The sequence below is a fragment of the Nicotiana tabacum genome, chromosome 18 (genome assembly GCF_000715075.1).
Source record: "Nicotiana tabacum cultivar K326 chromosome 18, ASM71507v2, whole genome shotgun sequence".
NCBI lineage: Eukaryota > Viridiplantae > Streptophyta > Magnoliopsida > Solanales > Solanaceae > Nicotiana > Nicotiana tabacum.
The window spans coordinates 97,273,626-97,345,714 of record NC_134097.1 but is presented as its reverse complement, the minus strand read 5'-3'; the positions used below and the strand labels follow the sequence as shown (position 1 = coordinate 97,345,714).

Sequence of the window (72,089 nt, the reverse complement as noted above, 5' to 3'; positions counted from 1 at the left end):
CATCTCTACCTTACAAGACAAAGGTAAAAAGCCAAGATTCCTTCGGCTTTAAAGACAAGTTGGTTGGAAGACAAGTTATGTTGGGATTAATTATACTGAAATTAGTCATGCTTGGATTAGCTATTTTTATATTATTTGGAAGACAAGTTATGTTGAAATTAATTATACTGAAATTAGTTATGCTTGAATTAACTATCATGATAATATTTCTTATTGACGGTTAGATATATTGTATTAATTAATCCTTGGATTGTCAACTTTACTATTTTATCCTAAAATAACTTATCCAGGATTACTAACCAAACAAGAGGTAAAGTTACCCAAGATTACTAAACAAATGAGAAATAAAGTAGTAGTGATAAATTTTTATCCCAGAATTATTTTTGGTTATCCATCTTAGCATACAACTCCTTAGCATCTTAATTTAGACGCAAAAAGCAAGAAAATCAATAACAAATAGGACAGTATCTAATATCCCAAGATTACTAACCAAACAAGGGGTAAAGTTACCCAAGATTACTAACCAAATAAGAAATAAAGTAGTAGTGATAATTTTTTATCCCAGAATTATTTTTGGTTATCCATCCTAGCATACGACTCCTTAGCATCTTAATTTAGACGCAAAAAGCAAGAAAATCAATAACAAATAGGACAGTGTCTAATACAGAAGGGGAAGGGTAGCGCGAGTAGTCATTGGTGACAATATTTGAATAAAAAATAGTACAGCCTATCTCTACTTTCCAGATATACAAATTGGGAAAAATCTAAAAAGAAGAGTGGCCCTTCTACACTACTGCAGTTACTACTAATAAACAACAGCGCATTCCCCTTAAAGGGAATCCAGTTCCAATTTTTTGATGCAACAAGGGGGAAAAAAAGAAAATCACAAAAAAAAAAAAAAAAGTGGAAGAAGCGTCCACACGATTCCCCCCTAATGACCCAGAAACTCTAATCAATTAGAATCATTCATGCAAATTATATTGCCGTGGCATAATGCTCAACTGTCCCTTATATTCCTTTCAACCTTTTTTCAATCATTCACTGCCATCCATTCTTGTTTCTTTAAACCCTCAAGTATACAAAGCTTGTAAACAAAAGGGCCATTGTGCAAAAGATACTGCTGCTTTGATGAAGAGTAGTAGTTCCCGCGGAGGTGTCGGTCATGCCACTTCCTGTTGGTCCAAGTCCAAAAACTGGATTAGTCCCTGTTGTGGTTGTGCCTGTTCCAGTGCCCATTCCTGTGCCAGTCCCGGTGCTGGTGCTGGTGCCGGTGCCACCTGTTGATGGATTTGTGGTTCCTGTTGTTGGAGTTGTGCTTCCACCACTGTTATTGACAACCAGAAACAAAAGGATATCAAGAAACAACAAAAATAGGCATTCCAACCAATTAACCGATATAAAATACTACCTCAAGTTCATATTTTCTTTATTTTAAGATTTTTGCACACCCTTTAAGAGTACTTGTCTACACTACCCTTTACTCTCTTTAAATATGTCATTTAATTAACACTCAGACTAATTAAGCCCGTCAGGGAGTAGTTTTTAGAAAGAATAAAAAGTACTAGTAGTAATGATTTCTTGTTTTTAATATTTTGAAATACTAATTAAAAAAAAAAGTAGTAGTGCTAGTTAGGCTTGCAAAACAACTAATATTTGGTACTCCATATAAGAAGTTACAGGAACCGAATTTGAGAAGGCAAGTTGCATGATACAATTTAAATGAAGGACCTAACATGATTTAAATATGTTAAATGATGGTAGATACACACCTGAAATTTTCATTATAGCAAAAGAGAAAGGTACACCCTACTCATTGAACATTAATAGACAGATGATATCAACATCGAGACAGCTCACATGCGCATATATTGAAAGAAACAAACACTCAACAAATGAAGATTTGATAGTGACAGTACACTAACAATGGCTATTGGAAGATTATGGTGAAGTAGAAACAGTACCAGCAATCTTATAATTACACAACAATATACCATTGTGTCATAATCAAGTTACACTTTTGCATTTAGGCATGAATAATTGCAACCTTTTCTTATTTATAAACTTTTTCACACCCAAAGACACAGTTTTAACTTCCATTACCAACCCCTTACCTTCAAAAACCTACAATTTGTAATTAACACAAATTTGACATCATCAGGTCACCAATTTTATATTTAAGATTACAAATCTTGCAACTTAAGGTGGTGTATATAACTCACACTAATAAAAAAGAACCTTTTTCTTCCTTTTTTCAAGACTCAAGAGGATGAGAATGAGCTTTAAGTTGAAGCTATTATCATACAGCCAGGAGCAACAGTTAGAACTCTTTTCTTTATTTTAAAGATAAAACTTTTTGGCGGAATCTAAATAAAGTCTAAAAAAGCCAAATAGAAAAAATGTATAAAAAAAGAGAGGCTTTGAAATGGAAATATTAGCAAGATTTCTACATTGAAGAGATGCTTATGCAATGCCAGATCTAACATAAAATATGTCATAAGCTTAGAAAACATACCCAGCAGTGGACTGATATACACATCCAGAAGTGGCTGATGATTCAAAAAACAAAACAAAACAAAAAAGTTAATAAATCTTTAAAGAAACAAAATAAAGGATTAGTGAGTTATGAGTGAAGAGAAAAAGTTAAAACTTACAAGATGGTGCATTTGAGCTCAAAGTTGCAGTACCCTTGAAGTCACAGCTAGCACCAGACCCACCCTTTCTCTGATAATAGCTATTTACAGCATAGCTGCAGTGATCTTTGATAGTATCAGGGTTGTAACAAGCACCACCTTGATGTATAGCAGTACAATCTGCTCCAGATCCACACGCATAATCTATGTTCTCCTGCAGAATCTTTTCATCTACCCCATCCTTGCAAACACAGTATGAAGCACCTACAACAACAAAATTTAACAAAAATCAGCCCAAAAAAGCAAAAAGACTGAATCTTTAAACAAAACCCATCTCAAGAAAAATATGAAAAATGCAGAAAACTTGAGGGCAGAGTAAAAAGTGGCAGCTTACTTGAGTGACCAGTGATAGCCAAGAAAAATACCAAAGACAACATAAAAGCAGCCATGATTTGATTTGTTACAAGATCTTGAAGCAATAATGAAGAGATTACACACAATAGTCCCTTTACTTTTTTCAATAAGAGGTGAGAGAGGAAACAGAGTTTTCTAGAGAAATAAAATGAGAGTGACGGTGGAGAGAGTGGCTACTGTTCTGAATGAAAGTATACAGGAGCTAAATGTCTGTTTTGGTAGTTTTTATATAGTACGTATGAATAAGTGTAACACTGTACAGTATTTTCATAATGTGTTTGTTAAGAATGGGAGACAGTGTTTTAGGAAATTGAGCAGTAAAGCAAAAGCCTTTTGTCATGTAATTGACAGTACCTGTACTTGTGTACATGTGTGCCTCATTGCCTTTCAAACGGTCCTAAACTCATCTTCATGGTCAAAATCTAACTCAACTCTGGTTAAACTTACTGAAAAATGAAAATGAAAATTCTAGGGTTTCCAGTCTTATTGCTGAAGAGGCCCCATGATTGTTTATTTCAGCACACTTTTTCTGGTGTGCTGTCACTCTAAGTTTGCATTATGGTGTCCCTTTGAATTCAATGGAGGTATCATAAAAACTTCAACAGATTCTTCCCACGAGTATTATATAATTACGGCAAAAAAGTTCTAGTTATGATTTGAATATGTTCAAATAGAATTTAAGGTTTCATTAATTAACTAATGATATAATAAAGGTTTCTATAATGAAATGATATAACTTAAGCGATCTAAAATCACGTGAAATTTTTTCTTAATAACTGCGCAAACTTAACAAAAAATGAAACACACTACAAAAATATATATATAAGCGACACCATTTAGCTAATATACATTACTTTAAGACTAACCAAGGGCAGCCCAATGAATTTTACGGTATAAAGTCAAACTTTACGAATGATCTTAATTTTTTAATATATATATATATATATATATATATATATATATATATATATTATTTTTCATTTGAAGTCTATTTTTTTTTAGTTTCTTTAAGATGCAAAATTATTATTAATTTTCTTATATTAAATTATTCCTAATAAATCCTTCCCAATATAGACAATATAGCTAATCCATTTAACCTCTCTTGCGACATTATTGATCTTAGGTAAGATTTTATCAATTTTAATTTTGAAAAACTTTTTCCGTTGAAGCAATAGTAACATGAGTTATTAACATTATTCTATAAGCAATATAGGCATTTGGAAAATAATCAAATCCTTTATTTGGTTGAATATATTAATTAATTAAACTGTTATATTCTAATTGTACTATTTTTCTTAACACTTTTAATTCAAAAAATAAATTTAAACGATCAATATCAGATTGATCATTATGCTTTAAAGCACATCTATATTATATTAAAAGGAGGATAGTTTGACTTAATATTAAGCCAAGTGGCATATTGAGAACAAGTCACTTGGCCCTTTTAGAGAATCTATTTGTTGGATTCTATTAGAGAATCTATTTCTACTAAAAAAATTCAAAAAATTATTAATTGACATTCTTTTAATAATGTCCAATACGATTTCTCACGTAATTAATCATGGTAAGATATCAAAGATAAATCTAGGGATGAAACGGTTAAAAAGGGGGGGAAAGGGAGAACTTAAATGTGGTATTAGAATAATCATAAGTTTTGGAGTTTTATGAATATAAGCAATATCTTGATTTATAATTTTAGTACCGTAGGCACAATCGTGTTTTTTTAACTTTTTAAACTAAATATTCAGATTGGAACTGTATATTATAATGTGTTACTTAAAGTATTTGCAGTTCAAATATTACCATATAAGGAATAAAATTATATGACAAAGAATATGCATAATTCCCTTTAAAGTGAGGAAATCAAGGATGCATGACAGGGCTGATCAAGAAATATAGTTGGAAAGTGAATAATCATGCAATAATCACATGGCATATTTGGAAAAGAATATTGTGACCAAGAGTCATTCCAAAATAAAAAACAATCAAGCTTTGAATTTATTCAAAAGTTCTTTGCCAAAGGAAAGGTCATTAATGATTGAAGACACCCTTAACGATAGACTCTAAACCATAATAAAATGTCCGCTACTTTATAAATACTACCAAGAATACTACATTATTTTTGGAATATAACCCACTAGAACTTCAACCTTTAAAGCATACATCATATAGAAAAAAACTAGGTTGAAGCCATTACTTATTCAAAAAAATGTATACGAAAACTGACATCATCAATGATATATCTATATTATATTAAAAGGAGGATAGTTTGGCTTAATATTAAGCCAAGTGGCATATTGAAAACAAGTCACTTGGCCCTTTTAGAGAATATATTTGTTGGATTCTATTAGAGAATCTATTTCTACTAAAAAAATTCAAAAAATTATTAATTGACATTCTTTTAATAATGTCCAATACGATTTCTCACATAATTAATCATGGTAAGATATCAAAGATAAATCTAGGGATGAAACGGTTAAAAAGGGGGGGAAAGGGAGAACTTAAATGTGGTATTAGAATAATCATAAGTTTTGGAGTTTTATGAATATAAGCAATATCTTGATTTATAATCTTAGTACTGTAGGCACAATCGTATTTTTTTAACTTTTTAAATTAAATATTCAGATTGGAACTGTATATTATAATGTGTTACTTAAAGTATTTGCAGTTCAAATATTACCATATAAGGAATAAAATTATATGACAAAGAATATGCATAATTCCCTTTAAAGTGAGGAAATCAAGGATGCATGACAAGGCTGATCAAGAAATATAGTTGGAAAATGAATAATCATGCAATAATCACGTGGCATATTTGGAAAAGAATATTGTGACCAAGAGTCATTCCAAAATAAAAAACAATCAAGCTTTGAATTTATTCAAAAGTTCTTTGCCAAAGGAAAGGTCATTAATGATTGAAGACACCCTTAACGATAGACTCTAAACCCTAATAAAATGTCCGCTACTTTATAAATACTACCAAGAATATACATTATTTTTGGAATATAACCCATTAGAACTTCAACCTTTAAAGCATACATCATATAGAAAAAAAACTAGGTTGAAGCCATTACTTCTTCAAAAAATGTATACGAAAACTGACTTCATCAATGATATATCCGGTACGAAGATGTGTTGTGGATGGTTCCAGATCGCGAAAAGAGAGATAATCCATTTTAAATGGAGATGTTAACTACTGCAAGATAAGAAGGTATTTATATTATACTGTTCGATTCATTTTATGGAGTTTATGTGGGAAGAAGCCTGTTATAATCTACTTGCAATATAAATGCATATTCTGCTTCATGACAATTTTTCGATAATCGGGTCGAGGAAGTCAAGTGGCAAAGTAACTCAAGATACTAACATTGCTAAACCTAGACCAAAGGCTGATTCAGGCCTTTGCTATTTAATTTAATGAGGTAGTCAATTTGTATTTACTACAGTATCATATAAAATATTGGATAGTATTTTCTCTTAAAGTAGTGTTTAGATGTAGAGAAAATTAGTTCAAGTATGAAAAGTACATATAATTGTGAAAGATGAAAGTCAGCCAATCAATTATTGTAGTAAAAAATAACATCTAAATGAGATTTTTGCACAGGCTGAGAAAATTATGAAAGTATTCAAGAAAATAGTAAAGGTAACTGTCACACCTCCTTTTTGCGCGCCCGCCCCGAAGGGTTAAATGCGCGGGTGGAGTTTTTCCAATTTAAGTGACAATATTCGAAATGGGATTATTTATTTAATTCAGAGTCGCCACTTGGGAAAGGTTTGGCTTTTGGTGTCCCAAGTCACCGGTTTATCTTGAATCCCAAATCGAGGAGATTTTCGACTTTTCCAAATGAAGTCTGCGAACCAGAAATTCTAAGTAAGGAATTCTGTTGACCCGAGGGAAGGTGTTAGGCACCCTCGAATCCCGTGGTTCTAGCACGGTCGCTTAAATTGTTATAATGGCTAAATATCTGATTTAAATACATGTTGTGACTTATGTGCTTTTATTAAGTTTTAACCGCTTTTATTATTATCATTTATTTTTATAGAATTGCAACGTCGTGAAAATGTATCTCGAACCACGTCACAATCAATGCACCCGTAGTTGTTAACACATTTCGACTCCGTTGAGATTTGAATTTGGGTCACATAAATGCGCACCCGAATTTAAGAATGTAATTTGATTAAGTCGCGCCTAAAGAATCTAACGCGTTATTGTCTTCGGGGAGGGCAGTGGAATTCACTAAACAGCCCGTCCCAAATTCTAAGTATTTATTATGACCAATTATTGAGGGCCCCGCAATTTGCCTTTTTATTCGGCGAGGCTCGTCTCATTGTTAGAAAGGATATCCTAAAGTTGTTACATTTCTAGTGTGTTTGTTTCTAAAAATAGAAGAAAAGATGCATGCTAACCTCATTATAATGCTTTGGCCAAATCCAGATTTTTAGTTAATCGTCTGATTAATTATGTACAGAGTGAAGAAACGTTGTACCTCATGAAACATACTTTTAACTTGATAGAAGAATTATATACAAGATTGATGAAATGCTACGACTGCTGCAAGAGCTCCCTAACTCTGACTTATTTAGACAAGATTAATTAAAACTACTTATTAGAAAATGCGACTAATGATATTTGAAACTCATCCTATAAACTGCCTAATGAAACTGAAACTCAAGAATCTGAAATTGTATTATCTTTAGCTAGATTTAAAACAACCATTTGCCCTTACATATTCAAAGCATGCTGAAAGAGCGAGTTTAAGTTAAACAATCGTATTAAATAGCTGCACATTTCATGAATTGTATTTACATCTTGTATACTACTTAAACGAATAAAATGTCGCAGTTTAAGATTGGCATAGACTTTAATTAAGTACCACCTTAATAATGTATCTCTATTAGGCTAACTGACTAGAGACTTACATATCTTAACAACATTTATATAAAAAATTCGTAAGCAATGCAACAGATGATTATAACATTCTTCAGATCTTTCGATTCAACTTTCATTGCAACATCAGACAGATTCGAAATGTGTACCTGAGGAAATGCTTACAATGAAGAAAGTAGGGGAGTCAGTTGAGCAACAGTGCAAGCGGAACAGCAGTAACAGATGAACAACAGCAGGACAAATTCCCAGTGCAAAAAATGCTATTTAGAGCCAATGAAAGATGGCAGAATGTTGCAAATTCCCAGCAATATAGAATCAGAATTTAACCAGAATGGATCCAGAACTGAACTGATATTACACACAACCAATAATCTCAAACAAAACTCAGGATAGATCAATATAGAACAGGCAAAATCCAGACTAGTTGAGAATCAAGACAGAGATGAAAAATGCAGTTCCCTTCTTCTGTGTTAGGCCTCTCTTTATCTATTTCTGTCCGTGTGTTTTCAGATCACTCTCCCTTTCCTGTTTTCTTGTCAATGCCCCTTATCAGTGTATTCCCTTCCCTCTAATGGTTCTCCCTCTGTATGTGTGTCTATATGTGTATATGTATGTATTTTTGCTCTCTCTTCTCTTTATTCTCCCAGTCTATCCGATCTCCTCTATGTCTGTCTGTGTCTTTTCTATCTCTTAATGTGCCTCCCTTTTATAAGCCTCAACATCAAACCTTTTACAGCCTGTTAAATTAATCAGATACCCCTCCCATGTGCCCGTCTCTTTTCAGTTTCCACTCAGCTATTTAAGTATTAATCCCATGACATTCCCTTGGCAGGCTTTAACTTTTAGCAATGTTTTATTATTTCTGAAACTTACAACAGAATATGGGCAGCAGGATGTAGTCTGACAGCACATGCTGTCAAACTATTTTTAAATCAAACAAAAGCCTTTATGCACATGTTGTGCACAAATGCACATGTTGTGCACAAGTGTACATGCCCTCCAATTCTGACTGCAACTAAACAAAACCAAACCTTTTATACTTCTGATTCAGATTAACAAACTATAAGTAGCTGAATTCAATTCCTAACTGATTCAACAATGCTAAACAGAAGCAGATCAATTTGTATGTTGTTCAAACATCTGAAACTAATTAACGACATATGTCGACTCGACTATACTAGTTATAACTCATACAATCGTAACCTAAAATCAGACATTTAACAGTATCGAACACATGATTCGGATTGCACTGACTAAGCAAAATTACATGGGAGGAATCAGTTGGTCAGTTCACCTTTGAAATTCAATTAATTGCACAGCAAATACATACAAATTATCAGAACAATTAGAAGAAAGACTCAATCAAACAACAAAGGTTCAGGCGAGGTGGACAGGGCACTGTTGATAAAATTCAAAGACACAAAAATCAAAACAAACATGAACAAACTTTTAGCCAATCACATGGACTAAACAGAAATAAGAAAATAAAAAGCAAGACTCACCTCATATCTTTGAAAAATCAAAAGATTCCAACTCGGATTCGGACAGACCTTTCTTAAGGCTGAACGGGCTTTAATCGAAGTGTTTCTCAGATGAGAAACACTTCGATTAAGGTCCATTAGACCTTAATCCTTTGGTTTGAACGGATATGGACCAGTGACGAGGACCTTTAAAGTTCCAAAAAATTAGATCCAGGATTCGGGCTTCCCTGGTCAGATTCGGACCAAACCAAGTATGGTTTGGTCACGAGGGGGTTTGGGGAGTGTCTGGTATGAATTTGAAGCAGATCGGTGTAGATCAGGTTCCGACTCGAATCTTCAAATGAAGATTCGAGAAGGTGGGATAAGATTCGAAGCATGGGGTTGATAGATTTGGGTTCAGGATGGCATGGGGGTTCTATGGTGTTCAGGGGAAGGTCACCGGCGTTCATGCCGCCGGCTTCCATGGTGAAGGATACAGGGGCGGCTCTAGGGTTTGATGGGGGATGAGGTTGAAGACGGAGGCCGGGGTATTGGATAGGGGGTAGGGTATGTTAAGGGCTTATATATGGAATGAGTAGGCGGATCTCGACCGTTAGATCAATTTAGATCTACGGTCTGGATCTGATGGCTTAAGTGGAACGGTGTCATTTCGAGGGTAAGGGGTTTGGGTTGGTCCGGGTGGAAACGGGTCGGGTTCCTCAGTGGGTTGTGGGGAAATGATCTTGGCCGTTGATCAATCTGAGATCAACGGCCCAGATCAGACTGCAGTAAAACGGTGTCGTTTGGAAGGCCCCTGAGGCCAGCTGGTCTGGACCGGGTTTGGGCTGAGTTTGTTTTGGGCCAATTTATTTAATAAATTGGCCCAATCCGGAAGAAGAAAGGCCCCTTTTCTTTTTTTTATTATTTTTATTTCTTTTCTTATTTATTTTAAAAACAAAACTAAGCCAAAAAATCAAACTAAAATTAAATACACACTCAATACAATTATTTGCACACACACTAAAGATATTTCAAAATAGGTAAAATCAAACAAAACAAAATTACGGACAAAGGGGCCTGTTTATGCCTTTCTATGTTGCGGTTCAGATTATGCATGACACGTACACATTTATTTTTTGAATTTTGTTTTAATAAAGTAAATAAATAAAAATGGGCCAAAGTCGCAAATAAATCAACAAAGTGCCGTACAGAAATCCAAAATTGTACAGCAGGACCAATTTTTATTCTCTTGGAGCGACTGTCGCGCAAAAACAAAAATCACGTGCTCACAGCTGCCCCTCTTTGTTCGGAAACACGAAGAGTTTTCGTGCAAAGATAAAGTGAGCGTGTATGAGCGATTTTTGCCTATGGACCACTCCGTATGAAGCATGTTTTTTTTGAAAGATCTGACCGAATCTTGCTTCAAAGATTTCCTACATATCCTGGGCTAAACAGGAATCAGGTCAATGTAGTTCGAGAAGTTTTGGTAGCTGGGACTACCATGAGACTGTAATGCTTGCTGCTACTGCTGCTGCTGTTGTCACTGCTACATTACTGACCGCCTTATTACAACCAAACGAAAATTGGAAACTGAACTAACTACTTATATGCATGTCAACTGCTAGTTACAAGATTCCTATCTATGATTCTTTTACGACTTGATCTTGGGTCTTAGCTGCTCCTGCTTGTAGACTCCGATCTGAATCTTGATGCTTGCGAGTTGCGGCGACTTGTTCAACCTCTGGGATACTGAGTGAGACACGATTGGCAGGGTTTAGGACCTTAGTCAAACGTTGGAATCGATCTGCTCTCCATTCACTCTGATATCTCTGGATGTCTTCTCTTTTTTTTTTGGTTTTGAGTTGAGACTCATCTCGTGGGTCATTTCGATCCGTGTGGCTCGAGGTTAGACCTGCGGGGGAAAAAAAACAAACAAACGAACGAAATTTTCTGCCCCAGTTTCACTAGGAAAATTTCGTTAATTATTCACCAGGAAGTTCATAAAATTGATGAAAGAGGATATGCATGCTCAGTTCAGGGCTGGAGCCCTAACACCGGCTAGCTGGGGAGAGGTTCGGTTTGGGGTTTAAAACCCTAACGCCGAACAAAAGAAGAATTCAGTTTAGGGTTAAAACCCTAATGCTGACTGCACGGAAAAGCTCAATTTAGGGTTTAAAACCCTAATGCTGGCTGGAAGGAAAAGTTCAGTTTAGGGTTTAAAACCCTAATGCTGACTAAAAGGAAAATTCAGTTTAGGGTTTTAAAACCCTAATGCTGACTAAAAGGAAAATTCAGTTTAGGGTTTTAAAACCCTAATGCTGATTGCATGGAAAAGCTCAGTTTAGAGTTTAAAACTCTAATGCTGGCTGAAAGGACAAAGTTCAGTTTAGGGTTTAAAACCCTAATGCTGATTACATGGAAAAGAGTTCTCGGGTTATGCCGAAAAGATTCATCGAGTCATGCTGGGAGGATTCATCGGGTTATGCCGGGAGATTCATCGGGTTATGCCGGGAAGATTTATCGGATTATGCCGAAAAGATTCATCGGGTTATGCCGGGAGGATTTATCGGGTTATGCCAAGGGGATTCATCGGATTATGCCGGGAAGATTCATCGGGTTATGCCGGGAAGATTCATCGGGTTATGCCGGGAGGATTCATCGGGTTATGCCGAGGGGATTCATCGGGTTATGCCGAGAGGATTCATCGGGTTACGCCGAGGGGATTCATCGGGTTATGCCGGGAAGGTTTATCGGGTTATGCCGAAAAGATTCATCGGGTTATGCCGGGAAGATTCATCGGGTTATGCCGGGAGATTCATCGGGTTATGCCCGGGGGATTTATCGGGTTATGCCGGGAAGATTCATCGGGTTATGCCGGGAGGATTCATCGGGTTATGCCGGGAGGATTCATCGGGTTATGCCGAGGGGATTCATCGGGTTATGCCGGGAAGATTCATCGGGTTATGCTGGGAAGATTCATCGGGTTATGCCGGGAAGATTGATCGGGTTATGCTGGGAAGATTCATCGGGTTATGCCGGGAGGATTCATCGGGTTATGCCGGGAGGATTCATCGGGTTATGCCGGGAGATTCGGGTTATGCCGAAAAGATTCATCGGGTTATGCCGGGAGATTCATCGGGTTATGCCGGGGAAATTCATCGGGTTATGCCGGGAAGGTTCATCGGGTTATGCCGGGAAGATTTATCGGATTATGCCGAAAAGATTCGTCGGGTTATGCCGGGAGGATTCATCGGGTTATGCCGGGAGATTCGGGTTATGCCGAGAGATTCATCGGGTTATGCCGGGGAAATTCATCGGGTTATGCCGGGAAGGTTCATCGGGTTATGCCGGGAGGATTCATCGGGTTATGCCGGGAGATTCGGGTTATGCCGAAAAGATTCATCGGGTTATGCCGGGAGGATTTATCGGATTATGCCGAAAAGATTCATCGGGTTATGCCGGGAGGATTCATCGGGTTATGCCGGGAGATTCGGGTTATGCCGAAAAGATTCATCGGGTTATGCCGGGAGATTCATCGGGTTATGCCGGGGAAATTCATCGGGTTATGCCGGGAAGGTTCATCGGGTTATGCCGGGAAGATTTATCGGATTATGCCGAAAAGATTCGTCGGGTTATGCCGGGAGGATTCATCGGGTTATGCCGGGAGATTCGGGTTATGCCGAAAAGATTCATCGGGTTATGCCGGGAGATTCATCGGGTTATGCCGGGGAAATTCATCGGGTTATGCCGGGAAGGTTCATCGGGTTATGCCGGGAAGATTCATCGGGTTATGCCGGGAGATTCGGGTTATGCCTAAAAGATTCATCGGGTTATGCCGGGGATTTTGGGTAGGAAAAGTTCCTTGGGTTATGCCAGGGAGATCTATCAAAATGCATGAAAATGTTATGGGAAACTTACCTTTGGTCGTTTTCTGCTGCAGGGTTGTTTCAATGCTTGCGCGCTTTATCTCTTTTGGGCTACACCTGCTTCTTGCACAGCTACTTTGTGTCGCACCTGTCTCAATTTTCTTAAACAAAGAAAGATTATTAGTTTGACAACGGCGGTTGGTTTGGGGGCCTTGATTGTTCCAATTGCTCTGTCTTGGCCCAATTCTTGTTGAGAAACTCTGCTATCGATTGGATTCACACGCGAAAATCTTTGGACTACTCAGACTTGCGTTTCCAGATTTTGTGATGATTTGCCTTATAAGGCTTGGTATTTTTTTCGCCCCGTTCTGCTTGGGGATCTCTGTGGGGACTTTATCAGGGAGACTCTGTGAGGATTTTTTTTTTTCTTTTTTAGCAAACTTGTTGGGGATGTGCTGGGGTGGACTTCCTTGGGGAATTTGTACAAGGGGAGATTCCATGGGGATTTGTAATAAGGGATACCCTGTGGGGATTTGTCGGTTTTGGAAGCAAATCAACTACCATGGCCAGTCGGGATGGGACTGACGCGCCACTGAAGTCGTACATTTTATTTGACTCTTGCCGAACGGAGCCCTGTAAAACCGGTCCTGCCACCTTTCTTTGCGATTACTACGGAATTAAGAGTCAGATCGAAAAGAACTCAAAGAGAACTATGTAAAGGAGAACATATGAGTTTAAAGAGAAACGCCCCTTTCGGGGAGAAAAGAGGGACTTATCTGGAGTGTATGCCAGTTTCAAACTGACATGACATGCCTTTTGGACTGGATGCCCGACCTCCGAGAACTTGCATTTCCTCATGAATCAAAACAGATCTATATTTTTTCAAAAACTCGGGAACCTTGCTAGGACTTTCTGAGGTGGAATCATCTTTTTGGCCGACAACGCCCTTTGCGGGTTTTCGCTAGTCGACCTCTCTCATTTCTCTTCTTACTGTCGCCTGCTAGTACTCCTTGCGAGTTTTTACTAAACAAGCTCTCTCATTTCAATTTCTCTTCTCTCGTCGCCTCACGGTGCCCAAAGGTTTTCACCGACAAGACTCTCTCATCTTTATTCTCCTCATTTTGTTGTATCAGACCCAAATAATTCCATCTTCCCATTTTGAAACGCTTTGGTGATTGATCAGAAGGACTTGGACAACGACTTGGGGTGAAAAGAATGTGGATTGAACTACAACTTTGGAACCTTTTGGGTGGGATTATTGCCGAATTATTATAACTTCTGCCCCAGTTTTACTTTCGGGGGAATTCCTAGATTTTATTGTTGGTGTGACTGAACCTCAAGGAGAGGTTGCCTACGTATCCTTTCGGAATCAAGTCAAACGTAGTTCAGGCACACTTTTGTTTTTTTTTTTTGGATTTTTGTTTTTGTTTTTGTTTTTTTTTGTTTTCGTTTCTGTTTTTGTTTTGTTTTTTTTTTCACTTTATTTTCAACAATATTTTCAGGTTCCAAAGAGGGTAATCAAAGAAGAGTAACCAGCTCAAATGGGTTTTGCAAAGGGTTGATAGTGTTTGGGTAGCGAGAATGAAAGCCTTCGTCATCTCAAACTGTGCAAAGATACCGCCAGAGTGATTTAGACATATCACCGCACCTGCTTTCCAAGCAAGGCTGACGTCGTTTCTTTCGACGTCGCCCAGATACAAATGCTCCATTTGGTAACGTTCTTCAATGACGTATGGACCATTCTTTCTGGGTATAATTGCCCGTGACAAACCGCAGTTATTAAGGTTATCATTCTGTACGGGTCTAAACCCATTTACTGCTCTCAAATTCTGCTTTAGTGACGGACATTTTCCAAACCATGAACCAATTTTCTTTAGTTGTTCCTATTTTTCAAATTCTTTATATCTCAAATTTTGACTCATTATTTGAAATCTGATTGGAGTTCTCGGGATCCGGGCATGAAGTCCGCAAACATGTCATGTTATTTAAAGCTGCATTTATCAGAATTGAAGAGAACACAAAAAGAAAACATAGAAGAAGAAAGTGAGTAATCAAGCATGATTTCATTTCTTGGCATTTTGGGGAAGACAAGGAAAAAGGTTGACATTCAGGAAATTAAAAAACATGAAACTGAAGAAAAACATTTGAGTCACCCTCCGGGGTTACTCGTGATGCAGAGAAAGTGGCAAGACAGGTTCATTAGGACCTCCGGTTGATCAAGAATGGCGTAGCCTTCTAGTTTTGAACTAGGTGCTTGGTCCCATATACGATACTTCAACGGTGCTAGTGCCCTCTCCTGGCTGGACCATGTGTATCTCGCATAGCTTTTCCCTTGTCGCCTCACATATTCCCTTGCTCTCGTCGAGCGGGGACACCTTATCATCTCCTTCTTTGTTGCATTTTGGTTCCTGTTGTATGCGTCCGACAAACACTGGCTCGTTCGGCCGAGGTTGTTTGATCGTCCCCCATACCATGGAGGCCTGCTTGAATACATCACTTATTCCTTTTTCTGGCTCCGGAGTTACCCTGGGTCCTTTTTCTGTATCAGCAATGGCGATTATGGCTTTAAGTGCTGGATCAACTTCCTCGTCTTCACCAATCATCCCAACTATCGGCCCGTTGTTGTGGGCGGGCAACGGATTATTGGTCACATTTGGGATATCCTCATCTCTCAACACAATCTTCCCTTGGTCTAACAAATTCTCCACAGCTTGTTTCAATGTCCAACAGTCGTTGGTGTCGTGCCCTTCTACCCCTAAATGGTATGCACATCTGACACCCCGCCGATATGATGGTGATCCCGGGTTCTGCCCGTTCGGTGGTATGGGCTGCAACAAATTCATTTGGACAAGCTTAGGGAATAGAGTGGAATAGGGTTCACCGATTGGTGTGTAGTTGGGTCTCCTGGGTGGTTCCCGAGGGCGGAAATTATTTTGAGGAGGTCGAGGATTGTAGTGGTTTCGGTGAGGAGGCTGATTCCTAGGATGTGGGGCCTGCCCCCGATTGACTGGTTGTGTCCGCTGTATATAAGGCTGGGTGCTCATGACCATGTAGGGCTGAGGAGCGTAGGTCGCATTTTGGTGGGGGAAATACTGTTGCGAGGTTCTTTCCGAAGAACAAAGCCCGGGATTATGATATTCTCCCACCTCTGCCACTGTCATGGACGTTTCCTCTTTTTTCTTCCCTCTTGCCATTCCTCCAGACCCGCTTTGGATGGCTTGGGAGGTTGCCCTTATGGCTGCCTGACTCAAAATTCTTCCCGTTTTCAAACCGTTCTCCACCATCTCTCCAATCTTAATCGCTTCTGCGAAAGGCTTTCCCATGGCCGACATCATGTTTTGGAAATAGTCGGACTCTTGAGCTTGGAGAAAAGTAGTGACCATCTCTATCTCGTCCATGGAAGGTTTTACCCTTGACGCTTGCTCACGCCATTTGATGGCGTATTCTCTGAAACTTTCCGAGGGTTTCTTCTTTAAGTTTGACAAAGCATTTCTGTCTGGTGCGATGTCGATATTATATTGAAACTGCCCTACGAAATCTCTGGCAAGATCATCCCATATATGCCAGCGAGATACGTCCTGGTCCATATACCATTTCGAAGCGACTCCCACCAAACTTTCTCCAAAATATGCCATTAGCAGCTCTTCTTTTCCGCCGGCTCCCCGCAATTGATTGCAGTATTTTTTAAGATGTGCAATGGGGTCACCGTGCCCATCGTATTTCTCGAACTTTGGCGTCTTGAAACCCGCTGGCAGGTGCACGTGAGGGAACATGCATAGGTCGGCGTAAGAGACGCTCTTCTGTCCGCTCAATCCTTGCATATTCTTCAGACATTGTTCAAGGCTTCTCATTCTCTTGGCAATCTCATTTTGTTCTACAACTTTGGGGTTCTGATCCCGCCCTGGTGTGAGCTCGCACTGAGGCGGTAGAGGATTAGTACTGGTAGCGAACCTAGTTGGTTTCATTGAGAACGATGGTGCTTGGAATGTAAAAGAAGAGGAGTCAAAGCTTGGCTTGTATATGGCAGGCTGTGCCGTAGCCGGGCAAGGCGATGCAGTAAAGATGTTCATGCTTGCATCGGGGGCTGACATTCGGGGATGAGGGTCAGAAGGCGATCCAGCAGAGAAGGCTGAGGTGGCTGGGTACCCGAATGGGGTAGCAGGATAATCTATGGGAACATTTGAAGTCCCACTTGACCTGGAGAATAATTCAGGGAATCCGGGGACGACACTTGGCGGCTCTTTCCCATTATTCCAATCGTCCAGCATTTCCAGCATGCGGAGCCGTAGGATTCTATTTTCTTCCGCAGTTGCGGACTCAGATGTGAGGACGGCTGAGATCGAGCTTTCCTCGGAAACGGGGATTGTTTGCAATGGAATTTCTGAAGACATTTCCACACTGCCTTTTGACCTGGTGAAGTAAGTGTGAGTACTACTCCTGGTCCTAACAACAGGTAGTTGAACACTTCTCCTCGACCTCGTGAAGTATGAGTGCGAGGCCAGACTTTCACCAAACCAACCGTCTTTCCAAAAGCCCTGGATATACTCATCGACAAGCGCACGGTTAATTTGCAGCAAATAACAAATAGTTAATCTCACGTTGGGCATGATGCACCTATACAGTTAAGTGGATTACTATATGTTTGCTACGAGAGCATGCGTCATTCCGGCATTTTTCCTCTTATCAGTTCTTCCCCCTTTTTATTATTATTATTATTATTATTATTATTATTATTATTATTTTGTTTTTCTTTTATTTTGCAGTAAAAGAAATGCAACCGGATCCGATGAGGATTGCCTACGTATCACGATGCCTACGTGAATCAGATCATTACGTAGTTCGAAACTAACAAAAACAAAGAAGCAAGTGCTCATTTAGCATAGGGCTCAAAAGATTTGGCTATTCTTTGTTCATTTATTTCTTTTTTTTTTGTTTTTTTTTTGTTTTGTTTTTTCTTTTCTACGGAAGAAAGAATGTATATGATGTTGCCCCTTAAATTTTGAAAAAGGGACTTTTAAGAAAATGATGTGAAATTCTGAGTTTTATTTATTTACAAAATCACTTCTAAAGAAAAATCCTAATATTTCGAAATTCAAATTTTCAAATATATATATATTTTTTATATATATATTTTTTTTTTATTTTAAAAAAAACATTTTACAAAAGCGAGACTAAAGCAAAGAGTATTTTTTTTTTAGATTTTTATTGCTGGTTTTTAATTCTTATTACATTATTTTATATGAAAGGCTTCAGAAAGAAAGAGACTTTTTGTTTTTATTTGGGTTTAAGAAAACCTTTATATTATATATATATATATATATATACTTACTTTTTTTTTATATTTTCTAAAGAAAGAACTAAAATTTTTTTTTTTGATTTTCGGAAATTGGGGCCGGAACCGATGAGGTTTGCCTACGTATCTCACATCCGGTGAGAATCAGACCCGCGTAGTTCGGTCCAATTAACCGAATTATTTTAGAACAAAACTCTTTCCTTTTCAACAAACAACTTTCCAAAAAGACTATTTTTCTATCTTTTGTTGTTTTTTTCTTAGTAAATAAAACATTTTCACCTTTTATTATTGCAAAATTTCGACAGAGTTTTGACGGTAATTGGGTATTGCTATTTTTCAAAGTAGAAAATTAGTCCTATATATTTTTTATTTTTTTTTATTTTCAAATACTCCAAAGTCAGGCAGCATGCATGTCCGAGACAAATAAATGCGCGGAAACAAATAGGATGCAATAAGATGGTCTTTTCATTTCAGGTTGCTAGTTCTAGACGGACCCAACCCCTGTGTTGAGTCCCATAAGTCAAATGCAACATGATGCAAATAAGCGTTCCTACTAGGGATCCGGCATAAAGTCGAGTTATACTAGGTCTAAACCTTGGTATTTGTTCTAGACTATGTACCCAAGCGGACAACTCGAGTCGAGGAGGGGCAACTTACCGGGAACCAAAAGGCCGTCCGGCTTCGTAACTTATCCGTCCTCTTTCTTATTCCAGGTATCGACACTAACAGAATAAGGAGTCTCGACCAGCGAGCTTCTCCCCGGAGGTGAAGAGAGAAGGGTTCGGCACAGTTTATATGCAGTTCAGATAATATCAAAGCGGTAAAAGACAACATTTAGTATGTTATGTCAAAACATGTAATATATATCAGATAGTGAGGCCAAATACAACAATTATTCTAAGCTCGAATTCTTGAACCCTGAACCAGCGGTTCTGGGTCTAATTCTCCAGCAGCGGTTTTGTTATACTGGGTTTATAACCTGGGTATACGTTCTAGACTGTGTACCCGAGCGGACAACTCGAGCCGAGGAGGGGGCTACGTACCGAGGACCCGCGAGATCGTCCGGCTTTGTAACTTGTCCGACCTCTTTCTTATTTCAGGTATTGACACTAACAGAATAGGGAGTCTCGACCAGCGAGCTTCTCCCCGGAGGTAAGAAGAGAAGAGTTTCAGCACAGTTTATATACAGTTCAGATAATATCAAAGCGGTAAAAGACAACATTTAGCACATTATGCAAAAACATGTAATAAAGATCAGATAATAAAGCCAAATATAACAATTATTCTAAGCTCGAATTCTTGAACCCTGAACCAGTGGTTCTGGGTTAGTCCCCAGCAGAGTCGCCAGAGCTGTCACACCTCTTTTTTACGCGCCCGCCCCGAAGGGTAAGATGCGCGAGGGGAGTTTTTTCAATTTAAGTGACAATATTCGAAATGGGATTATTTATTTAATTCAGAGTCGCCACTTGGGAAAGGTTTGGCTTTTGGTGTCCCAAGTCACCGGTTTATCTTGAATCCCAAATCGAGGAGATTTTCGACTTTTCCAAATGAAGTCTACGAACCAGAAATTCTAAGTAAGGAATTCTGTTGACCCGAGGGAAGGTGTTAGGCACCCTCGAATCCCGTGGTTCTAGCACGGTCGCTTAAATTGTTATAATGGCTAAATATCTGATTTAAATACATGTTGTGACTTATGTGCTTTTATTAAGTTTAAACCGCTTTTATTATTATCATTTATTTTTATAGAATTGCAACGTCGTGAAAATGTATCTCGAACCACGTCACAATCAATGCACCCGTAGTTGTTAACACATTTCGACTCCGTTGAGATTTGAATTTGGGTCACATAAATGCGCACCCGAATTTAAGAATGTAATTTGATTAAGTCGCGCCTAAAGAATCTAACGCGTTATTGTCTTCGGGGAGGGCAGTGGAATTCACTAAACAGCCCGTCCCAAATTCTAAGTATTTATTATGACCAATTATTGAGGGCCCCGCAATTTGCCTTTTTATTCGGCGAGGCTCGTCTCATTGTTAGAAAGGATATCCTAAAGTTGCTACATTTCTAGTGTGTTTGTTTCTAAAAATAGAAGAAAAGATGCATGCTAACCTCATTATAATGCTTTGGCCAAATCCAGATTTTTAGTTAATCGTCTGATTAATTATGTACAGAGTGAAGAAACGTTGTACCTCATGAAACATACTTTTAACTTGATAGAAGAATTATATACAAGATTGATGAAATGCTACGACTGCTGCAAGAGCTCCCTAACTCTGACTTATTTAGACAAGATTAATTAAAACTACTTATTAGAAAATGCGACTAATGATATTTGAAACTCATCCTATAAACTGCCTAATGAAACTGAAACTCAAGAATCTGAAATTGTATTATCTTTAGCTAGATTTAAAACAACCATTTGCCCTTACATATTCAAAGCATGCTGAAAGAGCGAGTTTAAGTTAAACAATCGTATTAAATAGCTGCACATTTCATGAATTGTATTTACATCTTGTATACTACTTAAACGAATAAAATGTCGCAGTTTCAGATTGGCATAGACTTTAATTAAGTACCACATTAATAATGTATCTCTATTAGGCTAACTGACTAGAGACTTACATATCTTAACAACATTTATATAAAAAATTCGTAAGCAATGCAACAGATGATTATAACATTCTTCAGATCTTTCGATTCAACTTTCATTGCAACATCAGACAGATTCAAAATGTGTACCTGAGGAAATGCTTACAATGAAGAAAGTAGGGGAGTCAGTTGAGCAACAGTGCAAGCGGAACAGCAGTAACAGATGAACAACAGCAGGACAAATTCCCAGTGCAAAAAATGCTATTTAGAGCCAATGAAAGATGGCAGAATGTTGCAAATTCCCAGCAATATAGAATCAGAATTTAACCAGAATGGATCCAGAACTGAACTGATATTACACACAACCAATAATCTCAAACAAAACTCAGGATAGATCAATATAGAACAGGCAAAATCCAGACTAGTTGAGAATCAAGACAGAGATGAAAAATGCAGTTCCCTTCTTCTGTGTTAGGCCTCTCTTTATCTATTTCTGTCCGTGTGTTTTCAGATCACTCTCCCTTTCCTGTTTTCTTGTCAATGCCCCTTATCAGTGTATTCCCTTCCCTCTAATGGTTCTCCCTCTGTGTGTGTGTCTATATGTGTATATGTATGTATTTTTGCTCTCTCTTCTCTTTATTCTCCCAGTCTATCCGATCTCCTCTATGTCTGTCTGTGTCTTTTCTATCTCTTAATGTGCCTCCCTTTTATAAGCCTCAACATCAAACCTTTTACAGCCTGTTAAATTAATCAGATACCCCTCCCATGTGCCCGTCTCTTTTTAGTTTCCACTCAGCTATTTAAGTATTAATCCCATGACATTCCCTTGGCAGGCTTTAACTTTTAGCAATGTTTTATTATTTCTGAAACTTACAACAGAATATGGGCAGCAGGATGTAGTCTGACAGCACATGCTGTCAAACTATTTTTAAATCAAACAAAAGCCTTTATGCACATGTTGTGCACAAATGCACATGTTGTGCACAAGTGCACATGCCCTCCAATTCTGACTGCAACTAAACAAAACCAAACCTTTTATACTTCTGATTCAGATTAACAAACTATAAGTAGCTGAATTCAATTCCTAACTGATTCAACAATGCTAAACAGAAGCAGATCAATTTGTATGTTGTTCAAACATCTGAAACTAATTAACGACATATGTCGACTCGACTATACTAGTTATAACTCATACAATCGTAACCTAAAATCAGACATTTAACAGTATCGAACACATGATTCGGATTGCACTGACTAAGCAAAATTACATGGGAGGAATCAGTTGGTCAGTTCACCTTTGAAATTCAATTAATTGCACAGCAAATACATACAAATTATCAGAACAATTAGAAGAAAGACTCAATCAAACAACAAAGGTTCAGGCGAGGTGGACAGGGCACTGTTGATAAAATTCAAAGACACAAAATCAAAACAAACATGAACAAACTTTTAGCCAATCACATGGACTAAACAGAAATAAGAAAATAAAAAGCAAGACTCACCTCATATCTTTGAAAAATCAAAAGATTCCAACTCGGATTCGGACAGACCTTTCTTAAGGCTGAACGGGCTTTAATCGAAGTGTTTCTCAGATGAGAAACACTTCGATTAAGGTCCATTAGACCTTAATCCTTTGGTTTGAACGGATATGGACCAGTGACGAGGACCTTTAAAGTTCCAAAAAAATTAGATCCAGGATTCGGGCTTCCCTGGTCAGATTCGGACCAAACCAAGTATGGTTTGGTCACGAGGGGGGTTTGGGGAGTGTCTGGTATGAATTTGAAGCAGATCGGTGTAGATCAGGTTCCGACTCGAATCTTCAAATGAAGATTCGAGAAGGTGGGATAAGATTCGAAGCATGGGGTTGATAGATTTGGGTTCAGGATGGCATGGGGGTTCTATGGTGTTCAGGGGAAGGTCACCGGCGTTCATGCCGCCGGCTTCCATGGTGAAGGATACAGGGGCGGCTCTAGGGTTTGATGGGGGATGAGGTTGAAGACGGAGGCCGGGGTATTGGATAGGGGGGTAGGGTATGTTAAGGGCTTATATATGGAATGAGTAGGCGGATCTCGACCGTTAGATCAATTTAGATCTACGGTCTGGATCTGATGGCTTAAGTGGAACGGTGTCGTTTCGAGGGTAAGGGGTTTGGGTTGGTCCGGGTGGAAACGGGTCGGGTTTGTTGGTGGGTTACGGGAAATGTGATCTTGGCCGTTGATCAATTTGAGATCAACGGCCCAGATCAGACTGCAGTAAAACAGTGTCGTTTGGAAGGCCCCTTGAGGCCAGCTGGTCTGGACCGGGTTTGGGCTGAGTTTGTTTTGGGCCAATTTATTTAATAAATTGGCCCAATCCGGAAGAAGAAAGGCCCCTTTTCTTTTTTTTTATTATTTTTATTTCTTTTCTTATTTATTTTAAAAACAAAACTAAGCCAAAAAATCAAACTAAAATTAAATACACACTCAATACAATATTTGCACACACACTAAAGATATTTCAAAACAGGTAAAATCAAACAAATTAAAATTACGGACAAAGGGGCCTGTTTATGCCTTTCTATGTTGCGGTTCAGATTATGCATGAAACGTACACATTTATTTTTTGAATTTTGTTTTAATAAAGTAAATAAATAAAAATGGGCCAAAGTCGCAAATAAATCAACAAAGTGCCGTACAGAAATCCAAAATTGTACAGCAGGACCAATTTTTATTCTCTTGGAGCGACTGTCGCGCAAAAACAAAAATCACGTGCTCACAGTAACTATAAGAGTCACTATACAAGAATGCTTGAGGCTTTTAAAAATATCTCTATGCTAGAGGTTAATAAAAATATACAAGTTCATTGCTTGCAGTATACAAACTTTTCATAATTTATTCAGATGCTTTACTTGATAAAATTAATATTTAAGTTTTTACTCAAGAAAGGACAGCATCATACAATTAAAATTACAACAAGATCAATACTATCAAAGAGGAGGAGATGATCTCTGCTTATTTCTTTGATTCTGCAAACATATGCTCAAGGATAGTACATTATTTTTCTAGAGCTAGAAATAAGATGATGAAAGTACCACTTAATTTTTTTGCTTTTTGCATTGTATGTATTTAGTTCAAGCATGAAGATAGTGGCGCAACCAGCTTAAAGTATATGTTCGACATTGTATGTATTTATATATCTTCTATATGTATATTTTGTTAAATCAAATCAACTCAAAACTTATCCAAACTTTTGAATTATAAAAATAAATAGATCAAATCTGATTCAAGTTGTTAAATTGAAAACGAAAACTCCAAAGACGAAAAAAAAAACATCATGATGTTTCGGTGTAGTATAAAGTATGAGCATATGTATATCTTTTTTATACCTATTATTGAATTAAATATAAAAATTTATAATACGGGAAATAACATAGAAAGAGGGGGGTGGATATAGTGGGAGAGAATTTATACGTTGAATTGCTTTAAAAAATAAAACAAAAATAAATAAATAAATTTAAAGAATGAAATAATTTTGAGAAATAGTCATACAAGATAAAGTTAAGTTAAATTTTATTAGTAATAGAAAACTATATTCATTATATTATATTAAGCTGGTAAGTTACTAAAAATTCATATTACAATTTAATAATACTAAGTAACGAATACTATAATTAGATAATTAAAGAACAAAAAAAAGAATAAAATATAAATTTCATGGGTAATATTAAAATATAAGACTAATTAACATTATGATGAGAAAAATCATATATATACTGTGATATAAACATAACTGAAATTTTAATAAATAAAAAGTCATAAAGGAATAATCCTAATAAAAATTCCAAGTGATAGAGTAATTAAAGTATATATATATATATATATCTATATATATATATATATATATATATATATATAATAATAATTAAAATATTGGTAGATTTTTTATAAAGTTAAAGGCTTATCTCTTTATACTTTTGATGATTCAAAATTACAATTAAAATAAATATTATATTATGAATATACGAAAAGAGGGGGATAAAGTTAATGTTAGGATATTTATACTCTAAACTAATTTAAAAAATAAAAGATAAGTAAATAACACTCAAAAATAGATAATTTTTTAAACTTATCCGCGCATCGCGCGGTTCTAAGACTAGTTCAAGATTAATGCCATATTTTTTCAAATTTTTATCATCTAATGATCTCAGCTTTACCGCTAAATAGAAAATCAAAAATATTTTTATATGCTTCGAATTGTTTAAATTTATTTTGAAGTGAAAAGATAATCTTGTCTACTATGTATAAAAAGTATTCAATTTTAAACAACTCTTCGAGAGATTTTGAGATTTCATTATCAACATTCTTATCAAATTATTTTTTTCTTTATATCACATGTTTCTTACGAAATTCGGATTCGATATTCGTTTCAAATGCAAATGTTTTGACAGAATTCATAGCAATTGCAAAATCCATCTTCTATATATTTTGTAAAGAAAAATGTCAAATATTTTTACTTCACATAATATTTTAAGCTTATATATAACCTATTAGGCGTAACAAAAAATAGGACGTTATATGCATAAAGACTAAAGCAGTGGGTCTACTTTAGGTCTGCCCGGAAGTCTAACATCTTAAGAGTTAAATCTTGTCAGAGATTTATTAGTCAGTACTAAAATATAAAGAATCTCTAGTGTTAGAGATACTTTTTCCTTTTTGTCAAATTTTATTTTTATATAATATTTGACTCATGAGATGAGCCTATAAATGAAGTAACATTGAAAATGATGATTCATATCAACCAACCACAACTTAAGTACTTGTAGCTGAGACACAATTGTTGTTGTATTAACTAATGATGTAAAAAAAATTATGTTCACTATAAATTGATCGATTTAAATATAGTACACATTATCTTTTTCAAATTATCAACTTATGGTTAACGCAAACTCATACTTTAAAATGGCATGATTATATAAATGTTTTATGTACTTTGAATAAATGAAATTCATAGTCTTCTATCATAATTTTCCCGGTCACAACATCTTGTAGTTTAATTGTAAACTATCCAAGTGAAATCAGATTTCAGGAACATTCATCCTCTGCTATTTTAAAATTCTAAAACTTCATATAAGCTAATCTTAGTTAGAAGATGCTATAGAAAATTGAATTTTTTAAAATCATTTTGTACATGTGTATGTGTTCTTTAATTTTGTTAAGAGCTTACATTCTATATTTCTTCATTGTGTCTATTCCCATGCACAAACATGTTATATATATACTGCTCTAGTGAAGAATCTTGACACTCTTATTCATAGCATTAGACAAGAATGATTCATATGTACATCTTTTACGACCTTAGAAAATGGAGGAATCCTCCTATCTTAGGTAGCTAGTTAGTTATCCTACTAAACCATCCCCACTAATTCTTTGTTGACTAGTTAAACCATCTTTAGCAAGATACTTGTGTAATAACCATTATGATTGATAGGTTAGGTTTATGTTCACCTCCTTTAAACTTTTTGTTAATATTTTAAGTGTGATGTTTACGTCTTAGCAAAGAGTCATCGTGCTTTTTACCCATTGAGTTCTAATTAAACATCTGAACTATTTTCTTTAATTACAATTAATATACGAGGTAGAGATCAGTACCAATCTCTCTACTATTATGAAAGTGAAAGCCTAAATGGATGGACTTAATTAAGAAATTAGTTAAATTTGTACTATAAAGTTTGAAAACAGCAACACAACTTGAGACATAATACAATTTGTTTATTAAGAAATTGAACTGGCGAGAAAATCGAAAAGAGAAAAAAGCAGAATCTCTTATTGTTTCAACGTCATTTTCTTATTAAGAGAAAAAGCTTCTTATGACCATAAATAATATTGAAGTTATGCAAAAACTTGTTTGGTCATTAGTATTTGTAAATACTAAACTTTATTATTTAGAATATTGACGACATATTGAAATTTTGATTATGGAGTATTCTTAACTTTCAAATATTTCTTTTCAACTTCGATTAAATTATAATTTCCAAAATGCCTAGAAAATATTTTGAAAGAGAGATCATATATGGTATCAAAATAAGATTAAGGAAATGACAGTTATTCGAAATGAAGAACGCTGTAAAATGAAAATTAAGAAGGTAAACGTGAGCTTGGTAGATTCTTTTCCTTTTCTCGGGCATATCATATATCAGTTTTCGGAATATGGACTCCTATATATAATGTGGCAGAGATATTCTCTGCAGGGTAAAACAAGTTCAATGGTTAATGTTTTACTCAAAAGATATTGAACTTTTTTGAATAAATCAATCAAAAATGAATGGGTAAATTTTAGCTGAGAATAATAATCTCCAAAAGGAAAGGATAGATAAAAGAAGACGGGTCACAAGACTTCTTTTATGATCTGCTTTTCGAAACCTTTTAGAATTTTTCTCTTTCATAAATAGTAATGTAGCTAACATTCGGAATCCTCCCTTACAAGGTTATTGTCCTCTATATATATAAAGAGCGAGACTCTTCTAAGCAGTAAAAGACAAATTACAAGGAATTATTTGAAGGAATATTCCCAATGTCCCCTAATGGGCCTACGTTATTACAAGGGTCGTCCAGTCTCTTGTTTGTCTTAAGGTTGTCTCCCTCATGACATCAATTCAAGGAGACCCCGTCGATCGTCGTACTCGTCATCGGTCGTGGCTGATCAAATTTGGACCCATACAGTTAGTCCCTCCGTGTGTCGGGGTCGCAACTGGTGCGTCCTCGATAAGCGGACAACATGCGTTCCTATGGAGAAATTTGAGCCGTTGAGACGTTACAACATGGCCAATGGGGGACGGTCAGCGTGCTTAGCAAGATACCGGGTAATACATTTTACCAGGAAATGATGTCATCTTCACGTGCATCATCATTAGGCATGTTTTCGAGGCAGGAGTTGATGTCTTGATGTTTTGACTCCAGCGCTGCTCTGTGACCCTCCGCTTCGGTTTTGGCGCCACCCAACCCTATAAATAGGTGAAGGGTTTGCTTTTTCGAAAGTTCTTGGCCATTTCACTCCTGATAACCTTCCTTATTCCTCTGAGCTTGCTCTCATACCTTCCTGCTCTTCTTCTTACGTTCTTCATTCGTAGCTTCTTCCTCCTTCTTCTTTCGTACTGATACCTCTTTGATCGACATCATGCCAAGGTCTCATCGTTCTCTTGAAGGGGCTTCTGAGGCCACCCCTTTGTCCACGGCGCCCCCTTCAGGCGGTGAAGATACTATGGTAGAAGAGGGTGACAATCTCCCTACGGTGGAGGAATTATTACCTAGACACCCCATGTCTCGAAGTGACTTCCTCAAAAAAAACCTCCTACTCCTACCCCCATTCTTTCTGAGATGGAACAGGTTCACCTTGATGCTCTCGTATAAAATATAGCATCCCTGCTCACGCTGACATGATTCCGGCGGGGGGGGGGGGGGGGGGGAGACTTTGAAGATGTCCACATGCCTGTGTACTGCGCTTTCTACGAGTACTCTTTCGTGATTGGCTACACTTTTCCTCTCTTACCCTTAGCGGAAGAGTTCTGTCGGTTCTACTAAGTTTGTACGGCACAACTTTCGCCGTATACTCTTAAGGTGCTCCTACTGTTGACCAAATACGCAGAGTTGGTGGAATGTAATGTTTCTATCCACCACCTTTTGCACTTGTTCTCGCTTAGCTTCCACGGAGGTACCATGGTGCATTTGAGGCACCGTGGCATGAAAGGGTTGGTGGTCGGGACAGACGACCCAACAAGTTGCAAGTTTTGGCACAAGTACTTCTTCGTCAAAATCGAACACATTGTCTCCGAGTCTTCCAGTTTCCCGGAGTGATGGAACGAGACTCGTAAGTGTTGCCATTCATTTTATTCTTCCTTCATCTGTATTTGTTATAAAGTCTGTTTGCTTCTCATTTGCAGCTATGGGATGTCCGCCCACTGGCATAAGGGATTGGGTAGCCTATTTGTTATCCCATGCGGTGGAGACCCGTGACTGGTCTTCCTTCGTAAAGCGTTACAGCCCTAAAGTTCCAACTGGTGAGTATTTTCCCTTTACCCCTTCATTGGTTATATGTCGCCGTCCATTAATTCGACTACTTCGTGATTGTAGGTCGAGGAGCTTCCAGGAGGAGGGCGCTAGTTCCCGCATTTCGACAAACCGTTACCGCCACGGACACGTAATTTATTTTGAATGAATCTGTTCGGGAGGGTCATCCTCAACCCGTTCAATTAGAAAGTCCCCTTTCGGGTCGTAGCTGTGAGGGAGGAGGCTTCTTCGATGTTGGCCCCCACCTTTTGGATGAATCTTTTAATGGGGACGAGCCGTTATCGAGAAAAAGGAGGAGAATGGAGCTCGGGAAGGGTGTGGCTGTCGACGCTGATAGAAGTAGCGCATCGCAGACGGCACCTATGCCCACATTCATGGTCGATGCCATATTATCGGGGAGATATCCTCACCCAGAGGGGGTTTGTCTGGGAGCCAGCTCTGTACGCTCTGCCGATAGCGGCGCATCGTCCAACGTTGAAAGCTGTTGCGTCGAGGGTGAAGGCTCAGATATCGACCATGAGGAAGTCAATGAGTTTGTAGGTCGCCATACTCAGTGGAGGTTAGAGCGGAGGGGTCTGATCGTCACATAGTCATCCCTAGAGACTATAACTTACTGTCGAACTATGAGCAAATAGTGTCTGTTTTAGCTCCTCTATGTGTTGCCCTTGAAAACGAGGTGCTCAGGGCAATGAGCAACGTAGAATTGTCTCAGAACGTCACTGGTATGGCTTTGCGGGTAGGTTCCTTTCTTTTTCTTTTTGTTGTTGGGCTTGTGTGGCGATTGTCGACCTGTATTTTGTTTTTAACTTGTCTTTTTCTTTTGTGCTAGACCCTCATCATGGAGACCAAATGCGAGCATCAGGAGAGGAGGAGGATGGCCGTATATGGGAAGATGTCGTCCAAATATTAACGATATCGGGCTAAGCATCAAGCAATGACCGACATTTATACTCAAAACCCTGAATTTCAATTGTTTCGCGAAGGGCTCAAACATCGGGAGGATCAACTGGAGCGCAAGGTCGAAGAGTTGAAGGAGCGGGATGAGGAGCTCATGAAGGTCGTCGCCCGTAATAGTGAACTTGAGGCCTCCCTTAGGGTGAAGGAGGACAAGCTTGAGTTGAGTAGGAGGGTGATGGCTGAGAATGTCGATTTATAGGTGAGGGTGGCCGATTTGACCGCTGAATTGAGTGCGAAGGCAGTGGAGATTGAGGGGCTTAAGGGTGAGTTGAATGTTGGAGTCGATAAGCTAGCGACAACTATTTCTAAAACGGTGTCTTTGGAGGATGCCCTCCATATTTGTAGGTCAGAGCTGACTGGAGAGAGGAAGGCCTCTAATTTTAAGGTCGCGGTGCTTGAAAGGCGTGTCAAAGAGTTGGAGGCGGAGTTATTTGTATTGAACGGGCAAGTGGCCTTGCTGAGAGCGGAGGATGCAACTCGACGTTCTCAAACTTCCACATCCCATGCTTCGGCCGATCCGGTCGTGCCCCGTCGCTTATATGAGTTGTGAGTTCTTGCTGAGGCCTGACTTGACGTGTACAAGGATTTCCACGCTAAGAGTAGGCAACTGAGGTGGAACTCCAACCGTGCATAACGAAGCTCGCGCAGCTCGTGAGGCGTGCGGGTATGACCCTCACACTCCGGATTGAGACGATATCAACTTGGATGAGGCGAACCGTATTGCTTCAGACTCTAGGTACAAAGATGCTTACCCTACCGGGGATGATGTGTAATCTTTTGTTTGTGTTTTCTTTTTGCTTTGGGGCTTTTGTGGGGAAGGGGGCATGCTTGAGCCCATTTTGTAAGGATCAGGGTAAATTATTTTGATCCAATATAGATTTTATTTTGTCGATGGGTCAGTGCCCTTTGTAATTTCTATGGTATCCGGGATACCTGTTGAGTTGTTGAGTCGATTTATCTTTTGGGTATGGTTGATTCCCCCCCCCCCTTTTTGTGGCCTTGACCATTGGGATGTTGCTTTGTACTTTCGTCAGAGTAGGATCCCATCATGGTTCGGACGAGGTCGAACTCATGTTTTGTCGATGGTCTTGGCCATTCGGATGTTGCTTCAAACTGTCGTCGAAGTAGTATCCCGTCGTAGTTCGAATGAAGTCGAACTCATGATTTGTCAACGGCCTTGGCCATTGGGATGTTGCTTTGAAATGTCGTCGAAGTAGTATCCCATCGTAGTTCGAATGAGGTCGAACTCATGATTTGTCGATGACCTTGGCCATTGGGATGTTGCTTAGAACTGTCGACGAAGTAATATCCCGTCGTAGTTCAAGCGATGTCGAACTCATGATTTGTCGATGGCCTTGGCCATTGGGATGTTGCTTCGAACTATTGTTGGAGTAGGATCCCATCGTGGTTCGGACGAGGTAGAACTCATGTTTTGTTGATGGCCTTGGCCATTGAGATGTTGCTTTGAGCTGTCGTCGAAGTAGTATCCCATCGTAGTTCGAACGAGGTCGAACTCATGATTTGTTGATGGCCTTGGCCATTGGGATGTTGCTTTGAACTGTCGTCGAAGTAATATCTCGTCGTAGTTCGAACGAGGCCGAACTCATAATTCATCGATGGCCTTGGCTATTCCATGTTGGAGGTATGATCATATTCCCGTAAGAACGCACATGTCAACTTTATCCATGCAATGGAGATTCGATTATATTCTTGTAAGAATCACATGTCAACTCTGTACATACAATGGAGATTTGATTACATTCTTGTAGGAGTCACATGTCGACTATGTACATACAATAGAGATTTGATTATCTATATCCAGTCCCTTCATTATTCCATACCGGAGATCATGTCGATAGACGGGGTCTTGAACAATGCTTCGAACCTCGAGACGTCCCCTTTATCGCCTCATTAAAAACCTTACTGGGAAAACCCGATTGGGACAAAACCCGAGTGAGGGAAAAAGAGTACGAAGCACCGCCTTTTTGAAGTGGAAGTATTTGAGATGGGCGACATTCCAATTATTTTGGAGTAGTTTTCCCTCAATTGTCTCTAACTGGAATGCTCCTTTGTGTACCGCGACAGTGATTTTGTATGGTCCGTCCCAATTTGTTCCTAGTTTTCCCTCATTAGGGTCTTTTGCGGCTTGTGTTTTAACCTTGAGGACGTAGTCTCCAATTTTGAGCGGTTGCACTTTGGCTTTCTTGTTGTAATACCTTTCTACTTGTTGCTTCTAGGCCGCCATTCTTATGTGGGCCATGTCTCTCCGTTCTTCGACTTCATCCAGATCTTGTAGTCTACTTTCATCGTTGCTCGGTCCGCTTTCTTTGGAGTATCTCAAGCTAGGCTCTCCGACCTTGACGGTTATAACTTCGTCAGTCCCGTAGACCAGTGAATATGGCATCTCTCCTATGCTGGTTTTTGGCGTAGTGCAGTATTCCCATAACACTTCCGGTAATAGTTCGGGCCATAGCCCCTTAGCATCCTCAAGCTTCTTTTTCAATATATTCAGTATTACTTTGTTGGAGGATTCGGCTTGACCGTTTCCGACGGGGTGATATGGCATGGAGAGTATTCGTTTGATGTGCCATTTTTAGAAAAACTCAGTCGTTTTCTTTCCGACAAACTAAGGTCTGTTGTCGTAGCTGATTTCTTTGGGGATGCCAAAACGGCATATTATGTTTTTCCATATGAAGGCGATGACCTCTTGCTCACGTATCTGAGTGTATGCACCTACTTCCACCCATTTAGAAAAGTAATCAGTTAAAACCAAAAGGAAATGTACCTTACCTCATCCTGCTGGGAGGGGACCGACTATGTCCATCCCCCACTTTATGAATGGCCATGACGATGTGACGGAATGAAGGATTTCCCCTGCTTGATGTATCATAGGGGCGTACTTCTGACACTGTTCACATCTCCTGACATAGTCCGCGGCTTTTTTTTCATGGTGGGCCAGTAGTATCCGGCGTGAATAGTGCATCGGAAGAGGGCGCAGTTTCCTGTGTGGGCACCGCAGTGCCCTTCATGTACTTCTTCCAGTACTCGTCTTATTTGATTTGGCCCAAGACATTTGGCTATGAGGCTGCCAAACGTTCTTTTGTAGAGATCACCGTTTACGAGACTGTATCCGGCTGCCTGTACCCGGAGATTTTTGGCCTTTTTATCTTGCGGGAGCATTCCATCCTGCAAATATGCTATGAGGCGGTTGCGCCAGTCCCAAGTTAGGTTTACAGAATGTAACTCGACGTGATCTATTAAGGAATGGAGAAGGGTGGCCACATTTTCCTTGTTGATATTTTTGGTGGCCTCCGCTAATTTGGCGAGGTCGTCTGCTTAGATATTCTACGCCCTAGGTATTTGGTCGAGGCGACATTCATCGAATTCTGGCAGTAGTTTGTGAATTTTTGACTGGTATTTTTGTAGTCTCTGTTCTTTGATTTGGAAAGTCCCAGTGACTTGGTTCACCACGAGTTGAGAGTCGCAATGGAGGACGAGTCGTCGGGCGCCATATTTGAGGGATAACTTCAAACCTGCAATCACAGCTTCATACTCGGCCTCATTATTAGTCATTTCGGGGCATCGTATGGACTGGAGAATTACTTCGCCTGTAGGGACTTCAAGGACGAGTCCCAATCCCGATCCCGAGTAGAGGCTCCCTCGGTGTAGAGGACCCAGCGGTTGGTATGCGTGGAAGCGCGGAGCGCTTCTTGTTCTACTTCAGGCAATATTTCTACGCTAAAATTAACGACAAAATTGGCAAGCATCTGCGACTTAATGGCAGTTTGCGGTTGGTATGTTATGTCGTGCTCGCTTAGTTCTATGGCCCACTTGGCCAGTCTACCCGATAGTTTGGGTTTGTGTAGGATATCTCTTAGGGTGAAGGTTGTCACCACCTTTATGGGGTGACACTGAAATTACGGTCTAAGCTTTCGTGAAGCTATGACTAATGCCAAAGCTAGTTTTTCAAGGTGAGAGTACCTTGTTTCGGCATTGTCACACCTCCTTTTCACATACCCGAGGGGGTACGTAGGGAGTTTTTTCCAATTAAAGGACAATCGAAATGGGATTGCTAATACTCCAACTGCTCTTCACAACCGTTCTCCCAGCAGCAACACAATCTTCCTTGTTCTCCAGGTGGACGCCTGATTGCTAATACTCCAACTGCTCTTCCTTGTTCTCCAGGTGGACGCCTGATTGTTGGGGATAATACTACTGGGGAAGTCTCCTTTCTTCCCCTCCTTCAAATTCAATTTTTTTTCTTTTTTTTTGTTTTTTTTTTCAACACTGCTGGGATAAAAGTGTTATCTTCTCGGGATAACGTTGTTGAGGATAACGCTGCTGGGGAATTTTATCCCTTCAAGTCGATGCTTCATTCTTCTGGAAGCTGCTGGGGATGATAATGACTTTCTGCTTTTCTGAGCACAAGTGTCATCCCTTTATTCTGTCTGCTGGGGAATACTTCCTCCATTGAAACTTATTATGTTGGGGCAACACTGGTTCAAACACCACTTCCCTTGAGACTGGTGCTATCTTTATTCTTCCTCGAATGGGTACCTGACTTCCAGAAAATTTTCCAAATGAAAGGAAAATTTTCTGCCCCAGTTTGACAGTCTCCCTTATGGCATGCATTTCTGTCATCAATGCCATTTCCTTTACCTGTTTCAAATCAAACAAAATTTGTTAGTTTAAAACGTGGTGGTTGGTTGTGATACTCCTACTGGGATGGCTTTTCCTTTTCTCCTTCCTTGCTCTGCGCTCCACAACTTGTTGGGGATGATATTATTTGCTGGGGATAATCCCTTTCTGCTGGGGATATCCCTCTTCTTTTGTGTCATAGCTCGGAAACTTGCATTTTTTCGACCTTTTAGTCTCGCATGAATTTCTCCAAATCATGCTCACTGCTTTCCTTGCTTTGTTCATGGGCCTTGGCCTTGAGGTTTATAACCTTGGTTTTGGCAAGGATATAACTCTTGACACTCGTCAATCCTTTTGTCAATTCCCTTTTGCTGGGGATATCTTTTTTGACACTGGCCTCGTGCTTGTTCCTTGCTGACTATACCACCTGGATGTACTAGTCAGATCTCATCTTGCATATTTGGAAAGCTGATGGCATCGATTAAGGTTTTTGCTAATATAGTAAATCGAAGATTGCGTACCTTTGTTTTCACGGACCAAGACTGTGCTTACCGTAACTTTAGAAATTGCTAGATACACAAGTAGACATTCACCTGGGTCCGCCTTGACGAGCAGTGGTGGCGAAGATAAATACTCTTTTAGTTTTCTCAGGGTGTCTATGCATTCTTCATTCTATTGCAGTCCATGGTCTTTCCTTAGCACATTGAAGAATTTGTGACATCTATCCTAGGATCGTGAAATGAATCTCGACAGGGCGGCTATTCGTGCTGTTAATTTTTGCACCTGCTTTTTGCTAGTCAGTATCTCCGGTATTGCATCGATGGCCCTAATCTGATCCAGTTTGACCTCGATACTTCTTTGTGACACTAGGAAACCAAGGAACTTTCCTGAAGTTACGCCGAAGCCGTATTTTTCGGGATTCAGCTTCATCCCGTATTGCCTTAATATCTCGAATGCTTCCTTCAGATGGCCAATGTGATCCTCTTTCTTTGTCGACTTTACTAGCATGTCGTCGATGTAAACCTCCATGGTCTTACCAAGCTGTTCTTTGAACATCTTGGTGACTAATTTTTGATATGTGGCCTGTGCATTCTTGAGTCCGAGCGGCATTACTCTATAGCAGTACGTTCCTCGGTGAGTGATGAAAGTTGTCTTTTCTTGATCTTCTTCAGCTATTAGAATTTGGTTATAACCGGAATAGGCATCCAAGAAGCTCAGCAGCTCGTGCCCCGCTGTTGCGTCGATGAGCTGGTCGATGTGGGGCAACGAGAAGGAGTCCTTCGGGCATGCTTTGTTCAGATCGGTGAAGTCGACACACATCCGCCAATTCCCGTTCTTCTTTTTGACCATGACCACAATTGCGACCCATTGGGGGTATTTCGACTCTCTGATGGAACCGTTAGCGAGTAACTTATCAACCTCCTCGCTGATCACCTCATTAATGGCGGCATTGAACTTTCTCCTCATTTGTCGTACCGGAGGATAAAGTGGATCGATATTCAGCCTGTGTGTGGCGATATCCCTTGGGATTTCTGGCATATTTAAGTGAGAAAAGGCAAACGAATCGGCGTTGTTAGTTAAAAACTCACGATATTTACCTGGTTCTGAGAGGTTGTGTCCAATGTAAGCCTTTTTTGTGTTATCGGTATTGTCCAGTTGGACGGGATCGAGATCTTCTACGATTGCCTTTCAAGCTTCTACGATGTCCGGGTCTTTGATGGACTCTACTTGTACGTCGGGTTTGGTTTCCGACATGGATGATTGCTATGCCTTTGCACTTGCCCCTTTTAGTTGTTTGGTATGTGTGCAATCTTGGGCGATCTTGTAGCATTCTTGGGTGGTGTATGGCTCACCTCGGATGCCGAATATCCCCCATAGGGTGGGAAACTTGATTACTTGATAGAAACTTGACAGGACGGCTCGCATAGCGTGTATCTTCGGATGTCCTATGATGGCGTTGTAGGATATTTCCTGATTCATGACGTGGAATGCCGTTTCCAGGGTGACCCCTCCTGCCAGAACGGGTAGAACTATTTCTCCAGATGTTCGCTCCACTGCATTATTAAAACTCGTTAGTGTTATACAACGCGGTATTATTTTATCCTCGAGCCTCATCTGTATGAGAACTCGTAGGTGAACAATACATGCGCCGCTTTCGTCACCCACCATTATTATTTTTACATCGGTATCTGTGATGCGTAAAGTTATAACCAAAGCATCATAGTGAGGTAAAGACAAACCGTCGGTATCCGACTTATCGAAGATGATACTGTCTTCGAGGTTGTCATACCATTCGTGGGCAACTGTCCGTTTGAGTTTATGTGTGGTGGTGAATTTCACATGGTTGATTACTGTGTCGTCACCGCCTCCAATGATCATTTGTATGGTACGAGCTCGTGATGGTGGTTTTGGAGGTCCTTGAGGTTGATCGCGCCCATGAGCTAAGTTGGCCCATCCTCTATCGCTCAGCAGTTCTTTCAGGTATCCCTGGTTTAACATCCTTACTACTTCTTATCGCAGACCTATGCAGTCTTCGGTCTTGTGTCCTCTCTCCTGGTGGAATTCACACAGGAAGTTTGACCTCCTAGTGCTCGGATCCGACATCATCTTTTGCGGCCACTGCACCTTCGTGCTGAGATTTTCCAGTGCGTACAGTATTTCTGAAGGGGAAATACAAAAATTATGAGCAGATAGCAATGAGGCATACCTCTTTCGTTTTGGAGGGGTGTGGTGTGTCGAGGCACGTCATCTGCATGTCGTAGAGGAGGCTGATTGGATGTTCAGATATAAAGCTGCTGCCTTTCTCGATTGAAACGTAGCAACTGATCCCTTTGCCCGTCGTTGCGACGATCTCTCCTTGTCTCGGTCTGAACTGATGTTAATCGCTGCAGCGGGCCGTTCAGTTCATCCTCGTCTACCATCACTTCGGCACAATAGGCATTGTGGATCTCTTCCCATGTGGTAGGGGTACTTCATGAGTCTACTTAGTAGCTTTTTGGTTGCTTTTGACCCGTTTCTATTTAGCCCATTTTGGAAGGCTGCTACTGCCATCCCTTATGATACGTTCGATAGGCTCATCCTTACCCTATTGAATCGGGCTAGGAAATCCCGAAGTCCCTCGCCCGTTGTTTGCCTGACGACGAAGATATCATTGACCCTAGCCTCGGCCTTTTTCGCTCCCGCGTGAGTGGTGACACACTTATTTGCCATCTTTTTGAACGTTGATATCGATCGTGCTGGTAGTTGGGAATACCATGATAATGCTCCCCCTATCAGAGTTTCGCCGAACTTCTTCAGCAGCACAGACGGTACCTATTCTTTTGATAGATTGTTACCTTTTACTGTGGTAACGTAATGGATTAAGTGATCCTCCGAGTCCGTGGTCCCATCATATATTTTCAAATATGGTGGCATTTTGAAGGTTTTTGAAATAGAATGGGGATCTGCCCCTTCGCTATATGGTTGTTCGATGAATCGGCCCACATCGCGTTTTGGTAACAACTTCGGAGCACCTGGTATTTTATTAACCCTCTCCTGATGTTCCTTATCTTGTCGCGGAGTGTTTTGTTCTCATTTTCCATCTCTTCCATTTTCTTTAAGATGGTCGTAAGTGCAGCATTGCCTGTATTAGCAATAGTACGAGTGTTACCTGTATTAAATACTCGTATAATAGAGCGACATGTGAAAACGGGGACATACAAAAAACAAGACAAGTGGAAATCAAGACCGGGGGCAACAACTTCGGTTGTCACTGGAATGATCTCGAAGGGAGTATTGCTAATGAAGACAAATGAATATCTGCTACCCAATAGCATTCAATGAAGGATATTTTGCAGTATTAAATACAAAATCCGTTATAGAGAATTTGACATTCATTCCCTGCCATTACATATTCATCAATGGTCCCCATAATTGTCATTTAAGAGGGGCTTGATTCTAGAACCTTGTTCCCTAGGCACAGCTATAAATAGTGACTTCAACAGTCATTGTATGAGGGACGGATTTTCTGACATACTTATGCTACATACTATTTAAAAACTCAATAATACTTTATTTTTTGTCTAGTGATACTTGTATTACTATCTTGGGAAGCTTTGCTCCCGGAACCAAGTTGTCTTCTGTCTTACCTCGATTTCAACACTATGTCTTGCATTTTACTTAATTTATTTATTATTTTGATATTAAATCAATTCGCTTGTCTATAAATCACGTTATAAATTCAATTGTACAGTTTTACGGGTAAATAGTTTGGCGCCCACTGTGGGGCTTAGACAGTTGCGTAATTGAGTTGATCCTTACATCTATTACTAACCTATTTAATTCTTTGTTTCTTAGTGAAATATTGTAAAAACAGCAGATAACGATGTCAACATCATGCACAACGTTGAGGCCCAAGGAAATCAGCCTCAATATGAAGATTCGATCAGTGATACCCGCAACGAGGGGAGTGAAGCCACGCTAGTCCATGGCGGGCAATATCCACGACACGTTAGGAAGGCGACTCCTGATGATGCTGAAGACAAGCACATTGCGGAAACAGTAAGGATCCTGAAGGAACAACAAAAGGCTATTATGGGTCACCTCTCGCGACAAGATCAGGTCATGACAAAATTAAGACAAGCATTGTTGGGTGCTTCCAACAATGCAAATGGAAGATGTCCAGTGCCTCCTGATGCTCCTATAAATCAAACGGCACAAAAGGTTGATAACAATACCCCGAGGGGTGAAGTTGGCTTCGACGGGGCTCGGGGGAACGACAGCGGATCTGGTAACAATAATGGGAATTGATCCCTTTAAAATCGAACTCATGTGGTTTACGAGGGAAATAAAATGCCTGAATGGATCAAATCCCGAGCGCGCCGCCATTGTTGAAAGGACCGGACTCAAAAAAATATACGCAATTATCATTCAAACCAAGTGCGGCACCGGAGTTAATTACGAAGCAGTTCAAAATGCCAGACGTGCCAAAATATGATGGGATCTCGGATCCTCGGGAGCACATCACTACCTATACAACGGCGGTGAAGGGGAACGACTTAGCTCCGCACTAGATTGAGTCAGTCTTGCTGAAGAAGTTCGGGGAGACCCTCATGAAAGGGGACCTGACATGGTATTCACTTTTACCCGAGCACTCGATAAATTCCTTTGAGATACTCGCAGATTCTTTTATCAAGGCCCATGTTGGGGCCAGAAAGGTGCAAGACAAAAGGCTGACATATTCAGAATTGCGCAAGGAGAGCCCGTATTACTGCGGAAGTTCGTGGCCAGATTTCAGAAGGAAATGATGCTTCTACTTGCCATGCCAGATGAATGGGCGGCCGAGGCATTTAGTAAAGGGTTGAATCCGAGGAGTTCTGACACTTTTCGAAAACTAAAAGAAATTCTGCTATGAATCAAAGATAAGAATAGAGGATGACCAACTTAGTTTCCCGGCATCAACTAAGGGTCGGGACCGAGAGAAGAATAAGGAAAAGTTGAAGAATTATTTCGACGCATATCGACGGCCTTCTAGGGTTTAGTTTTTTCCCTACGAAAGGGTTGAAGGACCCGACAGAGGTTTCTAGTCAGCGAATAGGTTCGCTACCGATAGGAGAGCTGATCGTAGATGGAATAACAGATCGTTGCAGGACAAAGTATCGGGCTCTCGGGATTCCACCTATCCAGATTGTCTGACTATAACTTCAATGTCAGCATAGTGTAACTGGTATCGGCGATGAGGAACACTAAAGAAGCACGGTTCCCGAGGCCGATGAGATCCGATTCCAGTCAGCGGGATCATAATATATGGTGTGAGTATCATGGGACCAACAACCATCGTACTGGGGATTGTTGTCATCTATGCGTGGATGTGGCGACATTGTTGAAAAACGGCCATCTCAGGGAGTTCTTAAGCGACCGGGCTTAGAATAACTGCGAGAACATAATTTTTGACCCGCACAAATTTTTAAGAGTTATTTTTAGTAATCGTAGTATTTTTAGTATCCATTTGATTTTACAGAATTTTAGTATATTTTATCTTCAATTTTAATTTTTAAACATAAAAACGAAAATACAAAATAAAAATAGTTTCATATAATGATACAGTCTTACTTTAGTTAATTGGAATTAATTATAATTTATTTAAAGGGAAGAAGTTTTAGTTGGTTAATTTATGGACTTTTAGAATTGAAGAGTCCAAAATATTTGCGCAATTTCAGATTTTGTCTTGTGAGCCCACTCCTCCCTTAATCTAAAAAGACCTAAAATTAACCTAATCAGTGCACTTGAGAACGAACACACACACACTAAAAAAAGAAGAACGAATAGAGAAGGAAATTGGCTACCTCCTTCAAAGACTCAACTCCTCCAAATTTCCGACACACCTCCTAGCTTCAAAGAGCTAAAATCTGCCGCCTCCAATTCCAAAAATCATCCATACTTTCCAACACCTAGCAGCCTAAATACACACACATATATAGAATGAGGTAAAAAAAAGGGGGAAACAACAAATAAGGTTAGGGGAGTTGAACGAAAAATCAGAGAGGGAACCTTGAGAGAAAAGGTGTGAGATAAGGTTCTTCTCATTCTTCCATATTGGTTCTTTTTTTTTTTCCGAAAATACAAACCAAAAAAAATCTTCAGTTCTTGGCGTCAAATTCGAAAAAAAAAATACAAAAAATGTATTTTTGTTGATTCTTTCAATTCAGATTTTGATTTACATATGGAGTTTGATTGAAAATGTATTCGAGTTGAAGTTCCTTCTCCGTTCGAGTTCCTCGCGTGAGCAGATTTCCGTTTTGGTTCAAGTTCGTTGTTAGATTTTGCTTTAGGTTGTATACAAAGGCTTATTTTTGAATAAAAGTTCAAGAGGAATTGGCTGAAATTTTGCTATTTGTTGCTGATTATTGCTCAAATGAACTCAAGGCATTAGGTACACACCTACAAATTTGTCATTTACCTTTTTTAACCAATGATTTGAATTGCTTGACAGGTTGTGAATCTATTATTTCTGTTATTGTTTGGGTATATCTACACCTAATAGGATATTCAATTGATTTAAATTTGACCCATCATGCTTAAACTAATTGTGATTTCGTGACTAGTCATAATTTGGGGAAGTGAAGCTTATCCGTGAGAATATAAAAATGTGTGTGTTCTTCAGTTGATTCTGTGAGTGATATTGGGTGTTTGAAGAACCTCACCGTCAAATTATAATCCGTGTAATTCGTTATTGTAAACCCCCAGAGGCTTTGAGTAAATCTGTTGTTTAATATAATGTATGAATTGAGATGTTATTAACTAGGAACTAATATTCACACTGTTTCGTTCGAATTATCCCTACCATGTTTTACCATGAATGTGTTTAAGAGTTTTATGGATAAGTTTATTATAGTTTATGGATAAGTTTTATGAACAATCACGACATCACAATAGGAAACTTGGTTACAAAGCAACATTTCCGGCTGAATGGTGGTATTCGCATAACGTAATCCACTGTCATAAACTTATCAAGAGATCAGGAACCAAAATACAATTAACATGCTAAATGCAACAATGTGGCAGTGGTCATAATAAAATAGAATTTTCAATATCACACAAAGCACCAAAGACAGTGACTAGTCCAAACAACTTGTCATATGTAGAAATAGAAAAAAATATTATTTTATTTATTAGATCCAAAAAGGAAAACAACAAATTGAACTCTTGGAAAGAAATGTGTAGGCTAGTTGTTAAAAGATTTGGACCGGAATAAGCTTCACGAACCTTGGGCTTTTATTTAAATGCTGGCATTTTTTAATCTCTAACTTAGGAAAGAAACAAATCATGAATAATCGCTAGTATGCTTTAGGTGAGTATTAATAAATAAATGATCGTGATTATGTACACGTTCGCGTGACATAGTTACAATTTTTAAACTTAAAACCAAGGTACACATTCGCGTGACTTTGGCCAAACAATCTTAACAATGATAAATTGTTATTAGTTGTGCACACGTACGCGTGACACAACTTTGACATACTAAACAAAACGAGTACATGTACGTGTGACTCATTTCAAGATAATTCCATAATCACAAATAACCAAGTAATTAAAAGCGGTAAAAGGTAAAATACACATAGGTTCTAAATATAAGTAATTAATCAATTTAATTAAGCCAGGTAAGATTAAAAGCAACCGTGCTAAAATCACGAAACTCGGGATTACCTCACACCTTCTCTCGAGTTAACAGAATTCCTTACCCGGTCTTCTGGTTTTGCGGACTTTTAAACAGAGTCAAATTTTCTCAATTTGGGATTTAAAATAAATTGGTGACTTGGGACACCATAAATTATCCTAAGTGGCGATTCTGAATTAAATAAATAATCTCATTTCGAACAACGTTACTTTAATTGAAAAAACTCCCTATTTCTTCGGAAAAAGGAGGTGTGACAGCTCTGACGACTCTGCTGGGGACTAGAACCCAGAACTTCTGGTTTAGGGTTCAAAATTCGAGCTTGTAATATAATCTGTACTTGGCTTTATTGTTTGGTTATATTACTGTGCTTGTGGGTAGGGCTGTGCACGGATTGGATCGGATCGGATTTAGCATATTTCGGATTCGGATTTCGGATTTCGGATTCTGAGAAGGGCAATCCGAATCCGATCCGAATTAACATTGGATCGGATCGGATTTGAAACTTTGGATCGGATAAATTTTCGGATTGTCGGATCGGATTGTTAATTTTCAGAACTTGTTCGAAGTATATAAACAAATGTTGGGAATTACTTTCCAAATACAAATTGAGCAATCACTTTTCAAATACTTGTTTTAACTGTAAACTTCGAAATTAAGTACTTAACATTGTTACATATAACTGAGTACACAATTAACTGAACTGAATGTTCAATTTACAGTACAAAATGATTTAAACTGAATGTTCAATTTACAGTACTGATTACTGAATGTTCAATTTACACTTTACAGTACACAACTGACTGAACTAAGTACTCATAAAAATTAATAATGCAACTGAGTTCAAAAATGCACAGTCCTAGTAACAATGTTCGAACTTAACAAAACAAAACAACAATCTGAAATTTACACAATTGGACAGTAAACCAAACTGAAGAGCCCAAAACAAAACACAATCAATTGTCTTTCAAACCAAATTTTCATAGCAAAATAAAATAAACCAAACTACTAAAGTCCCAACAGTTCTTTAACATATTACACATAACAAAAGAGTTCCAAGTTATGGGAAGCCGCAACAGTCAACACAAACAAACAACTAGGCCAAATGTAGCTCTCAATCTCAGATTCTCAGTAGGACTGTGAGACAAGTTAAAAATCTGCAATTTCAAACAATACAAAGAGCATTTTCAGAGAAAGAGAAAGATAGCTCATGGTCCAGAAATACCTGTATAATACAAAGAGCTTGTATAATGAAATACATGAGACTGAGAGCAAGTGTATAATGAATCAATACAAAGAGCATTTTCAGAGCAAGTGTATAATGAAATACCTGAGCTTGTAGCCTTGTACAACAAATGGAAAATCACTATATGTCGACAATGCAAGGCTCTCTTCCCGTATTCATAAATTCTGTATAATAAGATAGTAACACAAGAAATTAATTTAGAAGTAATCTAAATAAACATACAAATAAAGTATACATTAAACACAAGTAATAAGATAGTCTTACCAGCTTCAAGTTGTTCAAGATTATCTAAATCTTCTTCAATTTTAATCGAAGTTGTTGATTCATTAAGAAGCCAATCTTGGACACACACAAGAGCTTGAACCAATCTAGGAGTCAATGAACTCCTAAATGGATCAAGTATGCGTCCGCCGGTGCTAAAGGCTGATTCTGAGGCAACACTAGAAATCGGAATGGCTAGCACATCACGTGCCATCTCAGTAAGAGTGGGAAATCTAGGTGAGTTCAACTTCCACCACCCCAGAATGTTAAACTTTTCATGGTCTTCCTCAACATCTTCACCCAAATATTTATCTAACTCCGTTTTAGAATCAACTCCGTCACATTTCTTATGCTTCTTTAAATCTAGCATGAATTTTGAAAGCAATGATGAAGAAGATGGAGAAGATGGACCAGAAGATGGAGAAGATGGAGAAGAAGAAGATGGACATGAACCAGAACCACCATTTTTCATTGCATACACATTAAACAAAGTATCCATGTATGTTTTCACATCCTCTTGTATTTTCAAACCTACTGTTTCTCCAAACATAGAACCAAGTGCAAATGAAAGAGTATTAAACTTATGGCGTGGATCAAGCACACATGAGATAAAAATCATTTTGTTCATCTTATGTGGATCCCCCCAATACTTGTCAAATTTTTCTTTCATATTCTTTGCCATTTCTCTCAAGAAAGCATCTTCATTTTGCATCAACTCTTTCAAAGAAGAATCAACAACACATATTTCAAGAAAGTGCACATTAGACGTAATATAAAGTGTACCTGATACTTTCAAGGTGAGTTCATAAAAAATTTCCAGAAACTTCACAATACGTCTTACACTATCCCAATCACTACTTAAAAGTGGACCTGCAGGTTGTCCATCCTCACAAATGCAGTTAGAAATACATGACATCAAACCATAATCAATATCACAATACTTTGTAAAGGCTTCGACATAAACTGTAGCAACCTTCAACATCAAATATGTGGAGTTCCACCTAGTAGGAACATCCAAGCACAATGATTTTTTAGAAGTTATCCTATCAAGATCACAACATTCTTTAAACTTTTTCCATCTTGCGGGAGATTGTCTAATGTACCTAACAACTTGTCTTATTCGTTCAACAGACACACTCCCATCTCTCAACCCATCTTGAACAACTAGATTGATGATGTGAGCCATACATCTCACATGAACATGCTTACCTTCCATCAAGTTAGTGTTCCATCTAGTAAATTGCTTGGATAACTCTCTAACCATCACATCATTAGAACTCGCATTATCAACTGTCACAGTAAATACTTTATCCACTCCCCATTCAAGTAAACACTTTGCAATACCACTAGCTAAATCTTGACCTTTATGACTAGTAATTGGACAAAAATTCAATATCCTTTTATGTAATTTCCAATTATTGTCAATGTAATGGGTTGTAACACACATATAATTAATTCTTTGAATTGAAGTCCATGTGTCAGTAGTAATACATATTCTCTGTTTTGATTCTTTAAGAATAGACTTCAAAGCAAGTCTAGCTTCATGGTAAATCTCAAGACAATCCCTAGTCATAGTAGTACGAGATGGAATATGAAATAAAGGTTGAAGACTTCTAACAAAGTCTCTAAATCCATCTTTTTCAACAGAAATAAAAGGAAGTTCATCTTTAATAATCATACGAGCTAAAGCCCTCCTACATGCCTCTTGATCAAATTTCCAAGGGATAACTGAAACATCACCTGTTAGACCTTGCGGCTGAAAACCTAATGTTGTCTGGCTACCTTCTGCCTTGTAGGGATTGGTCGGACATTTGGGAATATGCAATAACAAATTGCTTGTGCCGCTATGCTTAGTATCATCTACATATTCTTCTGAACAAAACTTGCACCTCGCTTTTTTCACACCCTCGGAATCAGTGAACTTGTTGAAGTAGCGCCAAGCCATTGATCTTTCTTTAACCATTTTTCTTTTCTTCGAACCAGGTTCAGATTCATTGTTATTGATTGTTGAATCTGAATCAGTTGAAGCATTACTTTCACCAACTGTTTCAACAATTTGAAGTTCATTCACTGTCTCTGTTTCGTTTTCCATCTACCAAAGGTCCAAAACAAACAAAAAAACCTAAATAAAATCAGAAATAGATGTTGTAATAGAAAAAAACCTAAATAAAATCAGAAATAGATGTTGTAATAAATCAGAATAGAAAATGAAAGAGATAAAAAACAGAACATAAAGACAAATTGATACATACATAAAAATTGAAAAAACAATATGAACTATGAAACAATAGTAACTAATAGTGAAGAAGAAGATTACTTTACTGGCTTGGGACTTCGAGAGAACTTGGAGTTCACTACTTCACTGGCTTGATAGTTGAGACTTCGAGACCGAGAGGAACCGCCGAAGCTAAGGCGAATCACTGAACTCTGAACTCTGAAGAAGAGAGGCGGAACCGCGGAACAGTATGAACTCTGAAGAAGAGAGGCGGAGCCGTGGACTGGTCAGTGGTCACTATGAACTCTGAAGAAGAGAGGCGGAAGCCGCGGAACCGTGGTCACTGGTCAGTGGTGAACGAAGGAACAGCCCTAACTCCTAAGTGAAAGAGGCGGAAAAGAAGATTTAGGGTAGGAAATAGGAATAGTATTTAGGGTAGTATAGTACTATTAGTATAGTATACTAACTTAACCGGGTTAAGTTATTTAACCCTAAAATTTTAGGGTAGTATAGTATTTAACTATTTATATATAGGCCCATATAATTTCGGATTTCGGATCGGATCGGATTAAAATCATGCCAATCCGAAAATCCGAAATTTTATAAAACATAATCCGTATCCAATCCGAAAATCCGAAATCCGAAATCCGAAAATCCGAAATAGAGTATGTCGGATCAGATTTCGGATATCCGATCCAAATGCACAGCCCTACTTGTGGGCCTAATGTGCTAATTGCGGCTTTGATATTATTTGAACTGTATTTAAATGTCTTCTTACGCCTCCTTCTGAGTCTTCTAAAAGTATGGTGCACACATACGCGTGGCTTGCTTTTCCTTTAGAGGTCGTACCAAATAGAACGAGGCTAGATTAGCAACTAGGCCGGGTAGACTTTCGTTCTCTCGGTACATTACCCCCAGCTCGGCTCGAGTTGTTCGTTTGGGTAAGCCATGTCTAGAACACACCTCCAGGGTTTTATACCTATAATAACATAGAACGTTTGTTTGCTTCACGTGCATTTGACTTTGGGGACTCAACACAGGGGTTGAGTCTGTCTAGAACAAGTGTACCCAAAAATAAAAGACCATCTTGATGTACCCTGTATGCTATATGTTGCATTCTTCAAGCGTAAAAGGGGTCATTTGACGGACCAATGATGGTTGAGGGTAAATGAGAAAGAAAAGAGGGTGAAGTGTAAAATGAAGCAAGTAGGGCCCAATTTTTTTTAGCAAATCCATTAGGCGAGGTGCCTAGGGCTAGTTTTTATATGTATAAAAGAAAATAAAACACAATGTTAATGAGTCTACGTAATGTAACTGCATACCTAGTGAAATTACATAATCCCTATTATCAACTTTGAGTAAAGTACTCAAAATTGATATCACATTATGTTCTAAAAAGTGGCTAAAGTAATAAATAACATTACAAAAATGGCCACAATTCACAATTATGATTCTGAATTTACCATAATGGTTCTTCTTCCTGATGATTCTGGCCCTTGAGATGATTATATCCCTTGCATGAAAGAGTGCATTTCCAAGTGTTGAGTACGTGCAAATAGTTGAGCAATCCAATACTGTAGCCAAATGAAGCATTTTCTCAACTGCCCAGTATCGAATCTTCATGATGACTGTGCCTTTTTGCGCCCAGATTTCACTATTGATCCTTGACTTGATGTGTGAATCCTTTGCTAACATTCCTTCCTTATGTGTCATAGGTGTTGTTGTTGATGATCCTTTCCTTGTTGTCCATTTCTTGTATCCCATAGAGTCCTTTGAAAACTAGTGTCTCGCCCATATCGACCTTGGAAATGTTGTGACCATGTCCTCTTGTGTCCAGTAATTCAGCATAACTGATGCCTTTGTGTGTGAGTCCTCTTTTAGCCCCTCTTCCTTGTATATCAGTAGTGGTGTTGATGCAGAGCAGCTCCTTATTATCCAACTCACGTGACCTGTGAGATCTCTTAAAATACACTGCCTCGACCTTGTAAATCTGGGCAGTGTTTGTGACTTTTCATTGTTTCTTTGGTTAGAAGCTTGTATTCTGCACTAGTTTGTTAAGTTGATTATGTTCCTTGACATGTTGGAACAATGCGCATGAAGACTGGCATTCCAAAAGTTCCCCTATAATGTCGTAATTACTTAGCATTTTCCTTAAAATCTTCAAAGCCATGCTTGCGCCTATCCTTGCTTCCCTCCCAATGGAATGAGTACATAGTACTAATACCACCAACTGGGAGTTGTTCAAGGAAGAGGGCATGACCACAATATCAATTCCTGCAAAAAAGAACACCATATTAATAAAAAACAGTATCCCCATGCCCTTCTCCATAAGGATTTGTGCACGGTGTTTCCTTGTGTGATCTCCAACAGACCAACATTCACCCTCTGATGTTCTGAGGGTAGCATTTGTTTTCCAATGTTGTTCTACAAGAATGTTTGCCTGGCTTCCTGTATGCAATGGTGAAGTAATGAGATGCATTGGATTTTTGATCCACCATACACCCCATGATCCTATTATGTCCCAATTGCCCACAATTCTGCAAAAGTGTCCATACATGCACTATTTGATGTGCAAAACCTTCGTTGTTCCCATATTTAGGTGCCAAAGAGGTATATCTTCCATGAGTCCCATACTGAAAATTCTAGGCAGCCTTCTCTTGTATCTCCAGTATTTTGTTTCCTTTATCTGTACCTTCGACTATGTACTAAGTTTATGAATTGACACACAAGGGCAGTACTACTTCGTTTATGAATTGACACACAAGGGCAGTAAGTATTGATGATAATCCTGTAGGTCGACTTAACAGTTTCACCCCCTTGTGTACTGGAGATCCTCCAAGATTCCATGCTTATGCTCACCAGTGATCTCCCTTCTTGGGAATGAGCACATAGTGCTAATACCCATAGAAGTTTAACCACTAGGTGAGGCATGGTGACAGTAACTTTTCCTGCAAAAAGGAGCATAATGTTTGTCAAAAAACAATGCACTATGACCTCCTCCCTAAGGATTAGATCATAGCACTCCAACTGACTTTCTCTTCTCATTTTGATTCCCAGATTCATCACCCATTTTTCAATGGAGAAGCAGTAGTCCATCATACTTTCCTCCTCTAAGATTTGAGTATGGCCTTCACAAAGTTCTAGTCCAGTTGCCTCCTCCATGCTACTCCACCTTGTTACTCCCTCTCCACCTAATTTCTTGCCACTTTTATTCTTAGATATGGGCATTGTAGTTTGTCATTATTCACTATCCTCCTCCCCTGAATAGCTAGCTCCCAAAAATAGTGAGCCTCAATATCTCCTACGTCTAATGCATAGTTAGCTAGGTTGTCAGCCAAACTGTTTCCCTCCCTTAGTGTATGAGCCACAGTTACATTGCATCAAGCCATGAGTTCCTTAATTTCCTCCACATATTCATCCACACACCAAGGGACACACCACTCTCCATTCACAGTATTTTTGATCAACATTGAATCTGTGCGTAACTCAATTAGAATGTAGTCATGTTCCACGCAATACCTCATAGCCTCCAGTATTGCCCTTGCCTCTGCTTCTGTATTTGTTCCCTCTTGGACTTCCTTGCCATATGCATATAGCACATTTCCTTCCTTATTTCTAAGTACAAAACCAATAGCACTTCTACCAGGATTGCCCCTAGAGGCTCCATCTGTGTTGACCTTCACCCAACCTAGACTTGGATACTCCCATATAACCTTAGTAATCTGCAACTTGGGAGTATATTTCTCCAGCAATTCAATCTGATTAGGCCATTTGTGATGGACTTGCTGAAGGGCAGGTTTCCTATACTTGATAAGTTGATTGAGGAGTCCATGAAATCTGGTAAATAGCTCTATTTAAAGTGACTGTATCGACATGCTTGTAACTGTTTCTTCTTTTCTGAAGTTCCCAAATAATTATGGCTGGCAATGCTTGCATTATATGTTGCAGTCGATGAATTACTCCGGCAGTCCAACACTTGATCACTGCCTGATGTAATGTGATCCCTTTTATTGATATACCTGCATTGTTTAGGAAGTATGTCCACACTCACAATTATATTTTTCTTACACAATTTTTTCAAGAAAAAGACCAAAAAAATGAAAATTAAAAATCCAAAAAGATTTTGCATTTTCCCATCATTTTTCAAAAGAAAAGAGACCAAAAATATATTTTCTCCAAATCAGTTGCTTTTTTTAATTCTTGCCCATATCCAATCCTCCCGAACTACGCATACCTGATTCTCGTCTTTCGGGGCAGGATACATCGGCAACTCACATAGGGTCCGGTCTTCCTAGTGAGTCTTAAGTTCTTGGTTTCGGGGGTCGCAGCCACATCTTGCATGCCAAGCCACTTTTGGCCCCATCGCCCTTTTTGTAAAATAAGGCTATTATTGCAGAGTGGTTTGTTGAGCCGTGTTTGGAGAGTCTTGAATCTAAAACTAGGTGTCATATTACTTTAAGGTCCGTCCTTGTTGAATTTGCATCTCTAGCCGTGTTTGGCCATACCGATTGTGTTTTGCAAAATGGGTCATTTCTACAAAGTAATTCCGAGGATAATTATTATTGGGAGTTCTAAGCCATATAAGCCTTAGTGAGGCATTTTTCATGTCTTAGAGGTCAATCTTGTTGAATTTGCACTTTTAGCCACCTCTTGGCCACGTAGGTCGTTTTGCAAAAATAGCCTCAATTATAACTTGCATGTGTCCAATAGGAAGTGTTTTGGTCTTATATAATGTCTCGAGTCATTAACTCTATTTAGTCTTATTTTTATCATTCAGATATGGATCCATTTATCAGAGCTCAAGCATGACCGACACCCCAGGACCATCCAGTAGGACTGCTGCATTCAGGAGCTGCATTTAGGAGCTGCTTAAGGAGACTTTTATTATGTTTTGAGTCTGTTTTTTTATGTTGTCTTTTACTTTCTAGCCCTATCCAGCAGTACCGAATCTTTAGGTGGTGTCAGAATCAATCATAGTCTAACTGAGTTTCTCGAGTCTTTTGATATCTTATTTCTGATTCTGTATTCGAAAAAAAAAAGTTATAAATGAAAAATCCAAAAGATTTTGTTTTTAGTTTATTTTGTCCATTACTATTCCAGAACTACGCTTGGTCTGATTCATGTGGAACATGATACTTAGGCAACCTACATAGGTTTCAATCGGATCATTTTTTAAATTAAAAAAAGAAAGACGAAGTTATGGGATGTGAGAAATGAGAGGAAAGAAAAGAGTGATAATCAGAAAGAAAAAGAGCAAACCAAAGAGCTCAAGACAAAAAATGAAGAGAAAAAGGGGCAAGAAGAATGAACTTGGGATAATGCCAATATGACCTTCGTACCCTCAAACTCATTTTAGAACGGATAATTGTGATTAGGTGCATTACATATATTACGATACTATTTGCTGTTAAATGCCTTAATGCTAATATGATAACTTTATTTTGTTCTTCTTTGTTATCTTCATTATAGCAGAAGGGTGGTTGGTTTGTGGTTCTTAAACTAGTAACTCTTCCGTACAACATAAAGTCGAAAAGCAATGGTAGACAACAACAGAATTGAGTTGGTTGATACTGGTGCCCAAAAACAATTGGTTGAACAAGATAATGGATTGGTTGACGAGGTAAGGAAGTTAAGACAATACATTGCGAACATATATCAGGCTTGGATAACTATAAAGGCACCACCCCCGCCACCACTAGCTTCCTAGATGCTGCCCTTACCCAAGCTCCAGTCATATTGTCAAATGATCCTCATATTCTCCTGATTTTCTCGCTTATCATGGCTCTCCCAACTTCCCTAGTAGCTCTATTGTTCATCCTCCAACTACATTTCCCAAAAATATCCCTCCTGTCATATACTCTATTCCTACCATCACAACTTCTCAACAACCTCTCCCCAGGTCCAACAGTTAGCACCAGTTCAAACCTCATAATGCCCAATACTACCCTCCAGAGTTGGCTCACTAGGTCCCGGACTCATACAATCATAGCTCTCTGAATGAACCTCATGTTGAAAATGAAAAGTTCACAAGGAAAGAAGAGCTAGATGAGATATCTAGAAAGCTGAAAGGTATAGAACAATTCTTAAAGAACATGCAAGGGATGGGAAATCAGATTATATGTCTTACAATGACTTGTGTATGTTTCTTGATATTCATCTGCCCCCGGGGTTTAAAATCCCAAAGTTTAACTTGTATGACGGGCGTGGAGATCCAGTAGCCCATCTGAGGGCTTATTGCAGTGAAATGAGAAGTGTTGGCAGGAAAGATGAGTTACTAATGGCGTATCTCAGTGAGAGCTTGAGTGGGGCAGCCTTGGAATGGTATACTCATCAAAATGTCAGTAAGTTATATGCATGGGATGACATCGCTCAAGATTTTGTTCAACACTTTAGTACAATATAGACTTCCTAGACCGCTCCTCCCTATCTAAGATGGAAAAGAAGCCCGAGGAAAGTTTTAGGGAGATTGGGCTCAGATGGAGGGAACAAGCTGCTCGAGTCAGTTCCCCGATTGATAAAGAAAAAATGGTTGAACTTTTCCTACAAGCTCAGGGACCCACCTACTTCAATCATTTGATCCCAGTTTTAGGTAAACCTTTCAATTATGTGGTAAAAATGGGGGAGATGGTAGAAGAAGGAATCAAGTCAGGCAAAATCATGAGCTATTCTGCATTAAAAGATACTACAGAAGACATTCAGAACATCTCACTAAGTTTGGGGGAAGAAAGAGAAATAGAAAAGATGTTGTTGAGCCCCGCCAGTAACAAGATCTAGTGGGCATTCCTGCTCAACGCTTTCAGCCTCAATATCGACCCCATGAATATCCTCGTACTCCAGATAACCCTCCCCAATGCTACTTCTCTCCAAAAAATCCCCAAAGTCATACTTCACCTACCTAGTACTCTATCCACAATGCACCGCCATATGCTCCACATCCACAAGACCCGCAATGGCCTGCATCACTTCTATAAGCATATCAACCACCTACCCGCAAGAGGTTTCAACTGAGGCCGGAGTACAAAATAAAAAGGCAACAATAAAAGGAAAAGACTTTCACTCATATTGGAGAATCATATACCAGTTTGTTCCAAAGGTTAAGGCAATTGGACATGTTGAAGCCGATTTAGATAAAAATTCTGAACCCCCTTCCAAAGAATTTTGATTATTCTCAAAGGTGCACATATTGATCTAATGCCTCGGGGCACATCATAGAAAAGTATTGGCATCTTAAAAGAGCAGTCCAGAAGCTTATTGATGCAGGTGACATTACCGTGCAAAATCCAGATGCAACAGATACTAGCTAAAGTCCATTGCCTGTTCATGATGAGACACATATGGTAGGCATGATTTGTGTTGAAAAGGAATATGAGAACTCTTCTGAGCTCCTTTGAGGGCTACTTGCCGCAAAGTTTTCAGCGCTATCAGTCTCGCATCCAGAAGTTGATCTTAAGAACGAGTTGGCAAAAAGGACCCAAAAGCTATTTACTGAGGTCAATGCAATTGAAATTGGTAATGGTCTTGGTAATAATGATGTGGAATTTAGTGGCTAATATGTCGAGCTTGGTAATTGGAAAAACGCTCCTTTCTTGGCTAGCCGGAGAGGAGCCTTGGTGGTTTATTTTATTTTCATTTCTGTTCTACGGGTTATTTTAGTGTTGTAATCCGGATATTGTCTTGTGGCTCAAGCCCTTCTTCCTTTTATTTGCCTAGTTTGTTTAGTCATAGTAACTCGTCTAGTATTATCTAGGATTGTTCCAGGGTTGTAACCCAATTTTATTTTGCTTGTTTTGTTGTTCAAACCCTTTCACCGTCTGTCTAATGCAATCTCTTGTTTTCTGTTATATCTAGTCAGTTTTTGTTTAGTTCTCTTTTTCTTTTTATATGTCTTTTCATGTTGACTCTAGTGACATGACATGCACGCATAATTCTCAGTCTGGTCTTAAAATTTAGTCTAATTATGAAACAATGAAACAAGTTTTGAAGATGAGAGAGACATTTGAAGGAAATAAGTAAAGATTTGGACATTTTGAGATCATTTAAAGCTCGAATGTATGAAACTGGGGCAGATAGTTTGGGAAGTTAATATGATAACAAGAATTTGTTACAAGAGAGTGCATCCTGGGCAATTTGAAGCGAGCAACTTTGAGTTCAAGTGCATCTCAAGTTACAAGATAAAGCCAAGGGAGTTTGTCCCAAACTGAAGGGGAGTATCCATTGTGAAGAAGAAATCACCCAAGGAGAGTTTTGTCATTTACAAGGTACTAAAAATATGGAAGGCATATATGTGATATCAATGTCGGTGCTGCAAAAGAAACGCTATGCATGATCTTTATTTTTCATCCTCAAGTTGCATGTGTTATTCTTGGCATTTTCAGAGATTGGGAGGCCTTCTTTTAGCTACCCAAACACTTTATACCCTTCAATACCCCCTTTGAGCCTATGTTGATTTTTTTGACATCCCCTCTTTTGGAATCAAGTTAGAGTCATTAAAAAAAGAAAAAAAAAATCATGTCCCCATAAGGTTTGTTTTAGAAGTTCATACCGAAAGAAAAATAGAGAAAAAGAGGGAAAAAGAGAAAAAAGAGAAAAGAAGAAAAAAAAAGAAAAAGAAGAAGAAAGAAGAAAAAGGAAAATAGCAACACAAAAAGTATTCTTTTGAACTACTTTCGACCTGATTCTTGTGTCAACAAAATACGTAGACAGCCTTAAGATTCGGTCACACCAAGTCAAAATTCTAAAGTTCCTCACTTCAAAAGACACTCGGGCAGAAGTTTTGTTTTCTATAAAAGACGGTTCCAAAAGTTGTAAAGTTATACCCTATTTTGTCTTAGCTTGAATTTGAGACTTCATGTCTCTCTTTCTTTCTAACCTTCTCCAACAGCCACATTACATCCCAAAAATACCTCCCAGATAATCTTTGAGAGTGTCGAGTTAGACATGCCAAGAATATATGATGCTTTTACCATAGTTAATGCCTTGTCATCTGCAGAATCAGAGGAAATAAGAAGAAGAAAACAAAATGAGAGAGTCGTATTGGCAAAAACATTCACAAGCACCATAAAGTGACGGTAAGTTGAGATCAAGAACAAAATGAGAGAGGCTTAATGGTGAAAACCCTTCATGCACTACAAGTCGAATAAGGGCTGTGAATCAGATAGGATAATTAGAGCATTGAAGCGCAGTTTCACGGCTTAAAGGTATAACAAGAGTTGAACATTAGACTTGCTTGACAGATTAGGCCACTTAATCAAAAAACGTATGTCATGGTCATTAGAGTTGGTATCCACATCTGATAAGTTTTTACTTTGTAATTTTCTTGTTAGATATCATCTCTTTCCATTGTCCCTTACTCTGTTCCTCTTGCTTTGTTCAAGTCCACTTTTTGAGTCCGTTTGTTCAGAACAAATGAGCAATGACTTCAAAATTTGCTATCGGCTTTCCAATTGCACAAAGTGGAGTCTGGCTAGCACATCAAAATGGCATAAGTCAGGAAAGAGCAGTATGCGTACTGAGCTGATAACAATTGACGTGCTTTGGGATTCATGTGAAATGCAAAGGTTCATAAATGTCAATACATGAGAAAAATGCAACAGAAAGAGGGTATAGGGCTCGAATAGATCAGAGGCATTTTCTGTGGTAAGGTTTGACAGAAAAGTGGTTAGCCAATAACAAGCAAAAACTTCCGAGTCAAAACCAAGGTTAATCATGGCAAGTACATAAGGAATAGCCCTCAAAGTCAAGGCCACGAACCAACCACAAAATTTTAAACTCACAAGTTTTCTTTGTTTGAAATAGGGACGAAGACTGTGTCCAAATCAAAGCTTGGAAGCTTGAACCTTTTAGGTCTCATGCCTAATTTTGTCAGCACAAAGGCTGTTTGAGAATGTTTTTTACCTCCTAGGCATCCACCTAGTTGAGAAGATCATCACCTCTCAAGAATTTGCCCTAGTTGAGAAGAACCATACCTCCTAGACATCCCCCTAGTTGGGAATAATCTTTAGGTTTCTTTAAGTTCACGGGTCCCGCCTGGAATATAGGGTCAGTTTTCACATTTGTTAAGTTGGTAATCTTTAGTTTTCCTTAAGTTCAGGGGCCCCGCCTGGAAAATAGGGCCAGTTTTAGTTTCCTTAAGTCGTTAATCTTTAGTTTTCCTTAAGTTCAGGGATCCTGCCTGGAAAATAGGGCCAGTTTTAGTTTCCTTAAGTCGTTAATCTTTAGTTTTCCTTAAGTTCAGGGGCCCCACCTGGAAAATAAGGTCACGACTTAGTTTTCTTTAGTTGTTAATCTTTAGTTTTCTTGAGTTTAGGGGTCCCGCCAGTTTTAGTTTTCTTAAGTTGATAGTCTTTAGTTTCCTTAAGTTCAGGGTCCCGTCTAGAGAATATGGTCAGTTTTTTAATATTTCTTAAGTTGTTAATCTTTAGTTTTCCTTAAGATCAGGTGTCCCTCCTGGAGAATAAGCCCAGTTTTTAGTTTTCTTAAGATGTTAGTCTTTAGTTTTCTTTAAGTTCAGCGGTCCTGCCTGGAGAATAGGGTCAGATTTTAGTTTCCTTAAGTTCTTAATCTTTAGCATTCCTTTAGTTTAGGGGTTCCTCTTGGAGAATAGGCTCAGTTTTTAGTTTCTTTCAGTTGTTAGTCTCTAATTTTCTTAAGTTCAGGGATCCCGCCTGGAGAATAGGATCAATTTTTAGTTTCTTTAAGTTTTAATTTCTAGTTTTTCTTGAGTTCAGGGGTCCCGCCTGGAGAATAGGGTCAATTTATAGTTTAGTCAAGTATTAGTTTATAGTTTTCCTCAAGCTCAATCTCAAATCTAGGAGATGCACTTCCTAGTTTGGGTTTTTCAGATTTTGTTTCTTTAGGAGACGCACTTCCTAATTTTAGGTTAAAAGTTTCATCCCTAGGAGACGTACTTACCAGTCTGAGACTTTTAGGTTACACTTTTTAGGAAACGCACTTCCTAAATTGAGATTTCACCCCTAGGAGACGCATTTCCTATAATTTGAGTTCATTCCTAGGAGATGCACTTCCTAGTTTGAGTCATTGACGTTTCACCCCTAGGAGACACACTTCCTAGTCTGGGTCATTCAGGATACACTTTTAGGAGACGTACTTCCCAATAGTTGATCCTGCTCAGATATGAGTTTTTCTTTGTCAAGGATCAACTTTTGAAGGCCCTCAGAGGCAAGCAAGTTGGCATGCGAAGCAAAAATCCAAGTTAGAAATTCTTCAAGAACAAATCAAAGGAAAACAAATAACAAAGAGAACGAGTACCATACCGCTACTACATTGTGCACGACATTATTTATCATACACTCCCTCGAAAGAGAGTGTATTTTCTTCTTACCTTTCTCTGAAGCAATGACTTACAATAATTGGTGAGTTCCATCGGCTGAGACAGCAGATGAGACTCAGTAGAAACCGATAGGGAGACATTCCTCTTCCCCTGAGGATCCGAATAAGGGGGCAAATAGTTGTGCCCCAAATTCCCATGGTCTAGGCACTAGGGAGAAGGGACACCCTCCTCTCAGGTGTCTGCGGTCGGTAGGGTTGACATAGTAGGCGCTGGTGATGAAGGCATAATTGGTGTGGAAAGAGATGAGGCTGATGGCGTTATGGGTTGAGAAGCAGCTGCGGCAAAAGCAATTCTGGTTATTGGTTGCTCATCAACCGAAGAAGGAGGAAGCCCGGTACCTAGCCTTATAGTACCGGGAGCAGCGACTGGGACTTGGAAGTGAGAATTGACATCTTCTACTATATCATACTCTCCCTAGAGCGCTTAGGCGTCGTCCTCGGTTGGTGTTATTAGTTCTTCAGATTGAGCATTTTGTTGAGCTGATGAGGGTCGTTGTCTCCTCTGTAGGGAAGCCCATTCATCACTAGCTTCCCCATCATCATCAATCACCACAGTAGCTGTGGCTGGCTCGGGTGCAACATTCTTCACCCTTTTATTTTTGCCCTCGGTCGTAGAGGAACATCACCTTTTTTGTTTATTCTCTTGTCGGGGACTCCGAGAGGAAGCACCTCCACAGGAAGCAGTTCTGATGGCTCTTGTCCGGGTGAAGGTAGGACTATAATAGAGCCTTGTGAAAGACCTGAATTCAACGGAAAGAGAATTTAGCCAACTTTCTTATACGCGAGGTAAAAAAAAGATTAGTTCAAGAATAAACTTACCATGATTTTTGGCCTTCCACCCATATTTAAGGGCAGTTCTTTCCACCGGCACGTCTCAGGTGTAGTAATATCCAATATTTTCTGCACCCACTGGTCTAAACCTTTGACCCTTGGTGGTGTCTATCGATTTGCTGAAATAGTGAAAATAGGGGGATCAATAACAACATGAAACAACCTTTAATCAAGGAAAAGATAAACGTTGAACTTACATGTACAAGTTCATGATTTAGGAAAAGATGGATTTGTGACCAGGATGATGTCCCTGGTGGCAACTACAACGAACCACTCCATCCATCCACGGTCGTTGTCATCACCCATGCTGGTAAACAAAGCATGGTGGCCATATTTGTTAAAGTTTATCACTCCCTCACGAAAAATCTTGGGGGAGTTAAGATTCATCATGCAAACCAAGGAGAGGTCTTCCCCTATCTCCTGGCATAGCCATATTACCGTCCGCCATATATAAGGGCTCACCTATGCCAATCATACTTGATAATGGTAGCAAAACTCCAAGATTACAAGGTCAAATCCCCTACTGAATGTGAATGGGCCCAAAGTGAAAGGTTACGTGTAAACGTACGTAAAACCCTTCTTTGGGAAGGTTACTTGCTCTGCCAGATCGGGAGCAATGATGTACAAATTATGGAAGCCAAAGTCCTCCTTCACAGCAGGAATACTAGAAGGACGGATGGAAGAGGGGTACACACCAACAGCCCATGTACGGGAGCTAGCAAAAAGAAACTTCTCTTCAAAATCCTTGATTGTACTGAGCCTTCTGGGAATAATGGTGTTCATCGTAGGAGAGGCATCATCATCGGTGCTTTCTTTGTTTTTTGAAAAGCTGGAGTTCTTGGAAGAGGAGGCCATGGATGGCAGGAGAAAGTAAAAATTCTTTGAAAAAGAGGGGTAAGGAAGAGTGAAAGCAAGAAAAAGTTGAATAAGACAAGTTGAGAGAGTTCGAAAGATTGAGAAGTGTAAAAGAAGAAAAATAAGGCGTATAGGTAAAGGAGTAGGCAGTTAAAATCGTGGACACAATTACCTCGAGAACCGGAAAAAGTGTTGCTAAATCGTGGAGTGACGCGTGTTCGGGACATTAAATGCGGAGAGACGTGCGCCTAATCAAGTGTCAGAAACATTTTCAGAGGAGATCAGAAATTTTTCGTCAAGAAAGGTATCTTCACCAATTTCCCGATGACACAAAGAGGTGCCACCGGAAAGTAGGGGGACTATCTATATCGGGTAAAATCGGTTCATATTAAATACTCATATAATAGAGTGACACGTCGAAATAGGGCAAGACGGAAAACAAGACAAGTGAAAACCAAGATCAGAGATAGTAGCTACGGTTGTCACCGAAAGGAGTATGGATAATAAAGACAAACGAATATCTGCCACTCGATATCATTCAATAAAGGATATTCTGTAGTATTAAATACACAATCCGTTATAGAGAATTTTGGCATTCATAGTCTGCCGTTATATATTCATCATTGGCGCCCATAATTATCATTTAAGAGGGGCTTGATCCTAGGATCTTGTTCCCTAGGCACAACTATAAATAGTGACTTTAACACCATTGTATAGGGCACGGATTTTCTGACATACTTATGCTACATACTATTCGAAAGGTCAAGAACACTTTATTTCTTGTATATTGATACTTGTATTAGTGCCTTCGGAAGCTTTGCTCTCAAAATCAAGTTGTCTGCTAGCATATCTCGATTTCAACTCTAAGTCTTGCATTTTAGTTAATTTATTTATCATTTTGGGATCAAATCGATTTGTTTGTCTATAAACCACATTATAAATTCAACTGTACCATTTTACGAGTACATAACTTGAACTTGTGATTTATAGAACACACGAAAATAATTTTATCATTGTTCAAGACTACCCTTTCCTATTTTTGGTCCTTAGATTTTGTTGGTAGGGGCAAAATTAGAGACATCACATGCAACACTGAATTAAACCAAAAGTGAGTATACAAGTGAAGTATGGTTACTGTAGTATACCTTGTCTCAAATTACATAAGTATGGTCCTTCAAGTAGTATTGACGCACAATATGGCTCCAAAGTTGCTAACACTGGACCAAAAATATATAGGTGACTCGCGCTTCCAACTAAGGTTGGAAGAAGTCTCGGCCCTTAGGGACCCATAGAGTTTGATATTAAGACGGGAAGGCAAATATATTTATCATAATTAATTATTATTTTTAAAAAATAAGAATATAAATCTTTTGTATTAGGCTATATATTTTTCTTGGAGGAAGTGTTATGGATACTTATAAATTAAGTTAAAAAAAATAAATAAATAGATATTTACATCAATTCAATAAATGCATGACAAATCTTAACATACACTTTTATCACTAAACCGTAAATAATTCACATACATTATCACCTTAATTTATGACTTAGTCATATAAATTAATATAGTTTGATGAAATTATAAACACCATATGCAGACAACTTTTTACCATATATTAAAAAAATCCTTCTCATTTGGTAACACAATGTAGACTTTCAAAGCTAGAGAATTCAGTTAATGGAAAGACTTTGTGAGACACAAAGTTTAATTGCCACTCGTATAAACATCTTCAATAGTAACTAATTTACAAGGTTATTCCCTCGATGTTTTTATACTCCTACAAAATAGTAGATTCTCATCTCAGCCAGCCGCGAATGTAGATCATGAATTAACCAAATTACAGTAAAATTTACTATCTCCTTTGGTATTTTCCTTTTTTCTTAAGAGTTTGTGAGACACAAGCTACCACAAGTCTCCAGTCATAAAGATAAGATCCCTAATCATACTTTTGAATAAAAGTTGGAAAAGGCAATTCCGTGGGACAAATAACACATCAAGTGACTTTTTCTCTCCTCCTTTTTACTCTATCAAATATTTATACAAAGCCAAAAATGGAGACCAAGGGAATTGATATTCATAAGATCAGACAATACATACGCTTAAAATTGTTCGAAGTAATGTCTGTGACGGAGGCAAAATTTTCGCTAAGGGGTTTAAAAAAAAAAAAATTAAAAAAGAATATAATAAGTGGGAACTGAACCAATAACCTTACAAAGGTTTCCCCTTTTACTACTAAGATATGATTTTGGGTTGTGTCAAGGGGATTTAAAAACATAATATATGGAGGGAAAAAATAGATTTTGCCATATATATACAGTGTAATTTTTCGGCGAAGGGGGTTCGGAAACCCTTCCGCCCCTGGCAATGTGTCCAAACATACATGGCATTTTTTGTTTTTCTTAATGAGACAAATATTATGTGATTAACACTGGAATATTATGCCTAGCTGATCAGATCCAGTTTGAGGAACATTCGTCAATAATTTAAACTTAATTAATTAATTGTATATATATAAAAATTAAACCCTTTCACGTAGAGTTGAGCTACATCAAAGTACACTCGTAATGCATGTATAGTTGTTCAATTCATGACTTCATGTGAACAAATAAAATAATAGAAAGAAGAACAGCATAATTGGACATCCCTTTGAAATCTAAGCTCACCTCGAATAATACACACAGCAAAAGCTGTAAAACAAATAAATAAAGAAAAATAAATAGAAACTTTTTCAAGGATATATAAGATAAAAGGATAAACTACTATTTGCATTAGGGTAAACTGTCTGTGTTATATCGCCTAGAGGTACTTTTTTTTTTCTTTTGAACTTTTCTTGAACCCAAAATACTTCGTACACCAAGCTCTCTTTAATTAACATAGAGTAGGGAAGTTGCACCACTAGTGGCCAAGAGAATAGCGAGATTAGAAGTACTCTTCGAATTGGGACTTTCTAGCCATTTATTTATATCTTTAAGGATCATTTCTATTCTCTTATCTTCTCAATTAAAATGTGAGATCATGGTTCCATATTCTCTTTCTCCAATATTTTAGTTTAACAGTAGAGTAGAGAGAGAATAGCTATATATTGACTGAAATTCCTATGGGCATAAATTTTATTCCTTATTTTCAATTTGAAAGCTATTAGGTTCCAATTATTTATATTAATCTTTCCCATCAAGAAATTTTTCTACAATGGATGTATGATTGTATATATATGAACTCAAGTATAAAAAGTATTATTTACTATAGAGTGGAAAATAATTGAGGAGAAATTATTACGTGTGAACATTTTCAAAAAGCAAAGAACGAAAAAAAAAGAGAAAAGAAGAATGATGACAATTCAAGAATAACAGAGAAATGAATGTCAAAAAAGTTTTCTTCCTCACTTTTGTCAAACGCGGTTGATATATGCCAAGATACCCTCTCTTAATAATAACGTAATCATGTTTAGAGCAGTGGCGGAGACAGGATTAACCTTAAAGGGGTTCAAAAAAAAAGTTAAAAAGATTGTGGCTAATGGGAATAGAACCAAGGACCTTACAAAAGTTTTGAAGCCCCTTGACCACAAAGCTATGCTTTTAAGCTATGTCAAGGGGACTCAAAACATAATATATATATATATATATATATATATATATATATATATATATAAACAGAATATCAAGAGAATTATAAAGGAATTAAAATCAATCACCCTTCCGCCCCTAAATCCGCCCCTGGTTTCCGGAGTCCTAGTCTATTTTAAGACAATCAAATTAGACATTAAATCTTCAATAATACTACTTAAGTATGGGCTCAACTAGCACTTTGATTATGTGAAAATTGTTACCTCCCATTCTATTTCGCATATCGTCCTAGTTTGGTTTTACCAAGATTGGATGTGATAATGATTTAAATTTAACATGATTAAAACGTGCTAGTGTTGACAATTTTAATACAGATGTTTGTTAACCAGACTCTGACTCAAGCCTAGTTCAACAAAGGCAAACAACTGGCCTGCTAGTGTTTAGTGAAAAGATCCGACCCAATTTGTACACATTTTACTTTGTATGCTTTCCTTTTCTATACTTGTAAATATAAAGAGACAACAGATAAAAATCAATCAATTTTGGTCAATGTATTTTTGACCATCTCATTCTCTCTCTCTCTCTCGTCTGTATTTCTCTTCTCTCAATATTAAGGTTTTCTCTTTCATTTATTCCGCCATAGCTGAGGATTGTTCCAAATTAACATGGTATCAGAGCGGGAATCTAGATTCCTCTCATCGTGAGCTTTCTTCCGATGGTACCCTCGTCAGAAGTTTCTATCATTTTGGTTTCGATTGTGAAGGTGGTGGTCGAAACAATATTCATTCATTTTTCATCAGAGAAATCCGGGGGTTTACAACATCGATCTTTGCTTGAGGTATATCGCTTCTGAAGCTTTGGTTTTTATGGACGTTTCATCACACTTGTAAAGAACAATCATATCTGGGGTTTGCGATTAGACGAGAACTTACTTCTTCGGGTTTTTAGAAGAAGGCTGATATATTCTCTCCTATTTGCATGTGTTGAATCTCTATTGTCTGCATCTCTATTTTGTCTCTACTGTTCTCAGTCGATTTTGTCTTTGTTGTTGCATATTTATTTTGATTGGGGTGTGAAAATGGGTAGTATATTGAACAATGATGATGTTTCTCCGACTTCTGATGGATCCATCTCACCCTCTTTATATTCATCCATCTGATAACCCTGGTAGCCATTTGGTGTCTAGTCAATTGGTGTTTGTACCATTCAATGGGTCTGGTTTTGTACTTTGGAGAAGTAGTACAGTCATATTTCTTTCTGCAAAGAATAAGTTGGGACTAGTAGATGGTAGAATTGCCAACCTACAACAGATTCCCCTTACTATGCATATTGGGAAAGATGTAATGACATGGTCAATGCCTGGATAACAAACTCAGCATCTAGAGAGATTGCTACTAGTGTGAAGTATTTTAAGACTGCCAAGGAGGTTTGGAAAGACATCAATGATAGGTTTGGACAATCAAACAGGTTTAAGCACATTCAACTTCAAAGGGAAATTCATTCCACTACTCAAGGGTCTTCTGACACAGCATCTTACTTTACAAAGATGAGAAGCCTCTGGGATGAGCTGCATTCCTCCTATGTAGGACCTGTATGCTCTTGTGGCACCTTGCCTAAATTTATAGAACATCAACAATTATTTCAATTTCTAAATGGTTTAAATGACTCTTATTCAACTGTAAAGAGTGCTATTTTGATGATGAATCCCCTTCCAGCCACGATCAAGGCATATTCCCTTCTTCAGCACGATGAAAGTCAAAAGGAAGCTCATTCCTCTTCCACAATTTTTTCTGGAGATACAACTTCCTTTTTGGTTTCTCTTGGTCCATCCAATGGGAACAGGAATTTCAATCAGAAGGTGAATTTTGAATCTAGGAGGCCTAACACAACTGTTTCTTGCAAATATTGCAAGAAATCTGGACACACTATGGACAAATACTATAGACTCCATAGATTTCCTCCAGACTTCAACTTCACAAAGAACAAGAAGTCTGCTTCATGTGTCTAGACTGAACCTTCTCTCACTTCTTCTACACCTGTTAATGTATCACCAACTATACAGTTTTCTAAGTAATCAGCTCATGGTTTCACCAAAGAGCAGTGCCAACATCTTTTGACCTTGTTTCAATAGGCTCGCATATCTTCGTCTGCTCATGATGCTTCAAATGTGGATAACACTGCCTTTGTACATTTTGCAGGTTTGTCTAGTAGTTATGTTGTAGGTTCTGTGGACTCTCATGTATTTGCTTTATCATAGATAACGGTAAATCCTTGGATATTAGATACATGTACTACTAATCATATGACTCCAAACAAGCACCTACTTTTTAATGTACGAACTTTAACTAAACCATTTCTTGTCACCTTGCCTAATGGATATAAAGCCAAAGTTATTTCTACTGGCTCTTTACATCTCAAACATGACATAGTCCTGTTTCATGTCATTCTTGTTCCATCCTTTCATTTCAATCTGATTTCTATGCATCAACTTATCTATCAGTTAGATTGTTCAGCTTTATTTACCAAATCACTCTGTTCTTTACAGGGTCCTTCTCTGAAGAGGCCACTGAAATTTATAAGGCTACTGGAAGGCTATACTACATATATCCAGATGCAGATCTTTTACCTACTACATCTACTTCCATGTCTATTTCTAATTCATGTACCTCTTTACTTGTTTTTGTTCCTTCTATTAAAGCTAGTCGTGTGGTAAATCATGTTTTTGATGTTGCTTCTTATAATCACTCATCTACTTCTAATAAAGTAGATTTATTTTAGCATCAAAGACTAGGGCATATGCCTTTTCACAAAATGAATTCTATTATATATTTGTTTGACAAACTCTCACCTAAACACACTTTCTTCTATCCTATTTGTCTAATGGCTAGACAACAAAGATTTCCCTTTCCTGAAAGTGTTATACATTCACTTCCCCATTTCAACTAGTTCACATTGATATTTGGGATCCATATAACACTAAAACTTATAATATATTCAAATATTTCTTGACTATAGTAGATGATTATACAAGAGCTACCTGGACTCTCCTTCTTTCCTGTTAAAGCAATGCACTTTTCATTATTAAAGCTTTTACAGTCATGGTCAAGGTGCATTTAAGTCTTCTATCCAAACTTTTAGGTCAGATAATGCTCTTAAACTTCGGGGCAGCTCTGAGTGTATTCTGTTTTTAAATAGTGAAGGGATTCTACACCAAACTACCATTTCACATACTCCATCTCAGAATAGAGTAGTGGAAAGGAAACACAAATATCTCCTTGAGGTGTCTAGAGCTCTTCTTTTTCAGTCTAATCTTCCTTTTAAATATTAGGATGACTGTATCCTAACTGTCACATATCTCATCAATAGAATTCCTCCTTCTACTATTAAGAACCTCTCACCCTATGAAAAATTGCATGGGTCCTCCATCCTATGAATACCTCAAATCTTTTGGGTGTTTATATTTTGCCACTTCTCCTAAAGTAGGTAGGGATAAGCTTCAGTCTATGGCCATACCTTCTATTTTTCTAGGCTACCCATGTGGCAAAAAGTGTTATAAGCTCCTTAACATTTTCAATCACTCCATCTTCTTTTCTAGAGATGTAGTTTTCCATGAACATGTGTTTTCCTATAAATCTGAATCTTCTCTTATTTGTCCACTCCAACTATTCCTGACTCTGTAGATATCCTGCCCACTCCTATCTCTTTTACTCATAGTAGTGTGCCTTCCCCTTTTGCCAATCCTTCTTTTTCATTTTCAAGTCCTATTCCACATTCTACTTCTCTTCTTCATCATTCTCCAATTTCTCTTCCTGATCCTTCCTCTTCTGATTTTTCACCTGCTAATTCATTTCTTCCTTTAAGAAGATCTTCTAGACTTGTCCAATAACATGTTCACCTTAAAGATTATGTATGTTCTTCTGTCCTCTCACCTACATCCAATTTCATTTCCAAGGTATTGTCACGACCCAAATCGATGGACCGCGATGGGCACCCAGTACCTTACTCAACCGAGTACCAACGTAATGTATCTTTCTTATTACATCATCATATACACGTGACATACGGGCCTAACAGGCCAACATGATTATTTATAAACTCAAAACATAGGCCGACAAGGCCGTACAATCTTTCACGTACACGACATATGTCTGCAAGTCTCTAAGAGTACATAAATGTCATAAAGGTCGGGATAGAGTCCCGCCATACCAAACAATACACGTCTAAATCATACCAGCCAAACAAGCAACTCCGAAGCAAATGGAGCGCACCAACATCTTCCGATGAGCTGATAGCCTACTTTGAAGGCTCTCGGCCTGTCTATCGAGGCCTGCGGGCATGAAACACAGCATCTCCAGGCAAAAGGGACGTCAGTACTAAAAATTTACCGAGTATGTAAGGCACATAAATAAGTACATAACAAACATGAAAGAAATATAGAGTACTTGACTCAACCTGTAAGTCTAAATAACTCTGTAAATCATGAAATACTTTTAGCGTCATGCATATGTGTATGAATGTCATGTCGTGCATAGGTACATGTCTCATAACATCATCAGCCTCTGAGGGCATCCCATCGTATCATATCGGCCACGGTGGGCAAAAATCATCAACGTATACCAGCTGATCAGGTGGTGGTGCGTATACAACGCCATAACCTTTCCCATATCCCATATATATATATATATATATATATATATATATATATATATATATATATATATATATATATATACGTGTATATAACTCCATTTGGTCACGGGTCAATGTACATGAATGCAACGCATGAAAAGTACGTTAATAAAATCTTTTGAAATGTCATAAGACCATTTTGCCTTTGAGTAATATCATAAAATAAACTCATTTCAACTTTCGTATTTTTCTGAGACCCATGAACAGATGATAAAATATTATGACACATGGAAATTCAAGAACATAGATATCTATAATACTTCTATGAATAGAGTCATTTATGGAATTTGTGCATTTGCACGTTTCGTTCGTATCGTATGGATCATGACAAAAGAAAAAAGGGATAGCCTTAACATACCTGGAGTAGGAAATCTCCGTATAATATTCTGTTGGAAACCTTCGTGGATTGAACTTAGAACTCCAAAACTCGGATTAAGCTTCTGCGTTTTGAATTGATGAACGAAATCGATCTTATGAAGGTTTTTCTGGAACGACATTTAGCTTCTGTTCCTCACGTTTCTTGAACTAAGGTTGGTATACTAGTGATAATTCATGGGATGTTTTGATACTAAAATTTGTTATATCACATTTTTGTTTTGTTCAGATTCCTATATTAAGATAAAGACTTAAGAGTCTTATCTTGATAAAGTTAACTTTATCTATTCTTTAGGTGTAAGACACCTATCCACAATTATGAGTCATCTTTTTAAATTGGTGGCCTTGTGTCACGTGGAGAGTGGGTGAAGATTAGGAATCTTTAACCACTTATTAGTTAATCGGGTAATGTTCCGTTACCCGATAATTAATCAATTACCCACATAATTTAAAAATTATCTCAAATTACTTAAAATTTTTACGTATTTTTAATATACTTTATACATTATACTAACGTAGTCATATGGTACCTTGCATGGTACTAGTCCATAAATACTGGATATTTTAGCTCGGGCCATATTTTATCCCAAAATGCCAAACTTCGACAAAATTTATTTTCTTCGATTTTACTTACCCTTTTACCTTCACGAATTTACTTATCACTTATAATCCCCAAATAATCTTTTTCTTGGACTGATGTCAATTTTTTTACGACAAATTCAACGTACAATACTATTGGGTGCAACATCGTCGTAACTTAATACTGCGATATATCATCGTAATATATTACTGCAGAGCATAACATCAACATAATATTGCGGGGTGTAACATGTATCCTCTGTTGACTTGCATATGCATGAACCTCAGTTCTACCAATTGGCTGCTACCAATCTTGCTTGGCAAGAGGCTACGCTACAAGAATTTCAGCTCCTGAGGCAAATCAGACATACAAAATATTACCTCTTTCCCCTCACAAGAAAGATATTCCTTATAAGTGAGTGTATAAAATTAAGCAGAAAGGTGATGGATCAATTGAAAGATATAAAGCAAGACTAGTTATCAGAGATGATTCTCAAGGGGAAGAAATTGACTTTACAGAAACATTTTCCCCTGTTGTTAAGCTCACTACCATCAAATGCTTACTAATTCTGGTTGCTAAAAACAAGTGGACTGTCTTCCAGCTTGATGTTAATAATGTTGTCCTTCATGGTGACTCCATGAGGAGGTCTACATGAAAGTTCCACCTGGTCTTGATATCTGTGGCTCTTTTTCTTCTTCTTATTCTTCTTAGGCAAGCTTCCAGACAGTGGTTTTCAAAACTGTCTGAAGCTTTGATCTCCAGAGGCTACATTTCAAGTCTTAATGACTACTCTTTGTTCACCAAATCCACTGCTGATTGTCTAGTTGTATTAGCTGTGTATGTTGATGATATCTTGTTAGCTGGTAGTGATATATCTTAAATGTAGTCTCTAAAATATTTTTTGGATGACACTTTTGAGATCAAAAATTTGGGTTCAGTTCACTATTTTTTGGGCCTAGAGATATCTCTTCATCCTCAAGGGTATATTATGAGTCAATAGAAATTCACTTCTGATCTTCTCTCTGAGTTCAATTGTCAGCATTTCTCTTCTGTACCAACCTTATTGGATCCTTCTGTCAAGCTCACTATGGATATGGGAGAGCCTTTCTCTGATCCTAGCTTGTATAGAAGATTGGTTGAGAAGCTGAACTTTTTGCAGAATACTAGACCTGATATGTCTTTTTCAGTCCAGCGTTTGAGTCAGTTTTTACATAAACCTCAAGTCCCACATATGATATCTGCTTTGCATGTGCTTAGATATCTTATAAATGACCTTGCTCAAGGTGCTCTCCTCTGCAATTTTTCTAATTTTTCTCTTCTCGCTTATTCTGATTCTGATTGGACATCTTGTTTCTCACAAGTCTATTAGTGGGTATTATATTACTCTTGGTGGCAATCCTGTTTCTTGTAAGAGTAACAAGCAACCTATTATCATTATCTTCTGTTGAAGCCGAATATTGGACTCTTCATAAAGTGGCTGCTGAAATTTCTTGGCTGGTTAGACTTTTGGGTGATCTTGGTTTATATATCACCAGCCCAGTCTTTGTTTTCTGTGACTCACAAGCTTCTCTACACATGGCTAAAGACCATGTTTTCCACGAGCATACGATGCATATTGAGATTGATTGCCACTATATTCGTGAATGTTTGTCTTTTGGTTTGCTTTCCCTCCATTACGTCTCTTCCTCAAATCAATTAGCAGACATTATGATCAAGTCCCTCACTGGGTAACCTCATCGTGAGATTCTTTGCAAGCTTGGGGGGGTATCACCCTCAAGCTAGTACACATTTTACTTTTTATTTTTTCCTTTTCTATACTTGTAAATATAAAGAGACAACAGATACAAAATCAATCAGTTTCGATCAATGTATTTTTGACCAACTCATTCTCTCTCTCTCTTCTGTATTTCCCTTCTCTCAATATTAGGGTTTTCTCTTTCATTTGTTCCGCCGTAGTCGAGGATTGTTCCAAGTTAACAATGTGTGGAATATATTTGGCTCTTTTTAATATACTTGAGCCATTTTCTTTGACTTTATATAAATGGCCAAATATCCCGACATGTACTTGAACAATTGAAAAGGTTTTAACAAGGAATCTTGACTTATTTTGTTATTCGTCCAATTCAACATATTTATTTTTGTTTGCCTAAAAGATATTGGATAACTGTTAGAATTACATAGAAATTTATCTGCATATTTTAATTTGTAAATATATATGCCAAAAGGAGATGTAAAGCCTAGCTTGTTTAGAACCTAGAACAGACACATTCATTATCGGAGAAAGATCATGGCTGCTCTTTTCATTCGAAAGTGTCCAATTCTTCACAAGGTACTTATGGGTTTGACCTTAGGAAACTCATTCAACATGTCTTGGTTCTGTATTTAAGGAAATATCATACATTCAAATCCATTTTAATGTTTCAGAACAACCAACCTGCTGCTTATTTCTTATTGGGATTAGCACAAATAGTCTATTTCCGTGCCATTGGTTAAGTTTTGTGTCACGACCCGAAATTCGCACCTTCGGAACTGTGATAGTACCTAATATTTCACTTGCTAGGCAAGCCAACGTTAGAGAACCTTTAAGTCAATTCCTTTCAATTTCAATAGATAAAGTCAAAACAAATAGTCTGAAAGAAATACAACTACTTAGAAATAAAAGAAACAGTGAAACAAGAAAATAGAAGGGGACTTCAAGATCTGCTGATGCCAACAGATCTACCTTGAGTCTCCAAAACTAGTCCAAGTTGCTCCAACTCACGGACAGCTAGGGCCGGTACCAAAATCTGCACAAGAAGTACAAAGTGTAGTACGAGTACAACCGACCTCATGTACTCGTAAGTGTCGAGCCTAACCTCGATGAAGTAATGACAAGACTATGACAAGACACCTACATAATAAACCTGTGCAGATAACAGTATATGTACAAGATAACAATAAATAAAAGCTAGACATGTAATATCGGAAGGGGGGCATGCTAAAGAGGATACAAGATACGAGAGATACAACGGAATGATAATCAGAACAATCAATATGCCTTTAACAAGTAAAAACAATTAAGCACAATGAATAAAATTGCACAGCATCACCCTTCGTGCTTTTACTGTCAACCTCACAATGAAACAATGATAATGCACGACATCACCCTTCGTACTTTTACCCGCACTCATTGTTAAATCAATATAAACGGCACG

General features: G+C 38.4%; 1 protein-coding gene and 1 long non-coding RNA gene across 2 annotated transcripts; one reads left to right on the top strand and one right to left on the bottom strand.

Moving 5' to 3' along the window:
- Positions 1-662: 662 nt before the first annotated feature.
- LOC107830124 (PLASMODESMATA CALLOSE-BINDING PROTEIN 1) lies at positions 663-3,337 on the bottom strand. Its single transcript, XM_016657606.2, has 4 exons — positions 3,025-3,337; positions 2,652-2,894; positions 2,513-2,546; positions 663-1,324 (listed from the first exon to the last, which is right to left on the bottom strand). The coding sequence occupies exons 1-4, from the start codon at positions 3,077-3,079 to the stop codon at positions 1,063-1,065; spliced, it is 594 nt and encodes a 197-aa protein (XP_016513092.1). The 5' UTR covers positions 3,080-3,337; the 3' UTR covers positions 663-1,062.
- Positions 3,338-40,981: 37,644 nt separating this feature from the next.
- LOC142172946 (uncharacterized) lies at positions 40,982-51,727 on the top strand. The gene is made up of 2 exons (XR_012702201.1): positions 40,982-41,688; positions 51,430-51,727. It is a non-coding gene; the product is annotated as an uncharacterized LOC142172946 (long non-coding RNA).
- Positions 51,728-72,089: the final 20,362 nt, after the last annotated feature.

What these genes read in the sequence shown, in the direction of transcription:
- LOC107830124 (XM_016657606.2), bottom strand. Translation starts at nt 3,079, where the DNA reads ATGGCTGCTTTTATGTTGTCTTTGGTATTTTTCTTGGCTATCACTGGT. An exon ending in GGCTATCACTGGTCACTCAA is followed by an intron (nt 2,895 to 3,024) that starts GTAAGCTGCCAC and finishes TTGTTGTTGTAG; the next exon opens with GTGCTTCATACTGTGTTTGC. An exon ending in GAGCTCAAATGCACCATCTT is followed by an intron (nt 2,547 to 2,651) that starts GTAAGTTTTAAC and finishes TTGAATCATCAG; the next exon opens with CCACTTCTGGATGTGTATAT.